Source organism: Malania oleifera, chromosome 2 (assembly GCF_029873635.1).
Source record: "Malania oleifera isolate guangnan ecotype guangnan chromosome 2, ASM2987363v1, whole genome shotgun sequence".
NCBI lineage: Eukaryota > Viridiplantae > Streptophyta > Magnoliopsida > Santalales > Ximeniaceae > Malania > Malania oleifera.
In genome coordinates, this window is record NC_080418.1 from 28,860,368 (window position 1) to 28,932,456 (window position 72,089).

General features: G+C 36.4%; 1 protein-coding gene and 1 long non-coding RNA gene across 7 annotated transcripts; both read right to left on the reverse strand.

Moving 5' to 3' along the window:
* Window positions 1-7,882: 7,882 nt before the first annotated feature.
* LOC131147865 (uncharacterized) lies at window positions 7,883-8,705 on the reverse strand. The gene is made up of 2 exons (XR_009134956.1): window positions 8,419-8,705; window positions 7,883-8,288 (listed from the first exon to the last, which is right to left on the reverse strand). It is a non-coding gene; the product is annotated as an uncharacterized LOC131147865 (long non-coding RNA).
* Window positions 8,706-10,541: 1,836 nt separating this feature from the next.
* LOC131147866 (receptor-like serine/threonine-protein kinase NCRK) lies at window positions 10,542-33,340 on the reverse strand. 6 transcript variants are annotated; one of them, XM_058097492.1, is made up of 12 exons: window positions 32,617-33,340; window positions 30,172-30,223; window positions 29,537-29,626; window positions 29,332-29,418; window positions 28,878-28,994; window positions 18,386-18,502; window positions 17,868-18,140; window positions 17,398-17,639; window positions 16,964-17,260; window positions 16,616-16,852; window positions 15,948-16,175; window positions 10,542-11,245 (listed from the first exon to the last, which is right to left on the reverse strand). In XM_058097492.1, exons 4-12 carry the CDS (start codon window positions 29,399-29,401, stop codon window positions 10,922-10,924), a joined length of 1,905 nt encoding a protein of 634 aa, XP_057953475.1. In that variant the 5' UTR covers window positions 29,402-29,418; window positions 29,537-29,626; window positions 30,172-30,223; window positions 32,617-33,340; the 3' UTR covers window positions 10,542-10,921. The 6 variants fall into 6 exon arrangements, with proteins under 6 accessions (XP_057953475.1, XP_057953474.1, XP_057953472.1 ...); XM_058097491.1 differs by having other exon boundaries at window positions 30,098-30,223; window positions 32,617-33,284; XM_058097489.1 differs by lacking the exon at window positions 32,617-33,340 and adding an exon at window positions 31,500-31,812.
* Window positions 33,341-72,089: the final 38,749 nt, after the last annotated feature.

Here is a 72,089-nt window from a genome sequence, read left to right on the forward strand (position 1 = left end):
TCTATGTAAATAGATTGTTAAATAGAAATTTTTTTTTTTTCACATTTTCTCTTTTCCTTATTATACTATTGACTCCTTTAACTCCTATGCCCTATTGATCTGTTGGGTTTTCCCTCCTTGTGGGCCCCAAGAGATTGGAAAGTTTTTTTCTTTAATGTTGTTTGGCTTCTCAAGAAGCCTGTCTGCCATGCCTAGCTATTCCTAGGCTTTTCCTAAGCGGCGCTTCATGCGCACAGCTTAGCAAATAGTGGCTGCCTCCAATTTTTTTCTCCATTCAGATTTTCGGTCCTCTCAATGCTGCTATCTCCATTTTTCCAGCAAGCTGGCGCCTCTCCCACTTTCATTCATTCTATTTCCACTCACAAAAAAAACCTTACCCAGCTCCCAGCACTTGCAGCTAGCAACCTGCAGTCAGCACCAGCGCCGTTTGTCTTCTTCACTGCAACAAGCTGTTACTACTTCTTCTTCATGTGTCTCTGGCTGCATATTATTAACAGCATATTGAGTTATTCTGGTTGTACTCATTTTGGTTGGTTCTTTGGAGTTTTGTTCAGAATATTTGGCAAGTCATTTCCATCTTACTATATTTGTTTATACACTCTTGTGTATTTGTAAGGCTTATGCCTTTTGTATCCACTTTGTACAACATATTTGGTGATAGTGGATTTGGACCGCTGTGCCCCATGGACGTACCTCAACATTTGAGGGAACCACATTAAATTTCTTGTGTCTCAATTTTTTTATTATTTGCATTATTCCATTGATTTACTTGTGGGAATTTTTTCGTATATATTATATTTTTTACCAACAAGTGGTATCAGAGCCGTGTTATTTGTACGCATTAAATTTGTGTAAATCATGGATAGTAATGTTGGCCGTATGATTAGTTTCAATGGAAGCAATTGGTTAATTTGGAAAACAAAAATGCAAGATCTTTTATTTTGCAAAGATTTGGATGGGCCTATTGAGGGTGATAGCCGAAAGCCTAAAGATATGAGTGATGATGAGTGGAATAGGCTTAATAGGAAAACCGTTGGTGTTATCTGGCAATGGATTGATGATAGTGTTTTTTACCATGTTTCTACCGAAACTTCGGCACATGAATTGTAGAAAAAACTAGAGGGTCTTTATGATAGAAAGTCGGCTACAAATAAAGTTTTTCTTTTTCGAAAATTGGTGAATTTGAAATATAAAGATGGTGGTCTTATTACTAAGCATTTGAATAAGATAAAAAATATTATCAATCAGCTTGCTACTATGAAAATAGTTTTTGATGATGAATTGCAGGCCTTAATGCTTCTTAGCTCTTTGCCAAAAAGTTGGGAGACTATGGTTGCGACTGTTAGTAATTCGGCTCCCGATGGAATTGTTACTATGAACCAAGTAACTAGCAGCTTGTTGAATGAAGAAATTAGAAGAAAATCAGTTGGCTCTTCTTATTTAGAGGCACTTGTGACAGAAAACCCGGGGAGAGGCAGAAGTAAAAGCAGATATTCTCACCGTAATGATAAATTAAGAGGTCGGTCCAGCTCAGTTTCGAAAAAAGATATTAAGTACCACTATTGTCATAAAAAGGGGCATATGAAGCGGAAGTGTAGAAAATTGAAATTTAAGGAGCAAAACAAAGAGAAAATTTTTGATAAAAGCATGAAGACACAACTTCAGTTGCATCTGATGGTGATCTCATGGTTGTTTGTGATGAAAGTTGCATTAATTTGACAAGTCAAGAGACTGATTGGGTTATTGATTCCAGTGCATCATTCCATGTCACTTCTCGGGGAGATTTCTTCACTTCTTATTCCAAATGAAATTATAGAGTTGTTCGGATGGGAAATGAAGGTTTGTCAAAAATTGTTGGCATTGGAAATTTTTGTTTGGAAACAAATCTTGGATGTAAGTTAGTGCTCAAAGATGTGAGACATGTACCCGATATTTGACTAAATTTGATATCTACGGGAAAGCTTGATGATGAAGGGTTTGACAACCATTTTGGTAATGGAAAATGGAAGCTCACAAAGGGTAATTTGGTGGTGGCTAAAGGCAAGAAAACCGATACACTCTATATGATGCAAGGTAAAATTGGTAATGGTGTTGTGAATGCAATTGAAAGTCACTTTTCCACCGATTTGTGGCATAAGCGGCTTGGGCACATGAGTGAAAAAGGAATGCAGTTTTTGTTCGAAAAGAAGCTCCTACCCGGGATGAAAGGTACCTCTCTTAAAGCTTGTGTTCATTGTTTGGCCGGTAAGCAACAGAGAGCTCCTTTTCGTACAAAGTTTGTTACTAAAAAATCTAATGTTTTAGATTTCATACATTCAGATGTATGTGGTCCTTTGAAAGTTAAATCTTTTGGTGGTGCACTTATTTTGTTACCTTTATTGATGATTGTTCAAGAAAATTTTGGGCTTACACTTTGAAGACTAAAGATCAAGTCTTAAATGTATTTAAACATTTTCAGGTTAAAGTTGAAAGGAGACTAGAAAGAAGGTGAAATGTGTGCGCTCGGATAATGGTGGAAAGTACATTGGCCCATTTGATGCATATTGTTACAGCCAAGGAATTAGACATCAAAAGACCATCAAGAAAACCCCTTAACAAAATGGTATTGCTGAAAGGATGAACCGCACTATACTGGCAAGAATGAGATGTATGCTCTCTCATGCGAAGTTGCCAAAATCATTTTGGGGTGAAGCAATGAGGACGGCGGTGGACTTGATTAATTTTTCTCCTTCAACTCCTTTACTTGGCGAAGTTCCTGAAAAAATTTGGAAAGGTAAGGATGTCACTTATGATCACTTGAAAGTGTTTGGTTGTCGTGCATTTGTTCACATTCCAAAAGACGAAAGATCCAAACTTGATGAAAAGACAATGCAATGTATTTTTCTTGGCTATGGGCATGATGAATTTGGATACAGATTATGGGATTCGATTGACAAGAAAATTGTTAGAAGCCAAGATGTTGTATTTTTTGAAGATCAAACAATTGAAGATTTTGGCACGGTTAAACAACCACAATCTAATGGGAATGATTTTGTTGACTTAGACTTACCTTCTCCACCTTTGGCACATGATGAAAATATGGAAGATGTTCTTCCACCTCTTGAAGATGTTGGAAATGATGAAATTCCTAATGATGTTGAATATGAAAATGAGGGGGAGCAACAAGTTCAAGAGCAAGCTCAAATGAGAAGGTCTTCAAGAGAGCCAAGACCTTCATCTAAATATCCATCAAGTGACTATGTTACTCTAACGGATCAAGGGGAACCTGAAAGCTTTCAAGAAGCCATGAACCATGAAAATAAAGTTGAATGGATGGAGGCTATGCAAGAGGAAATGAATTCCATAGTTGACAATCACACTTATGATTTGGTTAAACTTCCTCCTGGAAAGAAAGCTTTGAAAAATAAATGGGTGTTTAGGCTGAAAAATGATGGAAAGAATCTTCGGTACAAGGCTAGGCTTGTGGTAAAAGGCTTTGGTTAGAAAAGGGAATTGACTTTGATTAAATATTCTCATCGGTTGTAAAGATGTCATCTGTTTGGGTTGTTCTTGGCATGACAGCATACTTGAATTTAGAAATTGAGCAACTAGATGTGAAAACCGCTTTCTTACATGGTGACTTGGAAAATGAAATTTACATGGAACAACCGGAAGACTTCGAACAAAAAGGGAAAGAGAATTTAGTGTGCAAATTAAAGAAAAGGTTGTATGGGTTGAAGCAAGCACCATGGAGATGGTATAAGAAATTTGATTCTTTCATTATTGATCATGGTTACTCAAAAACCTCTTCGGATGATTGTGTGTTTGTGAAAAAATTTTCGGATGGTACTTATATTATTCTCTTACTCTATGTTGATGATATGCTCATTGTAGGACAGGACTTCTCCAAGATTGACAAATTGAAGTTGGAGTTGAGCAAGTCTTTTGCTATGAAAGACTTGGGACCAGCAAAACAAATTCTTGGCATGAAAATTGTTCGTGATCGTGAAAAAGGGCAAATTTGGTTGTCTCAAGAAAGTTACATTGAAAAAGTACTTGAGAAGTTCAATATGGATAAAGCAAAACCCGTTGGTTGCCCACTTGCTAGTCACTTCAAGTTTAGTTCAAAACAAAGTCCTACAAGTGAAAAAGACAAGGAAGAGATGAAGAAAATTCAATATGCTTCAGCCGTTGGTTCCTTAATGTATGCAATGGTTTGCACAAGACCGGATTTAGCTTATGTTGTTGGAATTGTTAGTTGGTTTCTCTCTAATCCAGGAAAGGAGCATTGGTTAGCGGTAAAATGGATTCTCCGATACCTTAGAGGCACTTCAAAGGCGTGCTTGTGCTTTGGAAATGGTAAATCTACGCTCCATGGATTCACAGATGCCGACATGGACAGTGATGTTGATTCTAGAAAACCCACTTCGGGTTATTTGATGACTTTGGCAAGGGGAGCTGTGGCATGACAATCTAAATTACAGAAATGAGTTGCTCTATCTACTACGGAAGTCGAGTTTATTGCCATTACGGAAGCTTGCAAAGAATTACTTTGGTTGAAGAGATTCTTAAAAGAGTTGGGCATGGAACAAGAAAGGTATGTTCTTTATTGTGATAGCCAAAGTGCAATTCATTTGAGTAAGAAGTCTATCTTCCATTCAAAGTCAAAACATATTGATGTTAGATATCATTGGATTCGGCATGTGTTGGATAAGAAATTATTGTAGCTAGTCAAAATTCACACTGATGATAATGGTTCGGATATGATGACTAAAGCATTGCCAAGAGACAAGCATGTGAAGTGTCGAGTTTTGGCCGAATTGGTGGAGTTGTCCCCATAAGTCGGGAGGGGGAGATTTATTGGGTTTTCCCTCCTTGTGGGGCCCAAGAGATTGGAAAGTTTTTTTCTTTAATGTTGTTTGGCTTCTCAAGAAGCCTGTCTGCCATGCCTAGCTATTCCTAGGCTTCTCCCAAGCGGCACTTCATGTGCACAGCTCAGCAAATAGTGGCTACCCCCAATTTTTTTCTCCATTCAGATTTGCGGTCCTTTTAGTGCTGCTATCTCCATTTTTCTAGCAAGCTGCCGCCTCTCCCATTTTCATTCATTTTGTTTCCACTCACAAAAAAAACCTTACCCAACTCCCAGCACTTGCAGCTAGCAACCTGCAGTTAGCACCAGCGCCGTTTGTCTTCTTCACTGCAGCAAGCTGCTACTGCTTCTTCTTCGTGTGTCTCCGACTGCATATTATTAACAGCATATTGAGTTATTCTGGTTGTGCTCATTTTGGTTAGTTCTTTGGAGCTTTGTTCAGAATATTTGGTGAGACATTTCCATCTTGCTACATTTGTTTATACACTCTTGTGTATTTGTAAGGCTTATGCCTTTTGTATCTACTTTGTACAACATATTTGGTGATAATGGATTTGGACCGCTGTGCCCCGTGGACGTACCTCAACATTTGAGGGAACCACGTTAAATTTCTCGTGTCTCAATTTTTTTATTGTTTGCATTATTCCATTGATTTACTTGTGGGAATTTGTTCGTATATATTATATTTTTTCCCAACATAATCGAGGTCGGAGGAAAATGTAGAATGACCCTTTCACAAAAGAGAGGCTAAACCCAGAATTGCAGTAAAAAAACAAAGGGCAAAATTTTTTAGAGCATTGTACTTTTCTAATTCACTAATTTGGAGTGCCAAGTGCCCAAACTCAACTTCTTGGGGATGGAAAACTATCTTCAAATAAATTCGTACATTGGAGAAAGTTGGTTTGCTTTCTTTGGAGGATGCAATTTTTCACCTTAGGAAGTTTCTTGGAAACCAAGTGGTCATCCTCCTACTCTCCCAAATAGCAAGCATGATTAATCTTTAAAGGTATGTGACTTGAGGTATCTCCACTTATCCTTGTGGTGTAGGAATAAACTTCTGCAATATTCTATGGCCAACATTTGTATTATCACTGGGAAGTCACCCATCATGATGGCTAATATGGACAAAAGGTGGATTTTGGACTCTAGCTAGGAATGACAATTCTCAATCAAGGCTTAACATTTTCCTTTTTAAAGAAAATGAGTAGGATAATGATTCCTTCAGGTTCTTTGGGTTAAACCAAAACAAATTGTAATGGATAAAGAAGGCTTGGAAGATTAATTGCAGGACAAAGATTGAACTTTTTCTATGGAAGACGCTTTTGTAATTTTTGCCTACAAAAGAAATTTTAAAGGAGAAACATAAATAAAAAGAGGGCAATGATGCTAGATGCCCCTTCTGTGGGGTTCAATCAGAACATGCTAATCGTTCCTTTCTACAATGACCATTGGTACAATATATAAGGTTTGCCTCACCAATCCAAATGAGGATGAATGGTTTTGCTTACTAATGGGAGATCTTTAATAATTCTAGTCAACTTAACTGACTGGATATATGGATATGATGAATTTTCTAGCAACATTGCAACCTTTGCTTGGTCCATTTGGAGAGGAAGAAATAATTTAATTTTTAACAAAATTTCATTTGATCCATTGAAAATTATTAATGAAACTTTTTCTTGTTTGTCATGGGATTGCAATCTATTGAACCTTCAGAGGGAAGGGAACAACAACCAAATTCAAAAACCACCAACTCTTGTTCAAACAATCATTAATGATGAAAACCCAAAAGTTGATTATTTCTTATGATGCATCTTGGGAGATGTCCGACCCTAACTCAATTGGTATTATTCTTCGATTTAGTCTTCTTGAAATGCAATACTTCAAAGGGATCAAGTTCATTTCTTCCTTCCAAGCTGCAACAGCAACCATCCATGATGCTCTTAGAGAAGCTTCTAAGCTTAAGATGAATTTAGTTCTTATATATATATGCCTTGATGCAAAATAGGTGGTTGACAATAGTAATAAGAATGGTATTCTAGGTCGAGAATCATTCTCCATCTTACAAGATATTGTGTTTCTTTCTTTGGGCTTTAAAAAGCGCTTTATGTTTTATTCAAGAGACTTCTATCTTGGAGGCTTTGGCTTTCCATTTGAGATAATATATTAGCCTATTATCTCGGTGAATTAGTTGAGTGCCAAAAAGGCATTAGACAACACCTTTTAATAAAAAAAATGAGCTCAAAAAGCTCTCGCGAACTCAAATAGATATGGTCATAATAATATGTTAAGCGTATGGATAAGCCTATAGGCTTAAGCTTTGAGAACTTATTTTCTAAGATTTAATGAATTATCCTTTCCTTCAGAAAAAAAAAAAATAAAAACGAAAAACAAAGGAAAATTAGAAAACACACATTGCTTCATTGAAAATTTTATTGTTTTTACTAACAAAATCAATTGCCTTTTGAACAATTTTAAACTATTCGCAAAACGGACAATTTTAAGAAATAATCTGAAGTATGTAGAAAAAAAAAATCAAAATCTAAAGAGAATTAGAATTTTGGATGGAAAAAGGCTTAGAAATTGGAGACTAAATTTTAGCACAAATTTTAGTTGAAAATATATATATTTTTGTGGAAGTACATAGAAATAATTATTTTAAATTTCTCTCATTTGTTGAAATGGTACAAACTCTTGTATGATAATGTAACTGACAATAATACACTTTTTCTAGCTCTATTTTATTGGATAAACAGAATCCTTTGTCTTTTAATTTATTTTTGACTGTTCTCTCATATTAGGCATTTATCCTCCTTTTTTCAGCTGAAAATTCAAAAATTAATATCGAACATGTGCTCTCAAACAAATAAGGCTGTGTTTGGGCTATGCATTTTGAGGTTTGGATTTGCATTAATTTCTGTAGATTTGGATGGAAATCAACATAATTTTATCCTATATTTTTTTCCAAATCCACATAAATCAATTCAAGTCTTGAAAATAACTAACACTCCCGAGAATGATTAAATAAAAAAATAAATAATCCACAGCACTCAAAGATGCCTCATTCTTTTTTCTATAAAGCACAATTAAAGAAGTCACATTGGAGCGGTACAATCTGCAGTTGTGACTAAAGCTGCCACTTATTCATGCAAATAAATGGAATAAGAACTTTAATTGCACTAAAGTATCAAGCTAGCTCCCCCATCAGAAAAGTGTGGGTTCAAACCCATTAAAAGAACAGAAAGACAACAACAATGAATCTTAAGTTCAATCAGAAACTGTTCTCTGTATTCCTAGCACATGCATACACAAACACATCTCAAAAACGAGGCAAAAAATTGAGAATGCATCGCTAGCTAGCTAGGGAGGTGGAGGCCCTGGCTCAAACAGTGGAGGGCAGCAGCTTGCAAATAGACCACAGCAGCAGAGACACCACAGGCTGCCAAAAAAAGAAAAAAATGCATTTGCACCACCCAAACATAAAACACAAAACAAAACAAAAGCAAAAGATGAATGCTATGACAATGTGAAACTCAGGTACTCAATGAAAGCAAAGAAAACTAACATACCATGACTCAAGGAATCCTCCGTCAGAGGGCGGTGGGGGAGGTGTTGGCGGTGGGGGTGGAGGGAGGAGCGGCTCGTCGGAAGGTGGTGGTGGATCCATAACTTGTGATGGGAGAAGGGAGGACACTAGCTAGCTACTAGTACAAGATACAAACTGTACATACCTAAAGCTAATAGCTAGTAGCTAGAGAGTATGGTAATGCACCAGCCTTTCTTTGGTCACACCCCCAGCTACCATTCAACTGAGATGCATATATAGTTAGTTATCAAAATGGAGATAGAGAGATCCAACTAACATATGACCAAGGTTTCAATGTGTAGCCCATCAACCCATGTGACTGCTTGGATGGATCTTGAAAGTGAGGTACAGCAGGCAGATCTCAAAACTGATGATTTTGGCAGTGAGAGAAGTTGGTTAAGATGGATCATGACTTCTTATATTCCTAGCTAGTTTATGTTGTCTCCTTCAACTGGGGATTGAGTAATGATCATGGAATAGACTCATTTCATATAAAATCTTGGAGGCAGGACCTTGGGTGTAAGAATCATGCTTTGAGTAATTTTGGAGCTGAGTGTATAGAAATTTTGGAGTTTGTCTAATGCTATCTTTGGAACCAAGGGGACCATGAAACATAACTGTGGGAGACTCAACAAAAATTTAACAGAACTTTTGTTACATTTTGTTTAAATTTATATGATTTAGAATTTAAAGCATGAAAGCTATGTTTTTATTTTTTAAGTTCAGTGTAACATTGTTAATTTGAAATTTTATTTTTCAAAAGAACCTCTTTATATTATAATTATTTTCAGAATTTACTAGTATGCAATGGTGATAAGTTTGTAATATTATTGTAGGATTTTAATTGCAATTTTTATGAATTGATGCGAAGAACAGTTGTTAAATTTCATTGTAGCAGGTTTTTTTTTTTTTTTGTCCCAGTCTTGTTCTCTTGCAAATGATGGAAAACATCAAGCTACTAAAAACGCGTGCGAGCGTGTGCGCATGCACATATTATGGGCATTAAAACCTCTTCACATACCATCCATCACACTAAAACTTCTTAAGGATTTTCTAGTACCTCCCTCTCTCTCTCTCTCTCTCTCTCTCTCTCTCTCTCTCTCTCTCTCTCACACACACACACACACACACATTATGCCTAACACTAATATTCCTTCAACCCCAAGACCATTAAAATTTCTGAGCTTCTAATAACTCTATGGTATGAAATAGAAGATCTTAATCTATTTTATTTGTCATAGAAAAGCCCTCATTTTAGGACTATTTGTATTGGAAAAAACTAACCAAGATGGATAAAAATTGAGAGAGAGAGAGAGAGAGAGAGAGAGAGTGCAAGTTCAATCACTCAAGTGCCACAAGACTCAAGTTCTAAACAAAATATAGTAACATTGTGTTTGAAAGCATGAATTTTGCGCTTTACATTTAGATTTGAATGAGTTTAGACAAATTTTAATACAATTTTATAGTATCTTATCCGAATCTAAGGTGTCTCAAAACATAGAATTAAAGTATTTATAAAAGAAATTGTTTGTTGCGGTATGGAGGTTGACTAATTAAAATGAAGCAAATTATTCATTTAATATGGTGACAAGCATGGCTAAGCTAAGGGCAAAGATGCAAACATAAGATAGTTACCAACCTGCCACATGCATCCATTACTAACCTCGATCACACAAATAGCAAGCCCACCCCCTTCACTAAGGATGCAAACATAAGATAGTTAACAATCAATTCATAATTGTGTGCTTGTTAAGAGTCCAACATAAGACAACGGTATTTCAAGCATTTTCAAGTCTCATGCATTGTAGCATCCAAATCCTACGTTGGGATAGATCTGGACTTTATTGTATTAAATTTAAATAAAATGTAATATAAATTGTATTAAAATTTGTCCATATCCACCCCAAATCCAAATCTAAGGATCAAAATTAATGCTCCGAAACACAACGAAAGAGTTTTTACATAGACTAATGTATTGTAACATTTTTAAAATATATTTAAATGAACATCCATCTACTGAATACTGAATACTGACTACTGCTTGAAGGCAACAATGCAGCACGCATTCATGCCCTGGGCAAAAAATGCCAGCTGCTTACATGAAACTTGATCAAATATCCAACCTTTTCTTTTCTTTTTTGGTATTATGCTTTCAATGTTAAGCCTGCCTGAAGCAGATTTTCATCCACAAACTACAATACAAACTTGAACTTTCTATAATTTTCCATTTACACTAACAAAAAATTACGTCAGCAAACAAACATATGAATTAAACAAAATAACCTGTGGTGTAAAATTTCAACCTGTTGTTTCTACTTTTAAAATAGATTTATGTCAAAAAACAAGCACTGCTGGAATATATACATGCTTCCCCACTAAGTTCGCCAAAATAAGCTAGAGCAACCATAATACCTGCTTCCTGACCCATGTTTTGGGTCCATTTTATGACAGCACAGATCAGAGATGAAGATCAAATTATAATTATATCAGGAGGGCTTAAAATTAGCCATATGGAATGATTCAAACCAGGGCTCTGTTAAGTCCACTCTTTCGTCATCTTGGGCACGCCAACTTCCAAATTTTGATGCCATGAGCATCAATCCCTCCATATACTGGGTTGAAACAGTATGTGCTTCTTTCCCGTTGTTTCCAAGACCAAGCGTACGGTCTATGTGTAATGGCAATGAAGATCGAGGAGACCATCCATTTGCGATGGGTGGCCTGAGCTCCTCTGCATCAACAAGACCTTCAACTTGTTTTGCAAGCCTTTCCATTCCTATTCCACTTTTCATGGCGCAAGTAAATGAATGCTGCACAACACAAAGGACATACTTTAGTTGCTATGTATCAATCAGGGAAATTAGCAGAGCAAAAGGCAGAAACTATTTTCTTGTTCACGCTTTTTCAGCCCTCCAGCAATACTGAGGTAAAAGTTTAGATATTGCTAATTTTTGATAACCATCCATAATAAACTAGAAAGCAAGAATGAGAGAATGATAAATCCTACTTGGACATTATTTTACTCCAAGAAGTCCAAGCCATCCTAACTAGCTTACGACAGCCATCCAGTCCCTCATCTGAAAATGAGGCAAACATCCTGAGTACTTTATTTCTCAACCCTTATTACTTTGGAGCTTGAAAGTACCATCATTGTAAATGATTGAGCTAGACAGAAATTCTAAGAATACATTGAAAATGCACTTGTAAGGGCGAGCCTTGACTCAACAATAAGGGTATTGCTCAAATCACGGAAACAGTCTCAACCAAGCATAGAAAAAGAATGTACACACATCCAAAATGCACTTATAAAAAGAATTCATTGACTAATTTATATATCTTTGGACCCATACAATGAGAGAAAACATATCCCAAACTTCAAAATTTATTCATCACCATATATATCAGCCAAGATTTAAAATTCAGACAAAATTATCATTGCAGCCATAATTTGAACATACATGAAGACGCATACTAAAGAAGATATATTTGGACTTCAGATTTTGAAGGAACCTGGCAGCATAACACAGCCTATTAAATGTTGGGGCATCTTGTTCTTCTAACTATAGATGGTTGGGCATAGCACCTACAGAAGATAAGCAAAGGGAGGAGTGGCCCAAGTTACATAGGTAAAATAATGCATCAATGAGAAGGAATGAGTTAGTTATTATTATTGGTAGTAGAAGGGGTAGGAATATAACTAAAATAACTTGGAATGAGATAATGAGTAAGGATATATCTGTTAAATTGTTGGGAGGAAATTGCACAAGATTGTGTAAATTGGCAAAAAAGAATTCATGTAGCCGACCCATCCAGTGGGCCTTAAGGCTTGGTTGTTGTTTGGTTCTTCAACCATACTTTATCTATTTCCTTTTCTTTTTTTCCTTTGTAAGTTGTTCCTCTAGCATTGATTATCCTAGCTTTCTAAAACAAGGCATGGGGGCCATAGGGAATTTTGTTTGGAAGTTGCCAAAGTCCTAATGGGGGCTAGGGGATAATCTTTAGGTTTTTTGGATGTGGATTCAATAGTACCTAGAATTGTATATGTAAATTAGTCAACAAGCACAGCTTAGGCAAGCAAGAATTTTTTTATTGACGTTTTAGATTCTCCACAATTTTATTGATTTTTTTTGTCACTCCGGTCAGGTATTATCTACTTTGGTTCACTGGCGTCACAAGTTTGTCCTATAAAAGACGTCTCACTTAGTTAGAGCCCAAACCCTCCTTGTAACAATAAAACCCCAAGATCTCCGTAGTACACATTCGATGTGAGACTATGACAGGTTCTCCCATCCAATCTCTGACGTCCTCGTCAACATGATTTCCTTAGTTCACATTTTATGTGAGTTGGTGATAGGCTCTCCAGTGCGATTTTTGACATCCTTGTTAGCGTGATCTCCCTAGTACAAATTCGATGTGAGACCGCAACAAGCCCTCTTGTCTGATTTCTAACGTTTTCGTCAAAGTGACTTATACCTCTATGTAGGATCCACTCATATGATGGTACCCCTAGAGCGGATCTGTTGACCTGATAGGTCACACTCAATTCTCTTGGTACTGATGATTGTACTAAGGCTTGCATACAAGTTCACTGTGCACGTGTATTCGGATTGAAAGACATACCATAATGGCATGCAGTGTTCGTGCCAAAGAATGAAGAATTTTGTGTTGTATTTTGTATCTCTTTTTCACTTTCTTCATTCTGGGATTTAATATTATTATGGACTATACACTCCTATGGCTTGTAATAATTTGTATCATGCATGATAGGTAGGTATGCTCAAATCGACCCTAATTGGACTTTAGGTACCTACACAGACCTTAGAAAGACCTTAGGAATTGGTCAACCGACGCCGAATTTTTCCGATAGGATAGAAAGTCCTTAGTTCCCTAAACAAATGCACAAAAAGTCCCCAACAGTACTTATTATATCAGGGAAATCAATTCAGACACAAATATACTTAAATTGAAAATCTTGAGAGAGCTCGAGCGACCGAACCCAAGCCGTGTAAAACGGCTCGGGTGACCGAACAAACGAATATGCTGACTTTGTGTTCGGGCACCCGAACCTGATTTGAGCGTATCTCCCTCGGGCACCCGAACCTAAATCAAGTTCCTTTTCAACTACTCAGGCGCTTGAACGATCATGTTCAAAATGGGCTCGGACGATCGAATTGGTCAGTTCGGTTAACCAAACTTGGAACCGGGCACCTGAACCTACGAACAAAATGCTACTGACTTTTGTTTAGCCGACCGACCCTTTCTTCGAGCATCCGAACCATTAAAAACTGATTTTCTGAGTGAGTCTGTTCGGGCACCCGAACCTCTCGGGTTAAAATATTTTTTACTGATTTTTAAATGGGGTAAACTGGGTTAATTTTCCTAATGGCTTTTAGAACAAATTTAATTATCCCCATTGAGTCCCCAACGGTCAAAAATCTCCCCTTGCCTATATATATACATGTTCATTTACTTAGATTAAAAAAGATTAGCATTTTGATTAAGGGCAAAATTCTCTCAATTTCAAAAATCTCATTTTAGCCTATACTACTCCCAAACACTCATACACTCCATTCTTCTTGATCCTTCAAGTGTTGTGAGTATTTCAAAAGTGCTTGTGTCTAATCTAGTCAACTCATACTCTCATTAGATTATATTGATTGTTTGATTTTATTGAGAGTAGAAGCATCAAGTTCTTCCACTGATTTAACTTGATAAATCTTGTGTGGGAAGAGACTTGGAAGGTTGTGGTTCTTGCATGTCATTGCAAGACATCTAAACCTATATTTTTTGTGTGCAAAATCATTTTCAAAAACTTGTATTCAAACACTCCTTCTGCTTAGTTCATTGAGAATATCTTGTTGAGTTTGTTTGAATCAACTAGCTAGCATATTTGAAACTTTGATATGATATTGTGATATTCAAATATAGTGTTTCAAATCTTGCTTAGATACAGTGAGATCTTGATTGATTATCATACTTGATTGAGTGTTTAGTACACATTAGAGCACTGAGCATGTTTACATATCATTCGTGCTTGCAATATTGCTTGAGCTATACTGGTGCACATATCTTCTTGTGAAGAAGCGTATTTCCGTGTACAAAAATTTCAAATCATTTGTTGTATTCCAGACGTGGGCTTGAAAAGGGAGACTAGTCCTGTTAAATAGTTCCAGACTAGCTTAGACCCGATTAGGAAAGTTAGGTACGTCAACCTAGTAAGGCGTGTTGGTTGAGGTCAGCCCCTTAAATTGACCTGATTGTAATCGGTGTTATTCCACCCGTTAAGTGAGCAGTAGTGGAATCCTTGTGTTGGTGTAGTCAAGGCAGGGACGTAAGCAATTTGGCCGAACCCCGATAACATATCGCGTGTGTTGTTTACTTTTCCGCACCTTACTTTTCTGCACGTATATGCTTAATTTCTAAATTGCATAGATTGACCTAGGCTGTGTTATACTGTTGTTAAAACCAGTAGACCTAGGCGATAAATTTTAAACACCCAATTCACCCACCCTCTTGGGGTTGCACCATAACTAATAGGATCCACTCATATGATATTACCCTCAGGGAGGCTTTGATACCAAATGTAATGTCTTGGGCCCAACTTCAGTGAAGTTTTGTCCGCTTTGACCCATTGGCTTCACAGGTTTGTCTTATAAAAGGCGCCTCACTTAGTTGGAGCTCAAACCCTCCTTATAAGCCCAAGATCTCCTTAGTACACATCTAATGAGCAACCGTGACACTCATGCAGGGAAATCATTAAGAAATTTCTTTGTGTGCATCTCAAGCAAGTGCACCAACATGTACACATGAAAAATGGACCCACAAAAATTAGAAAGAAATAGGAATTTGAAATTTTGGATTCTTAGAAAAATCTTCTTTAAAAAAAAAAAAAAAACCAAGTTCAAAACTAGTTTTTAGAAGATCTCAATATGTTATGGAAAAAGAGATAATTTGCCCTTTAATTGATCCTTTATTAAAACATTCTTCAACTGTTTTTGAGAGAAGAAAATAAAAATTGAAAAGGAAAACCAATTAAATGCAAAATTAAAAAGGATATCACTAGAGTTGCCTTGCCTTAGGAGTTCCTAATTTTTTTATTATGAGAAATCTAGCACTGGTAAAAAGACGGCATTTTTTTACTTCAAAATATTGCACAAATTTCTAATAATGCAAAATCAATTTTCTTGTTCATTTTTCAAAATAACTAAGCATTGAATTCACCTATTTATCGAGAGTGCAATTTGAAGATATGTTTCTTATTTGTTTCATATTCCTTTGGCTGAAATGTGCAGTGTGTGCCCGAGTGTATGCTCTGGCTCTTTCTAAGAATTTCAACATTTTGACCCTCCCCCAACTGCCCCAGATCCTCCTCCTGCCACCATTCTCTCTATATTCTTCTATACTGCATGCATAATTTAGCCACCGAAAGGAGGAAGAAATATGTACAAGATAATCTATAAAACTTATTCAACTTAAAAGAATGTAGGTGACACTGGCAATGACATAATTTACCTGAATAAATTTTACTGGAAAGTTCCTCCTCCCAAAATTTTCTGGAGCAATGGTCGAAAGAATTTGAACAACCTCACTCATTGTTGGGCGAGAATCAGGATCCAGCAAAAGGCACTCCTTTGCCAAGTAAGCCATTATCTGCATCTCTTCTTCTGGAAAAGCCCCTTTCAAATGTGGGTCAGGCAAATCTGCAATCACTCGCCTACTATCCAGCAAACGAGGAGTAGCCTACAAAAATATGGAAATATTGAAAGATAGACCAGCTTGAATAAAAGATACAAAGTAACACATGAGAAGGCTCACCAACTAGATGGTGGGTAGATGGAATTTTAACTCATTATGAAATCATTGCTATGCTACACTATCTTAACAGTTTGTACTCATATGCAGAAAATTTATAATAATTTCCCATACTCATATAACAAGATTTCTTGTCCCTTATCAGATGATTTATGCATGGGTTTGTTGACCACCGATCAGCTCAAGGAGAACTACCCCAAAACTAAAAACATATGAGAAGGCTCACATACTTGATGGTGGGAAAATGGCTTACCAGCTAGATGGTGAGAAGATGGAAGTTTAACTCATTATGAAAATCAATTTTATGCTACACTCAAAACTCAAAAATTTAAACTTTCATGCAGAAAATTAATAATAAATTGCCATACCCATATAACAAGACTTTCTTGTCCTTTATCAGATGATTTATGTATGGGTTTCCGACCACTGATCAGCTCAAGGAGAACTACCCCGAAACTAAAAACATCCGACTTAAGAGAAGCCCTCCCAACTATTGCATACTCTGGTGCAAAATAACCAAAAGTTCCTTGCATTCTAGCTGGTGAACTGGAACAGCTGGGAATACCGTCAGTTCTTATGCACTTGGCCATGCCAAGATCAGTTATCTGCGTGTAAATAATGAACAATTTTAGAAAGCAAAAACCAAATATGCATGTGTGAGAAAATAAGTCATGTGCAGTTTACGTCCAACACTTTCAAACAAAAGTGGTTCTTACTTTAGCTTGCCAATTCTCATCCAGAAGAATGTTCGTGGATTTAACATCTCTATGCAAAATTCTTGGTGCAGCCGCTTCATGGAGATATTCCAAGCCCCTTGCAGCTCCAAGTGCAACTGCAACACGAGTACCCCAGTCCATGTATTTCCCAGAAACCCCATCTAAATAATCTCTCAGATTACCATTGGACATGTACTCAAACACCAACAACCTCTCAGCATGTTTTCCTTGGGATTCGGAGCAGTAGCCAAGCAAAGGCACCACGTGACAATGATGAAGTCTTGATAACAGTTCAATCTGTTCCAAATAATAAAACAGTAAAAATCCAAGGATATTGTGTAACATGGTCAAATTGTTCTTAATCATCTCATAAGACACTTGGAGTCCACAACAGGTCAATCAATGGAAAATAAATGATCAGGTTGAAGTAATACTTCTCTTAAGAAAACAGAGTCTGCTTCTGACCCTTCCTTGGCTTTTAATCGCTTAACAGCCACAGTTCTACCATCTTTGAGCTGACCACGATAAACATAACTGCTTCCCCCAAGTCCTATTAGATTAAGATTTGAGAACCTATTGGTTGCATTTTCCAATTCTGAGAGTGAAAAAGTGATTACTGTTTCGCCTATGGTTCGTGTGTTTTTCCTAAATAAGAAAGAAGCCTTGTGGAAGCACCCTGCAGAATAGCAGAAAAAATTTCTTCTGTATTAGAGCACCCAAGCCAAGTTTGCCTAAAATGTAAGAGCTACAAAATTATGACTACAGAGCAGGAAATTTATACAGAAGATCATGTTCTGTATACATAAGTGGACTCAATGAAATAAGCATACGATAGATAATTGGTATAGCAAGCGTAAATATGAGATTATCAAAATAATAGACGCATAACAGAAAATGATTTTACCTGAGATATGATTAATGGAGGAGTCTATATTAATTTTGGATTCTGGCACTGAAGTAGTCTTCTGGCTTATTAAGTTGGCAGCACTATTGTAACTTGTTTCTTTATCTGATGAAAATACTGGTGGTTGAGTAGGGCGCTTGTCTCTTCGACAGACATAGCATGCCACCGAAGCAATAAACGCAGATGTAGTGAGTATGACACATAGTAAGAGGATGATCACAATAACTTTTCCAGAAATATGCTTCTTTGAGGCAGAAGCCTCACTGAGGGATCCTGTTGAGAAAAAATAAAATGCTTCCAAAGTAAGCTTCCAAACAGAGAACTTGGACTCTCTGAGTGGGAACAGAGTTACAGAAAATACATCCTCTATATGATTGGAATCATGACTGTCAAAAGAATACTTCAATGAAGAATTTTGAAACAAAAGATATACCAAAAGAGTTGCAGAAAATACATCCTCTATATAATTGGAATCATGACTGCCAAAAGAATAATGAACTTTGAAACAACAAACATACCAAAAGTGCAGTTGCAGGCTCTAAAACAGCTTGGATCATGACCATTAGCCACTACTTTAGGAAGTCCATCAGCAGCACAAGTGCATGTCCATCTACCTCCGCTTGGCTCTCCTGCAGCTATATACAAGGCCAATGCAGTTTGTGAGCTAAACACAAAAAAAAAAAAAAAAAATGACACCTGATCACCAACATAAATTGCAAACAAATCCCTTTAAATAATCTCAACAATATTGGAGAAAAATTATATTATAAACCTATATACATTAGTTATGGACAGTTAATGCTATGCATCTGTTTTTCCTCTGGTTATCTAAATTTAGCAAAAGGATGCATGTGTGTGTGCGTGTGGTGTGTGTGTGTTTGTCTATTGTGATCTGGATATTATAACTTATTCTGAATTAACAGAGTCAGAGGTTTAACTACACAGCTGCAGAAAATCCATATCAATAGCAGAATGAAGCTTGTAGAGGGAAATGCTATCAGAATCAGCAACATACCTGGATTACAATTCACAGGATGTAGAGCAGTTATTTGCATAAATTGCAAACAAATCCTTTTAAATAATCTCAACAATATTGGAGAAAAATTATATCATAAACATCGAGTATTGAAATGCTAACCTATATATGATTACGCACTTAAATTGCGTAATTAGGTGTCTTAGTTCATGCATTGAGGCTTACATTTTCAATTAAATACCTAATTATTCTCAATATTTTTAACACCGTGCTTTATTTATAATATTTGGATTTTATTGAATAATCTATGAATTTTTGGTATTTTATTGTAGGGCAATTATAGGAAGCAAAAATTGACACTACTTCGCATTTTGGGAGTAACTTCCTCGTTCGAGCTCCGATCGAGACGATTCAAAATTCAGAGGAAAGTTGAGGGAGTGCTCTACGACTTTCGTGTTTTGAGCTTTAAGAGATACAAACCTTAGGAGGGTCAAAACTGGGCTTGTTCGCTGGGAAACAAAAAGAAAAAAAAAAAAAAAGAAATAAGAGAAACAAAAAGAAAAAAAAGAAATAAAAATAAAATAAAATGAGTGTGATTTGACTTGGCCATGCAGCCAGGTCCTCTTCAATTGTGCGCGTGTAGGGCTTCTTCAGTTGGGGGCCTTTAAATATATATATATATATATATATATATTTCCTTCTTTTGGGGCAGCACCCCTCTTCCTTCTCTCCACTCTCCCTACGCACAGCCCCTTCTCTCACCCTCTCTAACCCTCTCCTCTCTTTCCTTTGCTCTCTCAACTCTCCTCTCTCATTCTGCCTCTCTTTCCTTCTCTCCCCCTCTTCCTTTCTCTGCTTTCTTCCTGTATCTCCCTCTTGGTCTTCTCTCCCACTCTCGGCCTCCCTTCTTCTTCCTCCCAAGCTGCTGTAACTCCTCTGCCCTGCTGTATAGCCGCTGCTCCACCCTTTCTGTGTTGCGGAACCTGCAACTCCTTCTCCCATGGCTGCTGCTGCTTCGTGTTCTTGCCCAGCTGCTGCATCCTTTGCTGTGTGCTGTTCAGCCAACACAAGAACCCGAGGTGTCCAAGCTCCGCTGCCGTGCTGCTGTTGGGAGAGACCCGAGCCCTCTTCCCTTACGTGCTGCTTCTTCCACTGCCGTGTGCTGCTGTCTCCACGGTTCCTGCTGCTGCTGAAGGCTCTCACGGCTGCTGTTGTGCAGCTGCTACTCCTCAACTTCCCACCACGAGCAGCTTATTCCCTCTCTCTCTTTCCCTTTCTTTCTCTTTTTCTTTCTTCTTTCTCTCTTTAATTCTTTTATTTTTGCTTTTGAAAAAAAAAATTGAATAATTGTTATTTTCTTTGATAGGATTTTGTTTAAATTTTTAATTTTTAAAGCTTGTTTGGGTGTTATTATTGAAGTTATTTAATTTCTTTCCCTCTTAATTAATATTAGTGTTAGATTTAATTTTTGCTTGAGCTAATTTTTATTTGCTTAAGGTTCGGTTTGATTTCTTGAAAGAAAGAAAAAGAGAAAAATAAAAAAAGAAAAAAAAATATCTTCTTTAGGACTTAAATTTGTTATCTTCTTTAAAATTAAATTTTGTCGGGTTCTATTTAGAATCAAGCTCGTTTAATTAAAGTCCGAATTTTGTTATTGTATTTAATTATTGTTTAGTTGTTAGGGTCTTAATTTTGATTCAAGTTCTTGATTGCATTAAAAAATTAGTTTTTGTTCGAGTTTGTGTTTGATTGAGTTTTTTTTTAATTGCACGCTTAAACTATGTAGGAAAGTTATCGTCTCTAGGTTTTCCTTGTCCGTAGTTCAACATAGGATTTAATTTTTACCTAGTTAATTAAATATAGGGTAGTTTCTCGTTGTAATTTAATTTAGTGCGTGTTAGGATTTATAAATTAAATTGCGCGTTCTTTTAATTCGAAAAAAAAAAAATCTCAACCAATCCAGAAAACTGAATCTGAACTGTGTTCAGTGAACCCTTTTGTTTCTTATAGTCTAATTGTAATCAAGTAAAATTTGGAATTAAACTGCATTTCCTGAGAGACAATTTGACCCTTGGGCTAAGTATTACACGACAGAACTCCTATACTTGAAATAGCTTCCAAACTGTTGCCGGGGAATGTCAGTTTTAGTTTCAAACTAGTGTTTTTCCCATTATTTTAATTTTTCTCATGTAAAAGAAAAAAAAAAAATTCAGTTTTGAAAAAAATATGACTGCACCTGCACCACGCACGCTTATAGATTTTTTGCAGCCCACACGAACCACACAACCATCTTGCATCATATTGCTTGAGAATGCACAGAACTTTAACATTAAACCTAGAATGATATTTGTGATACCTCAATTTTATAAGATGGAGTATGAAAATCCGTATCAGCATTTAACTGATTTTGAGCTTGCATGTGTATGATAGATGAAGCTGCTACTAATCAGACAATTAGATTGCGTCTATTTCCTTTTTCATTGAAAGACAAGACTAAGACGTGGTTTAATTCTCTTAAGCCTAATTCTATCTCTAGTTTGGCTGATATGCAAAACGAATTTCTACATAAATTTTTTCCCTTACAGAGAACTCAATTTTTACAAGAACAGATCAGTCGATTCATGCAAGGAGTTAATGAGACATTTCATGAAAGCCGAGAGAGATTTAGTGATCTGGTTAACATGTGTCCTCACCATGGATTTGAATCATGGTGTCTGGTCAACTATTTCTACACTGCATTGACTCCTGAATCGAAACAGTTCGTTCATAATATGTGTTCAGGATATTTCTTCAACAAGGAGCCTGATGAGGCATGGGATTTTTTGGATCATTTAACTGACTATGCTTAGCAATGGAACACTAGAATTGATAGAAGACCAATTGCAGCTCAACCATTGAAAGCAGTACATGGTGGAGAGTGGTATGAACTAAAAGATGATTTTTATGTTGAGGCGCGTCTGGTTGAACTCACCAGAAGAGTGGATGCTATGGAGATGGAAAAGAAAAATAGTACAGAGCAACTTTGGAATCAACCTTCCCAGTCTTATGCACCCTCTTATCAGTCGTTATATCATCAGGCTATCTTTCAGCATCAGTATTAGGCACAACACTTCTCTCAGAGCTATGCACCTTCAGGATTTCAATCTAAGACAGCACCTGCTCCACAGGAGAAGTCTCTTGAGGATGCCTTTCAACAGTTCATGCAAATTCAAGTTACAACTAACAATTAGTACACTCAGGCCACAAATGAATTGCAAGACACCATTAATGAGATGAGCACGCAGTTGAATATCTTATAAAAAAGGAAATTTTCGGTAAAACCTCAGCCTAATCCTCAAGAATACCAGCACCAACAGCAACAAATACATAATGTTTCTCTTAAGACAGCAGAGACCGTTATTACTTCGAGAAGTGGAAAAGAAGTTCCCCAACCTGAGATACTCACTGACAGACCAACAGTTGTTCCAACACCTGAAGTTATAACTGAGATAGATGAGGTAAAAGAAAAATCAGAGGAAGCAAGCCAAGAATTAAGGAAATCAGTTAACGTGAAGACCTAGACCAGTAAGGAGTACCAACCTGTGGTACTTTACCCTTAGAGATTGACAGTCGTGGAACCATCATTTCCCTACTGGATTAAATGTTAATAAGTGCAATGCTGAAGCAAATCCTCGCAGTGGTAAGATGATGGGTACAATCGATAAAGAGGGTGAGCAGATTGGTGAAAATTTAACTTTCAAGAAATCAGGTAAAATTTTTAATGTTGATGCTTCTAAAGAACCAAAGGTAACTACTTTGACAACTTTACCTCAAAGACCGGTTCTTAAAGAAGTGAATTTTATGAAAAATATACTGAATAAAGATCATTTTTTATTAAAACAAGTAAGGCAAAGAAGTGAATTTTCTAGAAAACATATTGAATAAAGATTCTTTTTTGTTAAAACAAGGAAGACAGTCTGCACATATTTTGTTTGGTACCTTAGAACGTATTGATTTATTTGAGGCTAGCTTTTGTAAAGGTGATAAGACTGATTCATTGTGGCAGCTCAAATTTGGAGACTTGCCAGTTCAATTTATAAAACTGCAGCCACCAGATGAAATTCCTCCAGAACCTCCGCCAGACAGATTGATGTTTTTCTTTCCTTTCTTTTCATTTTGTTTTACCTTGTTTTGTTTTAAGTTAATTTTCAGGTACATTTTTCTGTAGTTTCAATTTTTCTTTTCAATTACTTCTCCACCCAGGTACGCTCTACTTCTCCCGTGCACATATTTTCTATTTCCCCTATGCTTTCACAATGAGGACAATACTTTAGTTGGGAGGATGAGAAAATACATTGAAATTTTTTTTTTTTTTATATGGATGATTAAACCATGACTAACACTAACTTATAACCTTTACATACTTACATATAACCTAGGAGTTACACATTTAAGTTGTATAGTGGGTTATTTATGTGTAGTTTCTCTTTATATGGCTAATCTAGGAATTGTAACTTTATGTAGGTTAATTAGTACTTCATTCATGTTAATCTGGCTATATAAACTGTTGTATTTACATGGTATCTCATGAGGCTGAAAATACACGTTCACGTGACTTGTAGCACTTAGGGTTCCTTGTGAGCACTGAGAGAGCGTCCGCGACGACTATGACACCTTGTGAGATATTGTTGAGCCATTTATCGTTCTTTTGAGTTTTTGACATCAGCTCAAAGTTCATGAAACTCAACTTTCCTTTTTTTTTTTTTCTGGATACTCTTTGTACACTAGTCTCTGTTTTTTACTTGCTTGCTAGCCTAAAGATAACATACCTAAATCTTATAGCCTACTCAAAATGTGAAGGTTGAGCCAACCCTAGAAATAGACTTAGTTCATGGACTATTATTCGAGCTTAATTCATATGAGTGGTATGAAGACAACAAAAGAAGTGTAATAATTGTCCTAATTGACCAAGAAAAGACAGAAATTGAAGAATGAGCAGAAGAAAGAATAAGAAAATTAGAAATGCACATGAAATGAAAGATTAATACCTGCTCCACACGAATACTACAAAGAGTCAGGGATACGACACACGTTCTCCACATATGAAGACTCTTCAGCTGCTTAATGCTTCAAACGTACTCATGCTTGGTTTGTGAATAAGTTGATCTAGGGTGGCCTTGGTTTGACATGGTGAGTAGGTGAGAAGATGCTAGGATGAAGGACCCGACATCTCACAAATAGGCTAGATCCTCTTCAGACTAGTCCACTCCATGCATTTAGCGTTTGTTCCTTACAATATGTGGGATGTTTGATCGCGACACTGCTCCTCACATATGACGAGTAAACTCATCTTTTTTGAGTGTTTTTGAGGGTATACTAGTTAGGCCGAGTCAAAACGACCTTTCTGTAGGTGTCCACTGGTATCCTAGGTGTAACGAGTCATACACATTACACATACCTCGAGATTTCACCTGTTTATACTCGGATTTATATGACTACATTAACTCTGAATTGTATTGCTAGTTAACTTCATGCGAGTATATTGTTCTTAACGGCCATATAACGATGAGACTTACATGAATGACTTACTTCGAAGTTGCGTGCATTATATATGATGAGTTTGTGTGAAATTTGGTTATATTCCTGTATGTGAAATGGTATGGTTGTGTCGCATGTGTAGTCGTTTCATGTTTGTTGGAGTTTGTATTTGTGGGTACCACCTTGAAATTAGCAAAACATTAGTTGGGGGGTGTGATTACGCGCTTAAATTGCATAATTAGGTGTTTTAATTCATGCATTCATGCATTGAGGCTTGGTTTTTTAATTAAATACCTAATTATTCTCAATATTTTAACATCGCGCTTTATTTATAATATTTGAATTTTATTGAATAATCTACGAATTTTTGGTATTTTATTGCAAAACAATTATAGGAAGCAAAAATCGACACTACTTCGTATTTTGGGCGTAACTTCCTCATTCGAGTTCCGATCAAGATGATTCAAAATTTAGAGGAAAGCTGAGGGAGTGCTCTATGACTTTTGTGTTTCGAGCTTTAAGAGATACGGACCTTAGGAGGGTCAAATTTGGGCTTGTTCGTTGGGAAACAAAAAGAAAAAAAGAAAGAAGAAATAAAAGAAACAAAAAGAAAAAATAAAAATAAAATAAAATAAAAATGAGTGTGATTTGATCCGGTCATGCAGTTGGGTCCTATTCAATTGTGCGTGTAGGGCTTCTTCAGTTAGGGGCCCTTATATATACATATATATATTTTCCTTCTTTTGGTGCAGCACCCCTCTTCCTTCTCTCCACTCTCCCGACGCACAGCCCCCTCTCTCACCCTCTCTAACTCTCTCTCTCTCTCTCTCTCTCTCTCTATATATATATATATATATATATTTTCCTCCTTTTGGGGCAGCACCCCTCTTCCTTCTCTCCACTCTCCCTACGCACAGCCCCTTCTTTCACCCTCTCTAACTCTCTCCTCTCTTTCCTTTACTCTCTCATTTTGTCTCTTCTTCCTTTCTCTGTTTTCTTCTCGTATCTCCCTCTTGGTCTTCTCTCCCACTCTCGGCCTCCCTTCTTCTTTCTCTCTCGCCCTCTCTATCTCTCCTCTCTTTCCTTTGCTCTCTCAACTCTCCTCTCTCATTCTGTCTCTCTTTCCTTCTCTCCCTCTCTTCCTTTCTCTTCTTTCTTCCCGTATCTCCTTCTTCGTCTTTCCTTCTTTTGGGGCAGCACCCCTCTTCCTCCTCTCCACTCTCACCCCTCTTCCTTCTCTCCACTCTCCCTACACACAGCCCCCTCTTTCACCCTCTCTAACTCTCTCCTCTCTTTCCTTTGCTCTCTCATTTTGCCTCTCTCTCCTTCCCTTCTTCTCTTCCTTCTCTCCACTCTCCCTACGCACAGCCCCCTCTTCCACCCTCTCTAACTCTCTCCTCTCTTTCCTTTGCTCTCTCATTTTGCCTCTCTTTCCTTCTCTCCTTCTCTTCTTCCTTTCTCTGTTTTCTCCTCGTATCTCCCTCTTGGTCTTCTCTCCCACTCTCGGCCTCCCTTCTTCTTTCTCTCTCACCCTCTCTAACTCTCTCCTCTCTTTCCTTTGCTCTCTCAACTCTCCTCTCTCATTCTGCCTCTCTTTCCTTCTCTCCCTCTCTTCCTTTCTCTGCTTTCTTCCCGTATCTCCTTCTTCGTCTTTCCTTCTTTTGGGGCAGCAGTCCTCTTCCTCCTCTCCACTCTCCCTACGCACAATCCCCTCTTTCACCCTCTCTAACTCTCTCCTCTCTTTCCTTTGCTCTCTCATTTTGCCTCTCTTTCCTTCTCTCCTTCTCTTCTTCCTTTCTCTGTTTTCTTCTCGTATCTCCCTCTTGGTCTTCTCTCCCACTCTCGGCCTCCCTTCTTCTTTCTCTCTCACCCTCTCTAACTCTCTCCTCTCTTTCCTTTGCTCTCTCAACTCTCCTCTCTCATTCTGCCTCTCTTTCCTTCTCTCCCTCTCTTCCTTTCTCTGCTTTCTTCTCGTATCTCCTTCTTCGTCTTTCCTTCTTTTGGGGCAGCACCCCTCTTCCTCCTCTCCACTCTCACCCCTCTTCCTTCTCTCCACTCTCCCTACGCACAGCCCCCTCTTTCACCCTCTGTAACTCTCTCCCCTCTTTCTTTTGCTCTCTCATTTTGCCTCTCTTTCCTTCTCTCCTTCTCTTCTTCCTTTCTCTGTTTTTTCCTCGTATCTCCCTCTTGGTCTTCTCTCCCACTCTCGGCCTCCCTTCTTCTTTCTCTCTCACCCTCTCTAACTCTCTCCTCTCTTTCCTTTGCTCTCTCAACTCTCCTCTCTCATTCTGCCTCTCTTCCTTTCTCTGCTTTCTTCCCGTATCTCCTTCTTCGTCTTTCCTTCTTTTGGGGCAGCACTCCTCTTCCTCCTCTCCACTCTCCCTACGCACAGCCCCCTCTCTCACCCTCTCTAACTCTCTCCTCTCTTTCCTTTGCTCTCTTAACTCTCCTCTCTCATTCTACCTTCCTCCTCTCCCTCTCTTCCTTTCTTCCCGTATCTCCCTCTTGATCTTTCCTTCTTTTGGGGCAGCATCCCTCTTCCTTCTCTCCACTCTCCCTACGCATAGCCCCCTCTCACCCTCTCTAACTCTCTCCTCTCTTTCCTTTGCTCTCTCAACTCTCCTCTCTCATTTTGCCTCTCTTTCCTTCTCTCCTTCTCTTCCTTTCTTTGCTTTCTTCCCATATCTCCCTCTTGGTCTTCTCTCCCACTCTCGGCCTCCCTTCTTCTTCCTCTCTTACCCTCTCTAACTCTCTCCCCTCTTTCCTTTGCTCTCTCAACTCTCCTCTCTCATTCTGCCTCTCTTTCCTTCTCTCCCTCTCTTCCTTTCTCTGCTTTCTTCCCGTATCTCCCTCTTGGTCTTCTCTCCGACTCTCGAGCTCCCTTCTTCTTCTTCCTCTCTCACCCTCTCTAATTCTCTCCTCTCTTTCCTTTGCTCTCTCAACTCTCCACTCTCATTATGCCTCTCTTTCCTTCTCTCCCTCTCTTCCTTTCTCTGCTTTCTTCCTGTATCTCCCTCTTGGTCTTCTCTCTGACTCTCGGCCTCCTTTCTTCCTCCCAAGTTGCTGTAACTCCTCAGCCCTGCTGTGTAGCCGCTGCTCCTTTGCTACCTTGCCACCGTCCACGGGCTGCCGCTGCTCCACCCTTGCTGTGTTGCGGAACCTGCAACTCCTTCTCCCACGGCTGCTGCTGCTGTTTTGTTTTCTCGCCCAGCTGCTGCATTCTTTGCTGTGTGCTGTGCTGCCAACACAAGAACCCGAGGTGCTCAAGCTCCGCTGCCGTGCTGCTGTTGGAGAGACCCGAGCCCTCCTCCCTTACGCATGCTTCTCCCACTGCCATGTGCTGCTGTCTCCACGGTTCCTGCTGCTGCTGAAGGCTCTCATGGCTGCTGGTGTGCAGCTGCTACTCCTCAACTTCCCCCCACGGCCAGCTTATTCCGTCTCTCTTTCCTTTTCTTTTTCTTTTTCTTTTTCTTTCTTCTTTCTCTCTTTAATTCTTTTATTTTTGCTTTTGAAAAAAAAAATTTGTATAATTATTATTTTTCTTTGGTAGGATTTTATTTAAAGTTTTAATTTTTAAAGCTTGTTTGGATGTTATTATTGAAGTTATTTAATTTCTTTCCCTCTTAATTAATATTAGTGTTAGATTTAATTTTTGCTTGAGCAAATTATTGTTTAGTTGTTAAAGAAAAAAAAGAGAGAAAAATACAAAAAGAAAAAAAAAATATCTTCTTTAAAATTAAATTTTTTCGGGTTCTATTAAGAATTAAGCTCGTTTAATTAAAGTCCGAATTTTGTTATTGTATTTAGTTATTGTTTAGTTGTTAGTGTCTTAATTTTGATTCAAGTTCTTGATTGCGTTAAAAAATTTTGCTTTTGTTCGAGTTTGTGTTTGATTGAGTTTTTTTTTTTTAATTGCACGCTTAAGCTACATAGGAAAGTTATCGTCTTTAGGTTTTCCTTGTCTATAGTTCAACATAGGATTTAATTTTTACCTAGTTAATTAAATATAGGGTTGTTTCTTGTTGTAATTTAATTTAGTGCGTGTTAGGATTTATAAATTAAATTGCACGTTCTTTTAATTCAAAAAAAAAATCTCAACCAATCCAAAAAACCTGAATCTGAACTATGTTCAATGACCCTTTTGTTGATTGAAATCACGTAAAATTTGGAATTAAACTGCATTCCCTGAGGAGACGATCTGACCCTTAGACTAAGTATTACATGACAGAACTCCTATACTTGGAATAGCTTCCAAGCTGCTCATTTTTTGAGTGAGTCAATACACATTAGTTATGGAGAGTTAATGCTATGCATCTGTTTTTCCCCTGACTATCTAAATTGAGCAAAGGAATGCGTGTGTGCGTGCGCGTGTGGTGTGTGTGCGCGTCATATTGCGATCTGGATATTATAACTTATTCTGAATTAACAGAGTCAGATGTTTAACTACACAGCTGCAGCAAATCCATATCAAGGGCAGAATAAAGCTTCTAGAGCAGTTATTTGCAAGAGCAATGTACCAGGATTACAATCGCAGGATGTAGAGCAGTTATTTGCAAGAGCATAACTCTGATTTCCTTGATATGCAGTACATATACATGTCCATTTGTTTAATCCAGAATTATTAGAAAGCTCATCTGCCACCAACAACAAATAAGATAAATAAGCTTTGCAGTTATCATGTAGGGGCTACAGCTGACATATAGTGTGATACAAGAGACTAATGACATGCAAAAATAGCTTAACACCTACAGCAAAAGAAATACTACTTGCAGTTAATTTACAAAGGAGCCAACAATTGATGACATCTAAATTGTGTTACACCAGGCCAGAGGAAGAATGAATAAAACTACAAGAAGTTACAAGCTCAACACACAATATCATGCAAAGGGAGACTTTGGATTCGACTTGGTCATAGAATCAATTGTGTTACATATCAAAATTCCCAACAGAGTAGACCTTTTTAATACCAACCACAAAGAATTTTCTGAGACCAGATCAACCAAATAAGGCAAGTGAGGGCAACTTTAAGTTGTAGCTTCATTAATTCCAGTCCCAACACTGAGAAAAGCCAAAAAAACCAGTTAATGAACTATTTACTGTACTTGCATCATGGAACATAAATACATCTATCTTCAAAAGGTGACAGTCAATGAACTAGTTTCCTCAAGCAACTTACAAACTGATCAGTGAAATATGCTCTATCCAAATCAAGCTAGAAGCAAGTGCAGCTATCAATTGCAGCTTCATTAATTTCACAGCCAACACACTGAGTAGAAGGGGAAAAAAACCAGTCAGATTGAAATCATATTCCTTTTTCAGAGCAAGCATCTTATATTTACATCATGATACAGAAGCAAGCCTGCTTTAAGAACAGGGACTGCAACTCAAAAAACTAGTTCTGGTAAAAAAAATTGCAAATTGAGCCATAGAAACAGTATAATTGGATCAAAACATGTAGAGCCAACTGGAAGTAGCCTTGCTGAAAAATGCAGATAACAAAACTTCACTTCATGTGCTTTGCAATGTCGAAGAAACATATAATTCAATATTTTTATGCCACAATATGCAGCATGGTGCGAATCTTTGGCCATTCTAGGAAATGTTTTTCCAACCATTTCAGCATAAATGACAGCAATTATGAGCACAATATATACAGGTGGATTAATATGTTGAGGGGATGAATTCATACCAATTAAAAGGATCAAAATATTATTCAAAAAGACAAGAAAAATGTTACTTGGTAGTCTTATAGAGATCACAGAACTTGCTTCTAGAAATGATGGCACAAAAAGAAGAAAGAAGCGTATAAACCTTCATTAGGATCAAGGGGTTCACTTTTCAAACAAATCTCAAAACCTCAAATCTGCACAAAACCAAAAATAGCAGAACATTGGTCCAAGCATTAGAGCTTTACAGTAAAGCATCGAAGGATGAACAAGAACTACGATATATGAATAACCAAATGTAAATGAAAAGCATTTTTAATCATCGAACACTTAAACATTATAACCTGCTGCTAGAAGAGGTTGGAATCAGTAATAGAGAGCTCTTGATAATGTGGGATGATTCAAATTTCAGATTTAAGACATATTTCAAGGATAAATTTTGGTAGTCTTGATCCTCCCTTCATAAGATTTTAACTAAAGAGCAGAAATAGACATGCATACAAAGCAAGAAAAGGAACATAAACATGCAAAAGTGAAGTATAATACGTAAGAACGACTAAATGATTGGCCAACAAAAATATGAAGGTTCCAGTTCATTCAAGAAGCATAACAAAGTATCTTAGGAAGACACATGTGGAATTAAGTTCATTAGATTCTGATTATCAACTATTGTTGTATAGCTGAACAGATGAGATAATGATGCACGACTAGTGGACATAAATACTTTTTTTTTTATTTTTGAGTACATGAGCTTGAATGCACGCTTGCCCAAAGATTCCTAGTGCATAAAGCAATTGAAAGCTATGACTGTAAAGTTACATTGAATAGACATGTAGTCTGAATGTTCAACCCTACAGGGTACAGACTCAAATTCCCAAACCGAACACAAAAGCATAGAGAGAGAGAGAGAGAGAGAGAGAGAGAGAGAGAGAGAGAGAGAGAGAGAGGCATCCAGCAGGAAACAAAGTCACAATTAGTGCATACGATTTTCAGGAAAAACGGCAGTGCTTCATCCCCATTGTTTGAATCTCAGGATGGGAAGCAAAATTTTTGTTTTAATATCTTTTTTTTTTTAGAAGATTCACAGACCTATCAGGGATGGATTTGTCTGAAAAGTGCTACAGAATAGAATAGAAGTTGATATTGAACCCGGCGAAGATACATATAGATAGAAGAAGCCGGCCAATGTCAAACTTTGAACTTTCTTCTTCAGACTTTAAGCATATGGGATAATGCAGTGAAAGCAAAACCATACCCATAAAAATGGACCTGATAAATCAAAAGATGGGCAAACCAATCACAGCTGACAAACGGAAGATTCAAAAGGCAGTGCAGAAACAGATCCCTGAAGGCAAGTGAGTGAGACAAAGATTGAAGGAGAGAGAGAGAGAGAGAGAGAGAGATTTCTGATAATTAAAAGGGGAAATCAGTAGCCAAAAAAATAAAAATAAATAACAGGTCCCTAGCAACCACCTCTCTGAAAGGAACCCTCTCAACTAAACCCGAAAGGGACTCCCCACCCGTCAAAGTGTATCTAGCTAATCCCTATTCCAGGCAAAATCCAAATCTTTATTCCTTCAATTTAGCTTCCCATGTCTGTAGTTTCTACTTAGAATCACAATTTTTCAAGTGGGTATTTGCAAAATTGGCTCTTCAAAGAAAGTAGGCAAATAAAAGAGTACATCTGTCAAAGGGAAAGTTTTGGGGTTCTTCAAAAATCAAAAGACTGTAGCTAACGGTCTAGTAGAAAAAGAGAACGAAACTTGGCTTCGACGACACAATGGCAGCTACAACTGCTATGTGGAAATCATCCAACGCTCCTTTGAAGTGACGACGGATGGATGGGCCAGCTGCCTGGCGTCGGCTATCGCATCGTAGGGCTGTGATGGAACTTAGATGGGACCGTTTGAATGGATGAGATGATCGGGTGACGTGGCCAGTGTCGAAGTTTTGTTTTTAATTTTATTTATTTATTTTTGCACAGCTTCAATGGGGATAGGCTTGCCAAGTAAATTGAATTTTTTTTGTCATTTTCTTAATAATAATATTACCAATATATTAACTCTAAAAGTTGAAATACATATTTTATATATATATATATATATATAATATATTGTAAGCTTTAACCCACATGAGGTAACATATTATGTAACATTATTAATATGTATAAAATATTTTAATATATTTTTGTTACTAAAAAAATAATAAGATTATAATTCTGAAACATGAAAATTATTTGTACTCAAATTATTTATATTATTGGTGTTATTAAGACTATAAAATATTTAATTCCTATTAAAATAATTTGTAATTTTGAAAAAGTTACTTTCATTTGAACTGTCATTTTCACTTTTTCATAGACTGAAATTTTCATTATTTGTTGGGTTTCACAAAATTTATTTCCATTTCTATTATAGTAAATTACACTGCACTCCCCAAAATTTAAATTATACCAATTTAATTCGTAAATTTCATATTAAACTATTTTAAATTTTGTTTAAAAATCTCAATTGAAGCTAAAATTTAAATTTTAAGAAATGAAAACTATAAGTTATTAAAAATTGAGGGACTTTTAATTATATTGGCGTACCATGGTCTTGAGCGGACAAAATGAGAAATTAGGGCTCTTTATTTGTCTGCCTGTCTCTGCTTGCGCTGAAATGGAGCTGTCTCGCCGTCCGTCCTTCGCTGCTGCAAACACCGTCAAGAAGCACGCGCTCTATCTGACGTTTCTGGGCTTAGGCTTCAAGCATTTCCAAAATTTACGCAAGAACGCGAAGGGTTCGAGCTCCTCCAGAATCCAGATCTGCCAGAGAACTATAACGATCTCTGACTCAGTCGACGCTTGAGCTGCTGTCTCAGTGCGCCTCAAGTGCAAAAGCCACTCTCAGTTTACGATCGAAAAAGCTTATTCACACAATGCCAGAGAGAGTGAGAGAAAGTGAGAGAGTTATGAGATTGATGAATTGGAAACCAGAGGATCGGAATTTCTATCGGATGATAAGCGAAAGGTCACTAGAAATTAACATAGATTGGATAGAGAGAGAGAGAGAAAGAAAGAGCATAAAACGCGAGAAAGAAAGCTCAAAACGGCGACCAGACAGTCCCCACTCCACTCCCCTCCAGAACTGAAGCACTGCTTGCACAGGAACTGATATGGCTCAGCAACCGCACCGCTGGGCCCACTTTTTTATGGTTTTACTATACGGAGGATGCGCGGCATTCAATTATGCCTCCGTGTGGCCGATTGAGCCGTTGAGAGAAACTTTCAGGTACGCTCGCGACCAAGGACGATGGACTGGGTGGGGTTTACTGTGTACGCATCTGGGGAAGCATACGATTTCTCGAAGAACTTGTATGGCTTGATTCAGGGCCACGTGGAGGACTTTTATTTGTCACTTTTGCGCGATGGTGATGGTTATGATTGATCTGCAAAATTCGTTGAGAACGATGCATTCCAATTTATGAAGGTTGCGTTTGGAGTTCTCAATTTAGTTTAAAAATAGATTTGTATGAATAATTCTTTAAATATTTTGTTTTATTTATTCAAATTATTGGGTTAAATTTATATAAAACTTAACATAATTTCAATTTATATATAAATTTAAATTTAATGTTTAAAGTCCAAAAACGCCAAACTCTAAAAATGAATATATATAATTTATAACTACTCAAGTAATGGCAATAAAACTAATTATTGCCTCTCACGGGCATGGCGTGGTGGAAAAATGTTGGCATAAGGAACGGAACATCGTGTGTTCGAGTCCTGATAGATGCACTCTGCGCAAACAGAGCCAATAGTTGATCATGTTTGATCAGATCCTGTAACATGTAACCTAATATGGGTCCTAAACTCGAATATGACGAACGTCTAATCGGCACCCGAAAATCATGGCTGCATTTGAACTAACATGGGAGGCACATCAGGGGGGGAAGGTCGCCACCTAATGGATTTGGTGTCGTACCAAGGGATCTGAAGAGCTCATCGGTGGCATGAGTTCCCATGAGAATCAAAAATAAAAAATAAACTAGTTATATTACTCTATGTAAGATTTATGCATGATAAATTAATTTTACGAGAACGGTCATCTATTATTTTATATCCCTTTTTACATTCATCACAATTTGAGATGAAAAATTTTAAAATGAAAATTTCAAACTCTAATTATTTAAATATTTGGATATTTTAATTGAGATGACAAATAGCAATAAAATGAGCAGCTCATTTGGTTGATAAAATAGTTATTTATTGGAATAAAATGAAATAAATTTTGACAATTAAGGGAATACTTATTTTCTGTATATTTCTAATTATTTCATTCAACACGTAATGAGAAATAAATAGACAATCTCATAATGAAATTTAAAAATAGTTATTTTTTGTCTATTTCTATTATGGACTCAAAAAATATTTCACATTATTATTTACTTTATAATAATAATATAATTTTTTATATAATTAATTGTAATTAGTCTATCAAAATTAATCTATTTATAGGCATTTCACAAACCAAACTAGTTTAGGCATAAGTTCCATTATTCGAAGCATGAGATAATAATAATAATAATAATAATAATAATAATAATAATAAACTCAAAATAATGTTTGCGCTTTTTCCCAACTCGAAATTTTAATGTTTAATCTCAAATCATAAAATAAATTACATATATGATAGAATTACTAATTTTAATCATAATACCAAATAAGCTATATATACTTCCTACAAAGAATAATAGAAAAAAAAAAAAAAAGTCAAACTAAGGCTCAATTTGACTCTCTAATTTTTTATATGAATCTTTTAAAAAAGATTCGATAAAAATGAGTTTATTGATATTATTTTAAAAACCTTTGACTTTCTCATAAAAAAAAAAAAAGAAACTTGTTAAAAAGAAAAAAATTAATTTTGAATTTCTAGTAAAAAAATTGTAATGTCTCTAACCCTAAGTCTTAGATTTGAATAAGATATAATATAAAATTATATTAAAATTTTTTGAAATCTATCTAAATTTAAATTTAAAGTTTGAAATTTAAGCTCCCAAACACTACCTAATGCTGTGTTTGGGAGCATGAATTTCAGACTTTAGATTTAGATTTGGATAAATTTAGACAAATTTAAATACAATTTTATATTACATCTTATCCAAATATAATACAAATCTAAATCCAAAGGCTATATTCAAATGAAGGGTAAAAATATTTGAAATGACTAAAATAGATACATGCTTTTAAAACATATAATTAATGTTTTGATAGTTTTGTAATATTTAAAAAAAATAAGGATAAAAATGGAATAAAATAACTTGGAGAAAAATATATAAAAATTTTCAAATCTATAACTTTTAGAAGTTCGCTCAAAAAGTTAAAAATTAATTTTTAATAGTTAAAAATATTAATTAATTAATAATAATAATAATACGGGCAATGATAGAATTAAGATGAGAGATTTTTGTTTTTTGTTTTAATAAGAAATCCTCAGTGATTTTCAAAGAAATATATTATCTATTCATTTGAGAGCATGTAATTTAAATTTTAAATTTTATTTTATGTGAATCTAAATAAAATATAATATAAAATTACATATAATTTTTTTAAATTCATAAAATTTGAATTTGAATTTGAAACTCAAAATTTCAAACACTATCAAAAAGAAAATTTTGTAAAATTATAAAAATATTTCAGCTTAGTCATGTGCTGCCTCATTTCTCTTCAAAATTATTCTAATTTATATGTGATTAATTTTAGCTAGCTAAGATTTTGGTCAACACTACACCGCAAGCAGAGGTGTCCTGCACCGAAAATTCACATAACATATTATATGAATTTAATCATTAATATAAAACTACCAATGATCGGTTTAAGGCTTAAAATAATTAAAAAATTAAATTAAATATGAGAAAGTATGATTTTACATGTTTTGCATATATAGTAAATAAAATATAAAAAATTTAATTTATTTGTTAAAATTTGTTTTTGTGCAACAACCTAATAGAAGGCTAGCCAGAGCAGAGGGAGTTTTTTCCTAATTTTATTTTATTTTAATTAAAAATATTTAAGAAAAGTTTGGATGAAACTTTATTTTCACAATTGATGCGTCTCAAAAAACGCTGGACCATCCAGCATTTTCTAATGTTCTAAGAGAGATTACCCACTAAAGCGTGGCGGCCAAAAACACTACTTGAAGTAGCGTTGTTTGCTCTAAAATTTTATTTTTTTTCCTTCCTCCTTCCTCTCCCTCTGCAATTCGCAGAGGAGGCCAAGTGGAGAGCAAAAAGAATGGAGAGGAGATCTCTGGACGCAATCTGACATTGCAGGTGAACGTTGAGTTCAGATTGTACAATATGAATATTCTTCCACCAAGTACAAACCAAACGTTGATCGAGAAGGTAGTATATGAAGAAGGAAGATGAAGTATGTTTCCTACATTAAACCCTATTCTTGTTTTGCTATGATTATGATATTTGAGTTGAAATTTGTGTTAATTTGTAGTAGAAATTGGTATTTTATACATTAAATTTGGTTATATTGAAATAAATTTAATAATTTGAAACATACGTCTGGGAACCTCTAATTTGAGGTTAGGGTTTTTTCATGTGTGAATTTTTGCATATCAAATTTATTTAAATAAATGATGAATGCATATGAAATTTTGTTTGATAACATGAAATTATATTATATGATTTGTAATTTTTTTAAAAAAATTTTTATCAGTGAGTTCATTATTGATTTGAAAAATTAGTTGACATTTTTTATTTTTAGAGGTTCATTTGCATAAAATTGAGATTTGTTTGTGGAAAACTGTTGATGGATCAAATTTTGGCCCATTGTTAATAAGAATTTTTTACTTGGACAAAGAGGTTGGAATAAAATAAATAGTCTAGTGTTTAATATTCACGTAAAGATTAATTGATGTAGATATAATATTTGGTGAGCATGCATTCACATTTGTAGATTACCTGATAATTCTCTATGTATTATATATTCCACTTTGCTTAAGAAAATGTTGATTAACTTAAAAAAAAAATTTGTATAACTTTTTATGTTGGTTTATGTAGCATTACTAAGACAAAGGCTATCATAGTCGAAGAGAGAAGCTGAGAGATATGCACTGACAGCAGGTATGCTGGAGATTGCAAGGGACGCAAACGGTTGTCCAGTTAAGCAATTACCACTAGCATACCAGTTAGTAACAACTTCTATTATAATGGAGTTGTACTCTATAACATATGAAGTAGTACTTTCTGCTTGGTTATATTCTAATATTTATGTTTTCATTTTGTACAGATGGAGGGACGACATGACAACTTCGTTTGTTGCGCAACATACATTGTCTTAGTATAGGTTTGAGTTGGACATGCATGAGGAGCATGATGTATTTTCTTCACGAATCACAGTTTAAGTTCATAACATATAATCTATTTTTCGATAGGAGATATGTATAGTCCACTCATTTTATTTTTTTTTCTGCTTATGTGCAATTTATAAAGAGGTCGTAAACCGATGACATCATACTCAAATTAGCCGCCGATTATTAGGTTAGGAGTAACTTGTGGGTAGCTCGAGTGTCACTCATATGTTTTCATATTGTCAAGTGGTATCGCTCTGGCCGAGTTTTGCGTTAGTTTGGCTATCAGCAAGGCATTCCCAACCCCTTCTCCACATCGGGGGTACATCTTCATGGGTACGACTTCCATACAATTGATGGACACGGTTGAGGGGTGACCGATTGGAGGACTTGGATGTATGGGAGGATCAGAGAGACTAAATCATCATAGTCGAGCTGGAGGACAGTTTTTTGCGTCCGGAGGACCCATACTTCAAGTGGTATAGGTCCATCACATGACGCTTCGTGGATAGGACCGCAACTGTACATATGAGCCTCGTAAGTCGACATTAACACACACATGTTACTTTGTTATGTGGATTTTATGATGTGAATGTACTAACTAAATTTTTTTCTATATTGCAGGCTAACATACTGTAGGTGTAACAACCCAAAATTTCTATCCATTTTTTATATATATTTATATTTATTTATCTGTCACTCTATAAAACATAATCTTTGATACCCTATAAATAAACATCTATTATCTTCATGACCTAGAGTAGGTGTCGTGGTAACTTGTGCAATCCCTGTATTCTACCCATGCAACGGAAAAACACACATTCAAAACATAACCCAAAAATACGCAATACCAGAGTTCTACGGACCACCTATATATATATACACACATATACATCATTTCCCCAAAATTTCAAAATACTGTGGGCTCTATCTAGCCCAAGACTCACCCTAAAGCTACGCCGACTCAGTCGCCTCCTCTACCTCTAAGCCGGCCCTGCACGCCTCTCTGGGTTACCTGAATTTTTTATAACGCTGGGGTGAGACACCTCTCAATAAGGAGAAACATGTTATTACCAGTGTGTGGCATATGAATCTATACATAAAACATAATTTTAGTTAAAATTGTAGATAGTATATCATGTAAAAAGTATTTGTACAATAATCCAATCATAGTTCTGTCTATATTAAATAATCTCTATTTTCTATGAATGATATAATACATACATAACTCTGAAAACTTCCCTAGATGACTATATGTCATGATTTAACCCCTCATGACAAGGTTATGCGGCCTACAAACGGGACCATCACTGGTTGGCCAACCAGGATAAGTTAACTGAACTTCGAAAGTCAGATCGGCCTCCTCAACCCTAACTGACAGGGAGTCTGTCCACAACATAGGCACGATCGACTACTGAAAATCCACATACTATCTCAGTTATGTGGTTGCACTCTGAATTGAAAATAGCTATGGCACCGTGCTCTGAAACTGAACTGGTCCATCAGGGTCTGATACTATATATAGGTAACTGATATTTCTATATTACTGTTTTACCATGATTCTAATATAATTGAAATAACCATAACATGAAATAACTGAACTGAATATGCTGTATAATATGAATAACTGTATATCTGAATACTGAATATCTGAAATGTTATGATTCTGAAATCTGTAAATCATGGTATACTGAAAATGTTGTATTATATATTTTTCTAAATATATTCCATAAATTATGATTCTGCAAAATCTGAAAATATCTTTCTATTTGTAGATATTCATACATGTATAAATGTCGTACATCATGATATTCAGAAATACGTATAAATTCTGTATAACAATATTTTCTGCTAAGATACTGTAAATCATGATATCTGGAGACTATATAAATACTATACTAATTCGATACTAACTTATGCCACACAACTAAATAAAAGTTCATGTATTAAAATCTGTATAAATCTATAGTCTGACATATTGAAATCACACCTTATACCCATATTTAAATATTATAATCGATGTTGATAAAAATTCTTGAATTTGCTAACATAGTATATTTCCCTTACCTAACTAGCTGGGAAGCTCGCCCAACTTATCCTCACGCTCACAGCGTATTATTCCCTAAATCCTGAAATATTACATATTTCCAAAAAATCAACTATATTTCCCCGAACCTACATACTCGTAATTTACCAAACTATAATTTACCTGGGCTCCTGGAAATATTCTCTGGGGTCCTCAACCCATGCCTGTAGGGTCCCAAAAACACCATAACCCTGAAAACATCACATCCTAATTTTATTCCACAAAACACCAGTATGTTCTCATAGAATACAAGATCTTAACTTAGATAAGCTTGCCAATACTGAAAATACCCAAATAATCTACTTACCCTGGATTTGGGATAGTACCCAAGTTGGCCAAACCAACAAACTACTCCAAAAGACTTGAAGAGAAACTTCCCAAAAGTAGCGTGGCGGCTTCTGATCGTCAAACCGGTGAAGAATGGGACGAAAATTGAAGAGAGAAGAGGTGGAGGACGAATTCTAGAGAGAGAAAGAGCTCTATATGTGATTCTCTCACAGGAAAAATGATTTTTGGCCTTATATAGAATGGTTCTCCATGTGGCCTCATCGACGAGCCACACCACCTTGTTGACAAGTCCATGAAGGAGGTTCTTCGACGAGCACTTAACCCTCATTGATGAGTTTCAGACCCTGGAATAGGCCTCTCGGTAAGTTCTCGTCGACGAGACACGCGTCCACGTCAACGAGCCCAAGAAGCCGATTCGTCGATGAACACAGAGTTGAGTCCCCTTTTTGAAATTCTCTTTCCTTTCCTTTCCTTCATTATTTAATTATTATAAATTCTCCAGGTCTCTACATTCTCCCCTCCTTATTAAATATTGTCCTCGAAATTTTCTATTTGTACTGAACACCATCCTTAAAGAAAAATGGGCTACTTATTTTATTACTTACCCTCGTTTGTAGCAGAGGAATACCATGGTTATATTCAGTGTTCTAGGAGATTACAAATACATAAAATAAAATTCTCCCAAAACCAAAATACTACCTATTATCACAAAGATTATTACATATGTTGACTAACCTGCATAAAAGAAACTTAGTATACTTACCTGTATCTTTCCCAATTACTGCTGGTCCCCACCGAATAAGCTCCCAAGAAACTTCTTCCACCACGTGATTCCTCCATAGGAATTTTACTAATGGTATTTGCTTACTACACAACTCCTATTCCTTCCTGTCCAAAATTTGTACTGGGGTTTCCTCATAAGTCAAGGTATCATTGAGTTCTAATTATACATAACTGATGACATGGGAGGGATTTGGGACGTATTTTCTTCATATAAAAACATGAAATACGTCATGTATTCTGAACAAAGCTGGTGGTAAAGTTAGTCGATAGGCAACTGACCCAACCTTCTCAAGTATCTCAAATGAGCCAATAAACCTAGAGGTCAACTTACCCTTCCTCCAAAATTTCATGACTCCCTTCAGTAGTGCTATTTTCAAAAACATATGGTCACCCACTTTAAATTCCAATTCCCAGCGACGAATATCTGCATAGCTTTTCTGTCGACTCTGAGCTGCACTGAGTCTGTCTCAAATAAGCCAAACTTTATCGTATGCTTGTTCTACTATTTTTGGCCCCAAAACTCTCCTCTCACCTAACACATCCCAGTATAGAGGAGAATGACACCTCCTATCATAAAGCGCCTCATAAGGTGTCATGCTAATGCTGGCCTGATAGCTGTTATTGTATGCAAACTCAACCAGTGACAGAAAATGGATCGAACTACCTCCAAAATCCAGCACGTATGTGCTAAACATATCCTCTAATATTTGAATCATCCTCTTAGTCTACCTATCCGTCTAAGGATGAAACGCTATGCTGAATGATAACTGAGACCCTAGAGCCTCCTACAAGCTGCTCAAAAATCGTGACGTGAGTCTGATACTATAGACATTGGCATACCATGTGATCACACAATCTTCTAAACATATATTTTTGCCAGTCTGTCCATGGAATAGTTGACTTTAATAGGGATAAAGTGAGTGGTCTTTGTCAATCAATCTACAACCACCTAAATAGCATTTTGTCCCTACCGCACCGGTGGTAAACCTATCATAAAATCCATAGAGATGTGGTCCCACTTCCATTCTGGGATGAAAAGTGGCTGCAGCTGTCCTACCGGCCTCTGGTGCTTAGCCTTAACCTTCTGGCATGTCAAGCACTGCTGCACAAATTCAGCAATCTTCCTTTTCGTGCCACTTCACCAGAAATACTCTCGCAGATCCCTATACATTTTAGTACTACCTTGATGAACCGTGTACAAGGATCTGTGAGCCTCCTCTAGAATCATCCTTCTGATATTCGTATTTGCAGGCACGCATAACCTGGAACGGAACCTCAGAGCCCCGTCATTAGAAATGCTGAACTCCTTTCTCTATCCGTCCTGCAACCTAGCTATCAGCTCTACTAATTTTGCATCATTCCCCTTAGCGACTTTAATCCTTTCTTGTAGGGTAGGTTACACCACTAGGTTGGCAATAAATGCTTGATGATCACTCTCTACTAACTCCACGCCGAGTCTCTCTAAATCCATCAAGATCGGGTGTTGAACTACTGCTGCTAACTATACTGCACCCTCTGATTTACGGCTCAATGCATCAGCCACCATATTTGCTTTACCTAGGTGGTAACTGATGGTGCAATCATAATCCTTGATGAGCTTTAACCATCTCCTTTGCCAAATATTCAACTCTTTTTGCGTGAAGAAGTACTTTAAACTTTTATGGTCAGAAAGTATTTCACATCTCTTACCATATAGGTAATGCGTCCAAATCTTCAATGCATAAACCACTGTAGCCAATTCCAAATCATGAGTGGGATAATTATTTTCATATTCTTTCAATTGTCGGGACGCATAAGCTACCACTCTACCCTACTGCATCAATACACAACTGAGCCCTTTCAAGGACGCATCATTGTAAATCACATAACCCTCACCCCCTGACTGGATGATCAAAACTGGTGCATTGAGGAGCCTTTGCTTCAATTTATGGAAGCTCTGCTAATAAATGTCATCCCATTCAAACCTGATATTCTTCATAGTGAGTTGCATCAGAGGTGTTGATAATGTCGAGAAACCCTCTACAAACCGGCGGTAATAACCCGCCAGTCCTAAGAAACTCCTAATATCCTGAATGTTCTTTGACTTGAACCAATTCAACATTTTCTCAATCTTGCTGGGATCCACTAAAATTCCATCCCCTGATATAACATGCCCCAGAAACGCCACTTTCTCTAACTAGAATTCACATTTTCTAAACTTAGTAGACAATTTCTTTTCCTTGAGCATCTAAAGTACCAGTCGTAAGCGTGCCTCATGCTGCTTAAAACTCCTTGAGTAGACCAGTATATCATTAATGAGAACCACAATGATCTGGTCTAAATACTGATGAAAGATTCTATTCATCAAGTCCATGAATACCGTAGGAGCATTTGTCAGACCAAATTGCATAACTAGAAATTCATAATGCCCATACTTGGTTCTAAAAGCTGTCTAAGAGATGTCCTCTACTTTAACCTTCACTTGGTGATAGCCTGACCTGAGGTCAAACCCTGAATTTGATCAAATAAATCATCTACACGGGGTAGAGAATATCTGTTCTTAATGGTTACCTTGTTTATCTCCCTATAGTCTATGCACATCCTCATAGACCCGTCTTTTTTCTTTACGAATATCACTGGTGCTCCCCAGGGCGATACGCTAGGTCTGATAAACCCTTTATTCAATAAATCCTGCATTTGGTCCTTTAATTCTCCCCATTCTGCTGGAGCCATTGGGTAAGGAGTCTTAGAAATCAGTGTCGTTCCTAAAAGTAAATCTATAGCAAAATCTACCTCACAATTGGGAGGCAACCCAGGTAGCTCTTCTTGAAAAAAATTTGGAAATTTCTTTACCACTGGTGTATTGCCAAGCTTTGATTCATTTTCTGACACCTCCTTTACAAAGGCCACAAACTCCTGACATCCATCTAGGAGTAGTCTTTTCGCCTGCATGGCTGACACTAAATGAGGTGGGGAACAAATTTGCAACCCCACAAATTTAAATTCTTGCTTGCCTGGTGGTCTGAATATCACCTCTTTCAGACGATAGTCAATATTAGCATAATTAGCAGCCAACTAGTCCATACCCTGTATTACATCGAATCCATACATATCTAGCACAATCAGGTCAGCTAGTAACACCCTCCCTTAGATTTTTATTAGATAACCCCTGAGCACCCTACGACACTTCATCACTGACCCTGGCGGTGTAGCTACTAACAATTCTAAATCTAATAATTGAGTTTCATTTCCATACAATTTAACATAGGTCATAGACACAAAAGAATGGGTGACACCTGAATCAAATAAAACAATAACTTGATATGATAAAGCAGTAAAGGTACCTATCACAGCGTCACCTACAGTCTCAGCATATCTCGACGTCAAAGCATAAACCCTCGCTGGGGCTACATTCCTCTGCTGGCCTCTATAAGGCACCTAATAACCTCCCTAGTAGGGTCTGGGAGTTGAGACCTAAATCGGCAGTCCTAGGCATGCTCGTGCCATGTGGCCGGGTCTCCCACAACTATAGCATACATCTCTCCCTACCCAGCACTCTCCTAGATGCTTCCTCCTGCACGTCTAGCGCACAGGGTAAGTCTGCACACCCTGATTCTCCCGAGGTCCCATCATCTGCCTCTGACCTCCACTGTAACGATCTCCTCTCCATGGGCCTTGGCTAGAACCCGCTTGGAAACCTTGAGGCGTAGGTCTCTTCCCCTGACTCTGAATTGCGGTACCCCTCTACATACCACTCTTAATAATTGCAGCTCTGTCTACAACCTCCACGAATATCTGAGCTCAAAAGGCAATAACCTACTCAAACAAATTTTGCCTCAGGCCTTCTTCAAACTTTCTCGCCTTCTTCTCCTCGTTTAATGCCAAATGTGGGGTAAACCGAGACAACTCAATAAATTAAGCTGTGTACTATGATACTTTCATCTACCCCTGAGCTAAGTGCATGAACTCTACTGCCTTTGCGCTTCGAACGATAGTAGGGAAATATCGCTCAAAGAATAGTTCCTTGAATCATCTCCACGTCACTAGCACAGGATCCAGTCTCTGGTCCTCAATCAACCTCACTGATCTTCACCAGGGTTTTGCCTCTCTTGTCAATTTGAACATCGCAAATACTACCTTTTATTTGTTTGTACATGGAAGCACTACTAACATATCCTCAATGTCCTGGATCCAGTTCTCAGTTGCTAAAGGGTCTGCTCCTCTAGAAAATGATGGAGGTCTCATCCACGTAAACTGTTCGATCGTGTAGCTACACTCCCCCAAACTCTAGGTCATCTTAGCCATCACCTGCTGGGTGATGCTACGCAATATCGCATCAGTATCTCTACCTCCCATACTGGAAGGTCCTGCTCCATCACCCCCAGCATTCGTACCATTGCTCTCTGGGTCCATCTTGAAAAGATAAAGAACACAATTTATGGATCCTATCTCTCAAGCAGGTCTAATTTATTTCATTTAATTGAATTCTCATATTCATGATTAACTATCATTCCCGATCTTAATTCAAAATCCAATCCTACAACCTAGACATACGACTCGATACAATAGTTTACTATGACTTTCCTGGAATCGTCACCCCAACAAAGACACAGAAACCACAACGAAAATCTTGTATCCAGACCACAGAACAAAACCTCAAATTCTCCCATATGTCCAAGGCGCATATGCCACAAGACGGTCTCATTTGATTCAGTATCCACGATTGCAACTCCACCTACAACGGTAGTTCCTAACAATATGTAAATATTCTCATCCAGTTTCTACCCTTTCATCACAATCATATTACCTTTCCATACCATTAAGACTCCACCTTTGAACTTGTAATTGTAGCCATTACACTCCAAAGTGCCAAGAGATATTAAACTCTTTCTCAACTCATGTATATGTCTTACATTACACAATGTTCTTATAGTACCATCAAACATTTTTATCTTTACATTTCCTATGCCAACGATCTTGTAAGAAGCATCATTACCCATAAGAACTGCTCTAGAATTTACTAACTTGTAAGTACTAAACCACTCCTTGTTTGGAGTCATGTGATAAGAACATGCTGAGTCAAGTATCCAAGAGTCTGTTAGATTATCCGACTTCGCTGAAACTGATAGAACATCACCATCCGCTGAATCCTTTTCTTGAACAACATTCACAAATTTAGAAATCCCCTCATGCTTATTAGCATTTCCTTTCTTCCAATCCGAACACTCCGGTTTCACATGCCCCTTTTCACCACATTTATAACACCGGATTTCCTTCTTCTTCTTGGATTGATTTCGGGATTTTTGATTAGACCCATTTTTAAACTTTCCTTTGCCTCGCTCATTACAACCCTTTACCACAAGTCCTTCCCCTTCATCACATATTTTCTACCTTTGATGAAAATTTAACAGAGCACTTGTTACCTCTTCTAAATCAAGTGTTTCTTTTCCTCACGTAAAAGTGGTCACACGATTTTTGTAAGTATTAGTTGAGGGCAAATAATTTAACAGCATCAAAGCCTTATCATCCTCATCAAACTTCACATCAAATCTCATAAGATCACTTATGATTTGATTAAACGCATTTATGTGTTGATCTAGACTACATCCTTCTACCATCTTAAGCCAGTATAAATGCTTCTTAAGAAAAAGTTTGTTATTGAGGAATTTAAACATGTATCAACTTTCTAACTTTTTCCAGATACCCACTGGAGAATCCTTGTTGACCCCATGGGTCATTCCCAGTTTTGATAATGACAAATACTTTGGTATTTAATTGTTGCCAAGTTTGTGTGCAGATTCTCATTAACAAGTTTATATATAATGGCATGCAACAACCTGAAGAGAAGTGAAGATCCCGACACATTTATTATTTGTTGTAATGTTATTGGGCCTGCAATAGTAATTAGGATATCGGTCTGTAATAATCTCTACATGTCATGCATGTAGGTTTTGTAAGCTCAAAATGTTGACTCTATGGGTCATAACCCTTTTTGATTATGACAAATACTCAGGTATTCAATGTCTTTCGAATTGATGTGCAGGTTTATCTTGGCAATATCATAATGATGGAACAAGGAATTAAAGCAGAAGACCCAATACAAGTTGTACTTTATTTCAATATTATTTAAAGGGTCTGTAATAGTATATAGGGCTTTGATTGTAATAATTGCATGCATCATCTACATGATACGCTAAGTAAGCTCAAAATGAAAATGACCTTAGAAAGATGTTAGGGATTAGGTCAACCGACATCGGATTTTTCAGTGTCTTAAAGAAGGACTTAGAAATGACCCTAGGACACTCACCATTGCATTTGTATGTGTTAGGCACTTGAATAGGGTGATTGTGGTATGAAACAAGATCGAAATGCATAGATTGTGCACCATCGGTCGACCAACATGTGCAGTTCATTCTGCCTCCGGTCGACCGAACACGATCTGGGTCAGCTGGTTGACCACAGTCCGGTCGACCGAGCTTCTGAAGCTAATTTGACCCTAGTCGACCGAAACTCTCTAAAGTCAATAGTTTGACTTCCTGATCGACCGAGAGAATTTTGTATTGCACCAACCTGGTCGACTGAGTTCCCACATATGGGAATCCAACGGTCTAGTTGACCGACTAGTGTAGTTAATTCTTAGCCTAGTCGACCGAATCGCTTTAAGTTTTAAAAATCACCTCAAACATACCAGTTCGGTCGACCAACCCTGAAGTTCAAAATTGGCCCGATCGACCAAGCCATAAATTGGCTCGATCGACCGAGCCATAAGAACTTCGGTTGACTGAAAGTGTTCTGGTCGACCGGTGCTCTCGGGTTGCCTTATTTTTTGACTATAGTTAACTATTTTTTAACAAGGTTAAAATTGTTAAATGTCATTAAATCTTTTCCAATAATACCAACATTGTCCCCAACAGTCATAATTCATGGAGTGTCTATGTATACCCCTTCATTTGGGAAAATTAGCCAGTGGATTAAGAAACTCGATTAAGAAATTCTCTCTCATTCTCAAAAATCCTTCCACTCATTTTTATACTCCATTCACTCGTACTTACCCACTACCAGTGCTTAAACTCTCTATAAGTTGAATGATTGATTGTTATGATAGGTTTGCTCTCCTTGCTTGACCTGATTGATTCAATTTTATTGAGAGCTAAACCTTAGTGTTCTTAGGGGACTTCGTAAATAAGTCTCTCCTAAGAAGACTTGTATTGAATTTCTGAGTATTGCATATTAGTTGCAATATCTTGGGAAGTTTGTATTTGTTTTTGGATTACAAAAATATCTTGGGAAGTTTGTATTTGTTTTTGGATTGCAAAAACTCTTTCAAAATATTTTCAAATATCTTGAGTATTTTATCTTGACATACCTTTGAAAAAATATTTGTTTATGTGATATTGATCTTTGTTGCAATATTCATTGACTTACATATTATTTGTTGAATACAAAGATTATATATCTTTTGCCCCGCTAATTGACGTGGTTGTAAAGGTTGAGGTTAGCCCTGTACTAATTGACCTAGTTGTAATCGGTGCCGCTCCACCCATTAAGTGGGTCATTAGTGGAATCCTCGGGCTTGCGAGCTAGAGGCGGGGACGTACGCATAATTGGCGAAACCCTGATAACATATCGTGTGTCTTGTTTATATTTCTACTCTTTATATTTACCGCACATGTATGTTATGGTGTGAATGCTTGACTTAAATTTCTGCACATTACATTATTGGCGCATTGGTTTTGCATAGAAAGACCCTAGGCTGTATTATATGGGCATTTTATTTAACCTAGGAGATAAATTTTTTAAATTTTCAATTCACCCCCCTCTTGGGAATACACCAATTCCAACACAAAATGACCGTAGAATGACCATAGGGACCGAATGATCTTAGGGCATCCTTCGGTCGACCGACGCTGGATTTTTGGGACTATCTCAAAATGACCTCAGTAAGACCTTAGTATGACTCTAGGTCCCAACACTCTCACATTTATCATACAAAATACAAGAGTGTTAAAAATGTTCTTAAATTTAATATTTCTAAGGAATTTGAGAGAGCTTGGGCGACCAAACCCCTGGAGTTCAAAACTCCTTGGGCGCCCTAAACTGTTGAAGAGTCAACTATTGACTTGGGCTCTTGGGCAACCGAACCATTTTGTGCGTACTGTCCACGGGAGCTCGAACCCTTTGAAAGGGACATTCCACCAACTTGAGCTATTGAGAGATATAGTTGAAAAAGAGCCCCGTGCAACCGAACACATGAGTTTAGGTGACCGACCCTATGACTGGGCACCCGAAGTTACGAACAAAGGCTACTAACTTTGATTTGGGTTGTTGAAGCATGACACGGGCGACTGAACCTTAAATACCTTTTATTCCCATGTCTTTTCGGATGACCGAACCATGGTTCAGCCACCCGAACCTCGCCGAGTTAAAAATTAATTAACTGAGGTAAAATTGAGTTAATGAGGGTTAAATGTGCTTAAGCATTTTTGAACTTTCTGATAATACCCAATAGGTCCAAAATGGTTATATTTTTGACCTTGTCTATAAATATGGGTTCATTTGTGAAGATTAATATGAGATTAGCCAAAATCATTAGTAAAAATCCTCTATATCTCAAAATCACATTTTGCCCAAAATACTCTCAAATAGTCACTCCCTTGATACATCTTGATAGTGTGAGAGTTTATTGATTGTCTTTGTGTTCATTAGTGCTAATACTCTCATTTGTTTAGTTGATTGTTTGATATTATTTTTGGGGAGTCAAACAAGAGTTTTCCCATAGATTTTTATTTGATAAATCTTGTGTTGGGAAAAACTCATTAGCTTAAGGATCTTTACATTGTCATTGCAAAGATTCCTATAGCTTGATTTTGTTGTGCAAAAACATTTTTTTATACAAGCTATATTATTCTTTCAAGCAACTCTTGAGCATATTACATTGAAGAAAATATTTTGAGTTGTTTTGAATATTTGTAGCATCTTTAAAACCCTGATTATTATTGAGATTTGATATATACTGTTTCAAAGAAATAGCTTGATTAGAAAACTCTTGAGCATATTAGTGATCATATTTTGTTGAGTATCGCTTGCACAAAAATACACATCACTGAGCTTACATTACCTACATTGTTGATGTGTATGTGATTGATTAAGTATACTATGCGTATTGGGGTCAGCCTTGTGAATTTGACCTAGGGCCTTCTTCGCCCCGCAAGGAGAATGTGTAAAGGTTGAGGTCAGCCCCATACTAATTGACCTGGTTGTATTAGGTGTCGCTCCACCCGTTAAGTGAGCATTAGTGGAAACCTCGAGCTTGTGAGCTAGAGGCGGGGACGTAGGCACAGTTGGTAGAACCCCGATAACATATCGTGCGTGTTCTTTATATTTTTGCAAATTTATTTTCCACACTTTTATTTTTTAGTGCATGTATCTTATATGCTTTGTTCATTATATGTAGTACATGTGTATTGTGTTTATAATTAAATAGAAAGATCCTAGGTTTGTGTAATGCTGTTGCTAGATTGGTTAACCTAGGGACAAATTTTTAAATACTCAATTCACCCCCCTCTTGGGAATACACCAAAGCTAACACTCTTCCGTCACCCTATAGAGAACTTCGTCAACCAAACACAAGCGTATTGTCGACGCTGCCTTTGCTTTCAAATCTAACCATGTTGCCTCATCCATTCCTTCTGGTTGAGTATTAAGCAGAGCCTTAGCCATTCCTTGTTACACAAGAATATCTTCCACTCTCCTCTGCCATAAACTGAAGTTTCTGGTTCCATCAAATTTGACAATGTGAAATCTTACAGAAGACGATCCCGATGCCATAACAACAATCGCTCTGATACCAACTTGTTGTGATATGGATCGTATAATGAAGATGCACTGCGGAATAAACAACAAGAAATAACACACACAACTAGAACAAGATCAACACAAAGATTTACGTGGTTCGGCAAAGCCTACATCCACGGAAGCAATGACACACAAATTTCACTAAGGAAATCAAATTGTAAACAATACACTTCAATAATGATCACTCTAACTCTCAAAATATGCCCAGATAACATATATAGAGTTTCCTCAGAGGTTTCCCCCCCATTTGCCCAACCACCCAACGTTCAAAAATTCAAAAATTCATAAAACTGCCGCAGCCCAGGCGCCTTTTGTCGATGAATACAGAGCCTTGTCGACAAGAACAAGAAGACCCTTTGTCGACGAATACAAGGCTCTCTTCGATGATACTAGAAGTCTAAAAATTTCCTGCTCTTGGTAATTGTTCGTCGACGAGCTTCAGAACTTTCATCGACGAACCTCTACTGTTCCCTCATCGACAAGCATAGGCTCTCGTCGACGAGTTCTGCTGTGTTGCCTCTTTCATGTTTTTCCCCATTCCTTCTTTGCTTACCAAAATAGAAGTATAAGAGCCACAACTAACATAAAGGAAATGAGAAAAGGGAAGAATTCTTTTTTTTTTTTTTTAACTATGAAATTATCCTTAAAAAGTGTCCAAATTATAATATTGTCCTTATATACCGTAAACACTTATAAGTCGTCAAAAAATAATCAATAGTTTCTAAAAAAAAAGTGCTTATTTTTCTTTTATAAAAAAGTAAATTTGAGAAAAAAAGATACATATAATTAGTAACCCATTCATTTGGCAACCCTATTTCAAACTTCATATTTTTTACAAAGTCCCAACTTAGAAAATCATAAGCTTTCTCGAGGTCTAGCTTTGGAATGATTACTCTATTTTGTCTTTTCCCTTTATTTCACTAAGAGTCCATTTGGATAAAAAACTCTACTTGGGAAAAGAAACGGAATGAAAAAGGAGGACGAAACTCATTTTCCATTGTATTTTCCTTTTATGTTAAATACTATTGAAAATGAAAGTTTATTTTAATATGATTGAAAATATGAAAAAAAATCATATATTAATGATGAGCATAATCAAAATTTGTTTATAGATTTGGTGTATTTTCCATTTTATTTTTCCCTTTCCTTGATAATCAAACATGAAAATGTAAACTCCTTCATATTTTCCTTTCCTTTCTTTAGTATTTTCCGTGTTTAGAATAGAGCCTCAAAGAACAAATAATTTTTCATGGGAAATTATCACAATATTGTCAATGATGTGATCTCTATCATATATACACAAGCCAAAATTTTGTAATATCACATCCAGTTGATCTACTTTTGGTATAACTAGTTATGAGCACATTCTTTGCATGTGGAACATATTTTTTTGGATGAAAAGAATCAAACTTTTTTTTTTTTTTTGTAATTTATCTAATATTATTGCTAGCACTATAAAATAATAGAAAAAATTGAACTATTGACAATAATAATTTATGTTATAAAATGAACTTATATAACTTGAATGATTAATCATATTTTTGTAAGATTAATGAATATTCCCCGACTTAGAGTTGTTTATGCATAATTTTATTAATTTTTTAATAGATTATTCGTAGAGACCCAGAAAATATTATAATAAAAGAAATTGAAAAAAAATGACTTTTTGGCTGGAGAAGGAGAAAACTGGCGATGGTTTTCTGGAGAGGGAAGAAAACCAGCGACGGTTTTGGACATTTACCGCTGAATGGTAAAAGGTAAACAGTAAGTTATGGGCTGGTTAATAAGAAAATTGGCGACGGTTTTCTGAGAGACCAAGAAAACCGAGGATGATTTTTGTCTACAGAGCTGAGATATAAAAGTACCGAAGCCTCAATTGAAATTAAAAAATAAATTCTCTTCTCTCTCTCTCTCTCTCTCCCTCATGCAAACCCATGACCCTCCTTCCAATTATCTTCGATTCTGGCCCCGTTAGGCTCCATTTTGATGATCGAGAACCACCACGGGATTCCTAGGAAGATTCTTTACAACGTAGGTGAAACAGAATTTTAGTTTAGGGTTCTGGGGCACCATCCCAAAACTGAGGTAAGGGTGTTAAATATTAGTTTTACGATTTATTTGGAGTAATTAGAGGCTAGGAAATACTGAACGATAAATATTCTGGTGATTGAGTTGATTAATTTGTGAAAAAAATAATTTCAGAGATTTGAGTTTCGAACGCTGCAGGGGCGTAGATTTAGCGCTTTAGTGACAAATTTGAATTTTTTACTAATACTGTACTATTAGTGACAAATTATAAATTCGTCACTAATACCCTACTATTAGTGATGAATTTGAATCATTCACTAATACTGTACTACTAGTGACGAATTTGTAATTCGTCACTAATACCCTACTATTAGTGACGAATTTGAGTTGAGCTGATGTAGAATTTATAATGACGGTATTAGGGTTTTAGTGACGGTTATAATCCGTCACTAATACTCAATTATTAGTGATGAATTTAAAATTCATCACTAATACTGCACTAATACATTGATTTTTTGTAGTGCTTGAAGAGGAAATACGACAGAGATATCCACATCTGTTCGGTGGGGATCAACGTTAGTTAGAGAAAGATAAAGTAATGGCTTAAGTAAGGTAAGTAATGTTTTGTTTGTTGTTTTTACAGTGCAAGATAATGTATATATATAAATTATGTTTTGGTTTATATGATATATATATAGTGGGTTTGGGAGAATTTTGGTAGTTATTGTAATCTCCCCAAACCGTATGTGTAACCACGGTATTCCTCCGCCATAAGTGAGGGTAAATAATAAAATAAGTAATAAATTTTTCTTAGATGATGGTGTGCATGTATAGTCAACAATTTCAAGGATGAAATTTTTAAAAGGAGGGGAGAATGTAGAGACCTGGAAAACATTATAATAAAAGAAATTGGAAAAAAATGACTTTTTGGCTGGAGAAGGAGAAAACCGACGACAATTTTCTGGAGAGGGAAGAAAATCGGCGATGGTTTTGGACATTTACCACGAGATGGTAAAAAGGTAAATCGTAAGTTATGGGCCGGTTAATAAGAAAATCGGCGACGATTTTTTGAGAGACCAAGAAAATCGGCGATGATTTTTATCTGCAGAGGTGAGATATAAAAGTACCGGAGCCTCAATTAAAATTAAAAAAACAAACTCTCTTCTCTCTCTCTCTCTCTCTTGCAAACCCACGACCCTCCTTCCAATTATCTTCGATTCTGGTCCCATTAGGCTCCTTTTTAACTATCAGGAACCACCACAGGGTTCCTGGGAAGATTCTCTACAACGTAGGCCAAGCAGAATTTTAGTTTGGGGTTCCGGGGCACCATCCCAAAATTGAGGTAAGGGTGTTAAATATTAGTTTTACGATTTATTTGGAGTATTTAGAGCATAGGAAATATTGAACGATAAATATTCTGGTGATTGAGTTGATTAATTTGGGACATATAATTTCAGGGATTTGAGTTTTGAACGCTGTAAGGGCGTAGATTTAGTGCTTTAGCAGGCTTCTCATAAATCAGGTAAGATAATAGATTAAGTTAGGTTTTTCAAAAAATTTTACGTTTATTATAATTCAGTATATGTTTTAGAAATTATATGTATTTATATAATTAGTTTTGGGAAATAATGATGTTGAATTGAGTAAAGCATGATTTTATATTTAATAATATTTTATCAGTATGTTTTTCAGGTCAGATAATATTATATAGAATTACTCACACGTGTGGTATGAGTATAAATTAAATGTATTAATAGTATATTATAATATGTTTATATTTCATAGAACAAACATCATTTTACAGTGATTTTAGAAAAATGATAATCATTATAGAAATTAAAGATACTTCCAATGTATTGTGATATGTTAGCCGACATTGATGTCGAAACATGAAAGCTAGCGCAGATGTCGAGATATGATAGCCGATGCAGATGCCGTGATTAGTATTTTTATAATGTTATGATTCAAAAATTATGAAATAAGAGTTTTATTCAAAAATATGTAAAAGTCAAATTCTATTTCAGGAATATGATATTGTTATTTATGCACCAAAATACATATTATGTGAAATGTACTATATAGTATCAGAACCCGAATGGTTACTTACGTTAAGAGCACGGTACCATAGCTAGCTAGTTAGATCGGTGTAGTAGGTATACCCATTGAGTGCCGACCCCAATGGTTTTGATGGTGAGTAGGTTAGCCGGACTAGATTGGGTATAACTGACAGTGCAACCACACTAGTAAGGAAGTGTGGGTCAGTGGCCAATTAGCCTAGAAGTGTGACGGGGTAGTAGTATGCCTACTGTGTTACTGACTCGCTAGAAGTGTGTTACAGTGTAGTAGTATGGGCAGGCCAAGTTGGGTGAGCAATCGTACATAGTTATGTTATGTCTGACTTAACCTGGTAGGCTAGCCAGGTTAGGTCTAGCCTTTGGGTCGCACAACCTAAATCATGAGGGGTGGAGTCATGATACACAGATATCTAGGGTATAATTTCAGTATTATAGAGATTTATCAGACGATTTAATGTTATGTAAATTCATTATGATTATGTTTATAAGTACATATTTCCATGTATTATCAGCTACAACTTAAGTTATACTACAATTAAATTATTTGAGTATATGTTTATAATATGACAAACTCATATTACCACGTACTGATATTAGTCTATTTCCTTTACCGAGAGGTGTCTCACCCTAACATTACAAATATTTCAGGAAATCCCAATAGACGAGTGGAGTGAGCTCCGTGATTGAGGAGTTCGTTGCTTTTACCCAATAGCAGGGTAAGTAGATGAGTCGGGGTCATCATGGATTTTGGGGTTTATACCTTTATATGTAGAAATAGTAAAACTCTGGTTATTGTATATATATAAAGTGTATTTTGGTTCCACTGCTTAGGTGTCATGTATTTATAAACAGGTAAATCCCCGGTACCTATGGGTTCAGTTTGACTTTGGCTATATATCATGGTATTAGAGTAATAATATTTTATGTAAAAAAAAAATGGTTCTAAAATCAGGGCGTTACATTATTAGCCACTACAACATGCTTGATATCCAAAAAACAATATTATAATTACCAACAAAAAATTAATCCTAAAAAAGAAATATAATTAATACAATAAGGGAAAATTTTTTTTAGTAAAAGTTATAAAATCATTGAACAAAGTTATTGCATAACATTGTCTTGAAGTTGATTGTCAGAAGGAAATTTGGAAGTGTGTGGTTCTTCATATAATGCTTTTCAAAAGTGAAGTTGATATTTACAATAAGCTTCTTGTAAGTATCCCTCCAAGGCAAAGAACGGAAATTGCGAGCAATTCAGCTAAAGAATATAAAAAGGGAAATTAAAGAAAAGATGACCAATAGTTTACCTCTTTTCATGTATGTTATACTATTTTGTGCAATGTGAGCTTGTTATCATAAGCATGTGATATAATAAGCCGATGATAATGTCTTGAGAAGGTTAGAGAACAAGAGTGAGTTTTTACATGATGATATAGAGAAGATAAAAAGAGTTAGGAGGTGAAGCGTTGGAAGGTGAAAATAATAGAGAGACAGAGTTGGAAAACAAAGGGCTGAGAATGGGGGCCGTTTGGGAAAAAATTGGAAAGGGAATTTTGGGCATTCTACTACAATTTGGGACATAATAGGGATTTAAATAACTAGAATGATTAATCATTATTTTTGTAATTAATTAGATTTTTGTAAGATTAACAAATATTCCTTGACTTAGAGTTGTTTATGCATAATTGTATTATTTTTTTTAATAGATTATTAGCCATTACTACATGCTTAATATCCAAAAAGCAATATTACCATTGCCAACAAAAACTTAGTCCAAAGAAATATGATTAATACAATAAGGGGGAAAAAAATTCTTTCATATTCTTATTCTTGATTTGTACATTTCATCAATTTTAGTGTGCAAAGTAGAATTCTTCATCAAAACTATAAAATCATTGCACAGAGTTATTGCATAGCATTGTCTTGAAGTTGGTTTTCAAAACAAAATTTGAAAGTTCGTGGTTCTTCATATAATGTTTATCAAAAGTAAAGTCGATATTTACAATAAGTCTATAATATCTCTCCAAGGTAAAGAATTGAGATTGCGAGCAATCCAAATGTTAGGATTAGAAACTCCTGAATTATAGTACCCTTAGACTCCCCCAACAAATTGGGGACAACATCAATAAATCCCTTCCCTTTAAACTAAAGTAACAATTAATGGGCTCCATTGGGTGTCTTAATTCTTCTAATTATCATTTATTTCTTAATGTTCCATCCATTATTTCTTAACCAAACAAAAGAAAGAAAGGATAGAAAATAAGTTCAATCTACAATAGCAATATTAATAAATACAATATAGCAGCTAAAGAAAAGAAAAAGGGAAATTAAAGAAAATATGACTAATAGTTTTCCTCCTTTCATGTCCTTTATACTTTTTTGTGCAATGTGAGCTTGTTATCAAAATACCGCACACATCCATAAGCATGTGATATAATAAGCTGATGATAAGGAGAAGATGAAAAGAATGGGGAGGTGAAGAGAGTGGAGAGGCAAATGGTTGGAAAACAAAGGGTTGAGAAGGGAGACTATTTGGGATTAAAAAAAAAAATGGAAAAGGGTATTTTGGACATTTTAGTACAATTTGGGACAAAACCGAGATTTGAATTTTGAATGAATGATACTCAAAGGGTAATAGAGGTATTAAAAAAAATTGTTGCTTGGAGGAGTGTTAAATTTTTCTCTTTAACCTTTTAGGAGTAGTTTAATTAATGTAATAAGAGTTTGATTAGCATCCTTTGGAAGGGCTTTTTTTCATGAGAAATACATATATATGTTTGCGCGTGTTTGCGCGGGCTCCCTAATTTTTTATAAAATAAGGCTTCATCCAATCTAGGCCTTGAAAGGGTCCATAGTGAAGAATAGCTTTATTTCATATCTCCTGGAGAAATTGGTTTAAGAAATTCTTTCTAGTGTACGAGTGTGGAATAAGGAAACCACATGTCTCTTTCTTGAATTGGAACTTACTCATCTAGCTCCTTGACCAAATTTATGTTCAAATTTACTAAACTGTTGGAGTAGTTGAGAAGCAACACACATTGCACACCTTCACTTCGAGCCATATCTCCTTCATTTCTTCCCATCAGTATTTCCAAATATCTGACACTCCCAAGGCAATCTTCTACTTTAGAATGAAAATCCATAATTAATTGCGTCTGGTAAGGCCAAAATCCTAATGAGTAAACCATGCTACCTAAAACTTGAAAGACCGGTTTTTCACTAATGAAATATTTGATTCATGAAGATTTTTAAAGTATTGAACAATGATCAAATCTAACCCTAGGGAGGTGTTATACATAGTCTACCGACACGGCCAAGCTGCTTTCTGTTCCATGTTTCCGAGACCTTGGTCAAGGTGACACGCCAACCCACCTGTTTGGTTGACCAACGCCTAGACCATGTGAATGGAATGCCTGCAAGGCCAAGATCAGCCAATAGCATTACTATAGCAATTAAGAAAATTAATCCAAGCTGTTCTGAGGGTTGGAAACGCTATACCCCTCTTGATTTTTTCCATTAATTAGGAGATATAATGCTGTTAAAATCCCTTAATAAAGATCCACTAGTCATTCTGTTTGCGAGTACAGAATTAAGCTTGTCCCAAAGTTCTCTACGTCGTTGGTTTGGGGTTAGCATACACTGCAGTGTGCAGTAAGAAACCAAGACGCTGTCCTGACTCTTGCAGACTCCCATGATTATTATTATATATATGAATAAACTGATTTTCTAACAAGAGATTGAACATCAACAGGAATTAATTAGGTGCATCCGCCGGAGCACTTCGCTGCACCACGTACCCCAATTGAAGCCTCTACCTAGCTATCATCCATCCTTGCTGAGCCTGAATATACAGGTCTCTTTGATTTCCCTTTTAGACCTTGCACTTCTAGCACCAACACAATTCCAACAAAAAGTCGAGCAATTCCTGATACATATAATAAGATGAAATGCCCAGTCTGCTCACCAGAGATACCAAAAACAGCACATTCCCACAAGAAGCATGCATTGACAAACTCAACCTATTAAATCAAGACCTTTAAGATGCATGCTTGCGAGGTGTCCTTATGATACATGGATGATCACCAACTTAACTCAAAAGTTTAAATCTCAACAGCCTGCATATTAAAAAATGTAAACCCTTTAAAGGTAAAGCATATGCACACCATTTTAGAGGTCGAACACTACCAAGTATTTACTTTTAGGCAGCTTGAAAAGAAAGATGATTAAACTTAATTTGTGTATCCACTACAAGTAGACCTCCGAATATATATAATGAGGAAGGCACATGTTGCACATCCACACATTCGTGGCCAACTATCGTGTAGACACCTCATTTTGTCCAGGGCTTATATAAAAAATATTAGGCAAAATTTTTATTCCATAAAATGAGAAAATATAGGAAAATTTTTTGAATACATGAAAAAAAAAAAAAAAAAAAAACAGAAAATGAAAAAAATGAAATAAAAAGAAGTGGGTTAGCATCTTCAACTTCAAATTCAAATCTGCAAAAGAAAATCCACCAATAAGACATGTAGGAAATGTTAAAAATTTGAAATAAAATTGATTAATTAAATTGGGTGTTGATTGATCTAATCATTATTAAATTGAATGAATCCCCAAGCCTATAAAGAGTGGGCTTCTGAGGATGAGAGGGACGGACAGACACATAGACACAGATAGAGGGTGAAATTGTTGAAAATTTTAAGAAATTGTGAGGATTAGAAAGAAGAATTGCAGAGCTTGAGGTTCAAAGATCGAGAAGTAAAAGGTTAAAGGACAGAAGCAGTGAAAATTGGTAGTGGAGATTCAAAAGTAGCAAGCTTAAGGATTGAGGGAGTTAGAAGACAAAAGTTAGTTTCTTTAATTTTATTTAGTTATGTTTAATTTCATATAATTAAAATTATAAAATTTAATATTCAAAATTTTGTGATTTGAATGTAAGTGAGAATTTTAATCTAGATTGATTACCCACATCTGGATTCAATAATCTAGACTTGGATCCAAGAACCCATACTCAATTACTCGAAATCTGATCTAGGACCCGAGTCAACATTACCCAGATTCTAATCAATAAACCGAATACCCAAGACCCTAGGTCCAACTTGGAACTGGGTCCATTGATCATTGAGAATTTGACCAAGCCCACTTCAATTTAGGCCCAACCAATTAACCACTTAAACCAACCAAAATCTTTTAAAAAGCCCAGACCATTGTTTATTTCAATCTAAGCCTCATCAATTCAACCATAACCGAAATCTATGCTTTTGGCCCAATTCACCAAAGCCCAACTAATCAAATCCAACTGATTCAACCTAACCCTAACCTTAACCTAAACCCTTGGTGTAACAACCCCAAAATCTATTACTGTTTTTTTTTTTCTATGTTTTTTTTTTTATATATATTTATCCTACAACAATATTTATTACTCTGATACCTATAACACTATCCACTATAACGTCTCGGATCTCAAGTGGTACCGAGGATACCTGTTAGCAAAACATACCACCTATGCAGCGGGAAAACATAAAAAATATATTAACCTTATTTACAATACCAGAATTTTAGTAATTCTCAAATTATAAATATCCATCTGCCAAAACCAAACATAATGCCCTAGGGGCATACCCAAAAATACAACTCTCAACTCAAAAACTTACCATACAGTTAGGGCAATACAAAAGTCCACTCTATCTTGGAGCACGCTCCTATCTGGATTACCTAAAATGTTTGAAATGTTAGAGTGAGACACCTCTCAGTAAGATGGAATAAATTATATCCAATATGTGACAAATGAGTTTTACTTGAATACATAATTTTTAAATCAACTATAACGACGATAACATTTCAATGTAAATTATATCATAACTCACACCTATGCCTTTTAAAATAAACTTTTTATTTGAACATACTTTTAACTATAATAAATAGTTCATGTTCTCTATAAAACTATGTACTTTAAAACACCAATCAACATCATAAACAACTTCCTTACCTCAGTTTGGGATGGTGTCTGGGATCCTTAGAACATAATTATGCTCTGGTCAAAATGACGAGGATCACTGCTAGGCCTTAGATACGAAGCCTAATTGTCGATTGGGCGAGTCTACAGTAAGAAAATGAAGAAAGAGAAAGAGGGTTTTCGTAGGTACAGGAGAGAGAGTGAGAGTTTTGAATTTTTAAATAAGAAAATGACATGCAACCCTTATATACCATTCTGTCTCTAGCAAAAACTGTCGATGGTTTTCTCCTCACCAACCCATTTTCCTCTTTTTCTTATTTATTCTGAATATTATATTTTTCGGGTCTCTACATTCTCCCCTCCTTATAAAAGTTCGTTCTTCAAATTTGCTATCTATGTTATATATCAAACTCTGAGGAAAACTAGTTGTAATTTTATTAATTACCCTCACTTATGGCGGAAGAATACCGTGGTTACAAAAAAGAATTCTAGGAGATTACAATCATTTAAAGAAAAAGAAAACTTCCCAAAAGCATTTATAACCAAAACCAAAAACACTAACTATTCTACCCTATACTATACAAGTCAAAGAAATACATAAATTGCTATTCATTATACTCTTAACATCTCATCTCTGATCTCCACTGAAAAGATATGGATATTGCTGGTGCATCTGTTCCTCTAATTCCTACGAAGCCTCCTCGACTATATGGTTGCATTATAATACTTTTACCAGTGGAATTCTCTTTGTACATAACTCCTATTCCTTTCGATCTAGAATTTGTATAGGCACTTCTTCATAAGACAAGGTATCTTCTAGCTCCAATGTCTCATAACTAATCATATGAGAGGAATCTATGACGTATTTCCTCAACATTGATACATGGAACATGTCATGAATTCTGGATAGAACTGGTGGTAAGGCTAACTTGTAGGCAACCCAGACCAACTCTTTCAAGTATCTCAAATGGTCCAATGTACCTAGAGCTCAACTTACCCTTCCTTCCAAACCTCATCACCCTTTTTATCGGTGCAATTTTCAAAAATACATGATCTCCTACCCCAAATTCCAACTCTCGTCGGCGAGTATCTACATAACTTTTCTGCTGACTCTGAGCTGTTCGAATTCTATCTATGATGAGTTTGATTTTCTCTAAAGTTTGCTAAACCATCTCTAGCCCCAAAACTAGTTTCTCACTAGTTTCATCCCAATATAGTGGGGATCGACACTGTTAGCTTTACCGTGATCCCAAGAGGGGGGGGGTGAATTAGTAATTTTAAAATTTAACCCCTAGGTATTCCTCCTAACAGTAGTATGTTCACAATCCTATGGTCAATCTAATTCGAGTAATATAAATATATCAGAAATTAAATGAAGCAGTTTAATTAATCGCACAAGCACCAGAAAGCAGTAAATAAAAGTGACACGCAGATATGTTATTGAGGTTCGGCCAACTGCCTAGGTCCCCGCCTTAACTAACCAGCACAAGGATTATCACACTAACTTGCTCACTTGAATGGGTGGAGCGGCACCTATACAAACCAGGTCAAATTATCACAGGGCTGACCTCAACCTTTACACCAATCCTTACCGGGCTGGATTACCGCCCCCTCAGGCCACGGCTAGAATCCCTTAGATATACAATCAAAAGGTACAATGTATGGGTGCTTTCATGTAAAGCAAATTTGTACCACAAATGCGTACAATCACAAACACCATAGATGATTTAAAATGTAAGCTCAGTGTGGTCTAAGTAGTTCAACTCTCAAATATATTTTCTATCAGTGTTATATGTACGTGAGAGTGTCAACAAGCAATCTTTGTATTTCTAGATGTTCTCAAACAAAGATATCATGCAATATTCAAATATCCCAAATAGCAGAATATGTCAATCACGTGAATAGTGTATATGCTTGGTTTGCAAGATATATGTAATCTTTGTATTTCAGCAAAGGATGTAGACTTGAATGGATATTGCCACAAAGATTAATATAACACAAACAAATATCTTTTCACAAATGTATCAATATGAATACCACAGGATATTTAAGTATGTTTGAAAATATTTTTGCAAGCTAAAAACAAATAGAAACTTCATAAGATATTGCAATGAGAATGCAACACTTAGAAGTTCAGTAAAGTCTTCTTAAGATAGGCTTACGAGAAAAGCCCCCTAAAAATACTTAGGTAATGCTCTCGAGAAAAACGATTCAAACAATCAAAGAATGAGAGAGTAAAACCTCAAACCAATAACACTCAAATACACTTACAAATGATACTGAGATGAAGTAGGTAAGTTTGATTGGATTTTGGAAGTAGTAATCAATAGGAAGTATTTAGCTTGAGAGAGAAATTTGATTTTTTGGTTTTTGCTAATCACACTTAATTTTCCCAAATAAAACAGTATATATAGACATACCAAAATATTTGACTGTTGGGGACCTATTAGGGATTGTTGAAAAAGTTTAATGACGCTTAAACCATTTTAACCCTGTTTAAAAATTATTTATCCGCAGTAAAAATTATGGCAACCCGAGAGGTCCAGTCGACCAGATCAATTTCGGTCGACCAGGACTCATATGGTATGGTCGACCAAGGAGTTTTTAAACTGAGGGCTCGGTCAACCGGAAGTGGGCAATTTTCCAAATTTCTGAGGTTCGGTTGATCGGGCCATTTTGAACTGCCTGGTTCGATCGACTAGACCGCTATGAATTCTCCCGAGGACCCTCTCGTCGACTAGGTAGTTGGAGAACAAAAGTTTTCGGTCGATCGGGAGGTCAAAATGTTGACTTCCAAGTGGTTCGGTCGACCGAGGTCAAATGAACTGTAAGGTCTTGGTCGACCGGGCTGTGGTCAACATGTTGACTCGAACCGATTTCGATCGACAGGAGAAAATGACCTGTGTGGGTCGGTCGACCGAAAGTACTAGACTTGTACATTTTTGTCTTTTTTTCAAGCATGCAATTACCTAAGTCAAATATTCAAACATATGTATGCATGAGTGAGTGTCCTAGGGTCATTTGTGTCCAAAATTAAGACACCTAAAAAGTCCGGTGTCGGTCGACCGAAGGGTACACCCTAAGGTCATGTTAAGGTCATTTTGCATTATGATTTGTTTTGAGCTTACAAGATAAATTATGCATGTGATGTGTGTGCTTATTACAAACTGAATACCCTAATTACTATTACAAACAAATTTCACTAAAAATATTACAATTAAGAGCATGAATTTGCCTTCAAGCTTTGAGCTTTCACGTGCCATTAATGATCTACATATATGGACCTGCACATGAACTAGATATTTATTAAATACCGGAGTATTTGTCATTATCAAAACTAGGCGTGACCTATAAGGTCAACAGACATGTCCTACCATATAACGCCTCATATGGTGTCATCCCAGAGGTGACCTGGTGGCTGTTATTATAAGGAAATTCGACTAGTGGCATATACTAGATCCACCCACCACCAAAATTTAATACACAGGCTCGCAACATATCCTCCAGTATTTGAATCATCCTCTTTATCTATCCATCGGTTTGAGGATGAAAGGTCGTGCTGAATCTCAGCTATGTACCCATGGCTCTTTGCAAACTTTTCCAAACTGCGATGTGAACTGTGGGTCTCGGTCTGAAATAATGAACATAGACACTCCATATAGTCTTAGTATCTCCTGTACATATATCTCTGCCAACCTATTCATGGAGTAGCCAACTCTGATGGGAAGAAAGTGGGCAGTCTTTGTCAACTGGTCTACGATTACCCAGATGGCATCTTGACCATTAAGCGCTGGCGGAAATCCTGTAACAAAATCCATAGTAATATGTTCCCACTTCCACTTAGGAATGTGGAGTGGCTGTAATTGTCCCGTTGGTATCTAGTGCTTAACTTTTACCTGCTGGCACGTTAACACCGCTCTACGTACTTAGCTATCTCTTTCTTCATATTGCTCCACCAAAAGGATTCCCAAAGATCCCTATATATTTTAGTGCTTCCAAGGTACACTGTATACAAGGATCAATGCGCCTCCTCTAAGATGATTCTTTTAATTTCAGGACTTGCAGGTATGCACAGTCTAGTACCAAACCTCAGAGCACCATCATATGAAGTAGTAGAATCAGCTCCTTGCCCACTCTATACTTTATCTTCAATCTTTACTAATTCTATATCCTGCATCTGAGCGATCTTAATTTTCTCCAGCAAAGTTAGTTGAAGTACCAGAGTAGCAATAAGTTTTTGGTGATCTCCCTCTACCAGCTCTACCCCAAGCCTTTCCAAATTCATTCTGATCTGACGCGGCATTACCACTACTGACGTAGAGGTATTCCCCGATTTCTGACTCAATGCATCAACTACCACATTTGCTTTCCTTGGGTGATAATTGATGTTACAATCGTAATCTTTAATTAACTCCAACCATATCCTTTGCTACATATTCAACTCTTTATGTGTGAAAAAAATATTTCAAGCTCTTATGATCCGTAAATATCCCAGATTTCCTACCATACAGATAATGCATTTAGATCTTTAAGGCGTACACCATTGCAGCCAACTCTAAATCATGCGTCGAATAATTCTTTTCATATTCCTTGATTTGTCGAGAAACGTATGCCACAACTTTTCCTTGTTGCATCAATACACACCCAAGTCCTTTCAGAGACATGTCACTATAGATCACATCATCTCCATCCCTTGATGGAATAGTCAAAACTGGTGCGGTGACAAGTCGCTGTTTCAACTCCTGAAAGCTCTGCTCATATTTTTCGGTCCAATCGAACTCCACACTTTTCCTTGTGAGCCATGTCAAAGAACCTGATAATCTAGAAAAACCCTAACCAAACCGCCGGTAGTATCTCGCCACACCCAAGAGACTTTCGATCCCCTAAACATTCCTTGGTCTCGTCCAATTCACCACCGCTTCTATCTTGCTTAGATCTATTGAAATACCATTCCCAGAGATCACATGTCCAAGGAAGGTAACTTCCCTAAACTAGAATTCAAATTTCTTAAACTTAGCATTTAGCTTCTTTTCCCTCAACACCTGTAGCACCATCCTCAGATGATCTTCGTGCTCCTCAAAACTCTTTGAGTACACTAGAATATCATCAATGAAAAAAACAACAAACTGGTCAAAATACTGGGGGAATACCCTGTTCATTAGGTCCATAAACACTATTGGTGCATTGGTCAATCCGAAAAACATAACAAAAAACTCATAGTGGCTATACCTAGGTCGGAAGTGTAGTGACTCAGAGAATTTATAATATTTAAATAATAAAAGGAAGGGAGAAAAATAAATTAAAAAGGGACGCACAACAGGTCTTCGTCGATGAACGCTTCATGTTCATTGACGACACTGTATATTATACTTATCGATGAGGGTGTAATTCGTCGACGAGAAAATACCGAGAGAGGTTTTGGGTGCCTCTGAATTTCGTCGACGAGGAGAGAGCTCATCGACAAGTTGTCTTCATGACCTCGTCGATGAAGGCTGTAGTATAAATAGTGGTTAAACATGATTTCTAGCTTAATTTGGCCGCAGAATTCCTCTCTCTCCCTCCCTTCGGTTCCCCTTCCTTTTCTCTCAATTTTCGGGCCCGTTTGCCACCAGATTGACGATTTGAAGCCACCACGACACTCCTGGGAAAGTTCTCTACATATTTGCTGGAGTGGATCATCGGTGGGTTGAGTTCAGAATTCATCCCAGATTCAGGGTAAGACTTTCTACTCAGTATTTGACTTTTTGATAGTTGTAGAAAGCGTAGTACACGTAGAAATATGATTACGCGTCAAAACTGCGTAATTGGGCACTTTAATCCGGTCTTTATGACGTATATTTTTAATTAAATGTTAAATTATGTCCGATATTTTAATAAAGTGCCATATTTATGATTCTTGAACTTTATTGCACAATTTACAAATTTTTGATAATTTTTTATCGCAGGAAAAGTCCTAGGAACCAAAACCGACACCTGTTCGTATTTTATGTATAACTTTTCCATCAGAGCTCCGATTGAGACAATTCAAATTTTTTAGAGAAAGAGAAAATGATTATCCATAACTTTTGTGTTTCAAGTTTTGCGAGAAACAGGCTCCATAAGGGTCAAATTTGTTGATGAACAGAGAATGAAAAAAATGAAATATATATATATATATATATATATAAGAGGTCATGTATGTGACCCGGCCATGAAAGCCGGGTCAGACACAATTGGATCGGATCTCCCCATCCGGGTAGGGCTGCACAGCACTTCTTTTTAAAACCCAGCGCATGCTTTCTTGGGGGTCTCTCTCTCTTTCTCTCTCTCTCTCTCTCTCTCTCCTCTCTCTCTCTCTCTCTCTCTCTCTCTCTCTCGCAGCTTCTTTCCCTTGTTTTCTTCTTGTTCTTCTTCTCCTTATACTTCTTCTTCTTCTTCCTCTCTTGTTACTTCTCTTGCTCTTTCTCCTCCTCTTTGCTTTTTCCTCTTTCCCCTGTTGCTGCTCTATTTTTCCCATCCTCTGGCTTCCCTCTGTTCCCAGCCGTAGCAACAGCCAACCGCCCGTGACACACAGCAGCTCTGACCACCAGCCTGCCCCGGCTTCTCAGTCCACAGTGCTGTCCTTCCCAAGTAGCAGCCCCTTGCTACTACATCAGCAAAGCCGCAGATCTAAGCCCTCCTCTTCCAGCAACCACTCCGGACACCCTCTAGTTTTAGTAATTCAGCACATCAGTCCCTCCTCTGCAGCAACCTCCTCGGCCAGCCATCTCCATAGTAGACCCATGGGTTTCTTCCTCTGCAACTCCATCAACAGCAGCCGAGGCATAGCAACAGTCGAGCCCTCTGTTTTGCACCCTCTCTCTCTTTATTTTTTTTTATTCTAGTCTCTTCCATTCTCTTTCAAAGTTAGCTTTTTTATTATTTTGTTCAAGAAAAATTCAGGTTTAATTTCATGTTGAATTGATATTGTTTAAGAGAGTTTAGATTTTTTTTTTTCTTGAGTATTATTTTTTTTCTATTAAAGTTGTTTTTTTTTTCAGTTACTTGAAGTAGTTTGTTTTTGTGTTTGAATATGTTCATGTTCGATTTATTGAGAAATAAATAAATAAATAAAAGAAAATAAAAAAAGAAAAAGAAAAAAGAAAGTGTTTTTGTTTTATCGTATCCGTGTTTGTGTAATTTCATTATTGCATGTTTTAATTACGCGTGTTTCCATTTTTGTTCGGTTATTAACGTAGGGTTTCCGGTCTTGTTATTTAGTTCAGTGCATATTAGGATTAGGGTTTTAATTAATTAGTGTGTTTGTTTAAATTGTTAAAAGAAATCTCAAACCTTGAAAATTTTGAATCTGAACTGAGTTCAGTACCCTTTTTAGTTTCGATTGGAAAAACGTGAAGTTTGAAGTTAAAACGCATTCCCTGAGGAGACGATCTAACCCTTGGACTTAATATTACACGACGTAACTCCTATACTTGTGATAGCTCTCGAGCTGCTTATTTTTCGAGTGAGTCAAAACACTGAACTTTAGTTCAGGGGAATGTTGTTTTCAGGGTGTGAATGGGGAACCCTGCGGGTGCGAGAGTATTTCTCTTAAGGGCTTTTCAGGAATCAGGTAAGGGGATAAACTAAGCTAATTTTTTTATGAGCATTGTATGTATGTTATTACAGCATCCGATTTTAGGAAAATAAATATATTTATATATGATTTATATTTGGGAAATACTGCTGAAAATGATGGTATGTTAAATATATGAAAAACCTAGTTCATGTGGCATGAGTAGAAATTATAAAGAAATATTGTTTTATGGGTATGTGATAAGATATGGATTTTTATAATGAAAAACTGGCGTACGCGCCTAGATTTTTATATGTTTGCCAGTGTACGGGATGAGCTATGGATATGATTTGCTAGCGTACGGGCTAAGCTATGGATATGATTTGCCGGCGTACTGGCCGAGCTATGGTGAAATATGAAATACCGGCGTACGGACCGATGATTTTCATGATATACGTATACATGCAAAATGATATGATTGATTTGATAATTAATGGTATGAAATATCCATGTATCACGGTTTCAGTATATGCTATATGTTATCAGAACTTGATTGGCTTGGTTTAGGCTAGCACTTGCACAGTACCGATGCTATGTGTTCATGATTTATCATGATATTTGTGTTAATGCCACTGTACGAAGTGGGGTGAGATTGGATGGTCGATGTGGTTTTAAGAAGTGTGTGAGCGCCCCTGGTGTACAGACCAGGTCTGGCAGACCTATCGGACTTACAGACTATACTCTTGACTTGGTAGTGGTCGGCCAACCATTGTCAAGTCCCGCCTTCGAGCTACACAACCTAGTCATGTGGGGGTAATACATGATAACAGCCAGGTAACCTACCAAGATTGTTTTTGTATTATTATTATATGAGATGAGTTATGCTATGAGAATACAATATGTTCTGTCATGTTGTGATTATACATGTTTTTCCCAGAAATATATGTACAGTTTTACTGGTTATATTCATGATTATATATATATATATATATATCACAAAAATGCTCATGTTGTCACACACTAGTATTAGTTCATTTCCCTTACTGAGAGGTTTCATACCCTAAAATTTTATAAACATTTCAGGACCCCCTGATAAGAGAGCGAGTAAAGCTCCGCTGATTTAGTACTGTTGATTTGCCTTCTCTAAAGGGTAAGTTTTGGTAGGGATGGTTGGATTTTGTGGAAAATGTCCCTAGGTCTTACTTTTGGGATGTATGTACTTAAATACAGTGGATATAGAAACTCTGGTATTGTGATGGATGATTTTGTATTTATGATATTATGATTGTATGTTTCCTGCTACTTTGGCTTCCGCTATGTGTTCTGATGTATTGCTGGTACCCACGGGTCTAGGTGGATTATGATCTTCTGGGTTCATTATATGGGTTTTATTGTATTATGGAAAAAAATATGTGGAAATTAAGCAAGTCGTTACAGGAAGGCTGTCTTTGGAACATCTTCTGCTTTAATTTTTACCTAATGGTATCATGACCGAAGATCAATCTTAAAGTAGACCCGAGTTCCTAAGAGCTGATCAAATAAGTCATCAATACGGGGAAGAGGATACTTGTAAATTATGGTGTTATTCCAAGAGGGGGGGTGAATTGGGTATTTCAAAAAATATTTAAGTTAATTGTACCACTTAATTTCTATTTCAATATTTAACAAAATAATCACAGGGGCTTGAAATTAATTCAAATTATTATCTCAATAAATTCAATTATACCCAATTAATTTTCAAGTGCGTGTAATATTAATCAACATACAAACATGCAAGATTGATAATGAAATGCAAGCGGAAATTAAAAAGATAAGGGAAAGAGAAATGCAAGCTCGATTTTTACGAGGTTCGGCCTACCCCTGCGTACGCCCTCGCCTTGAGCAACCCACTCAAGGATTCCACTAAAAAATTCACTTCTTTAACTAGGACAGAGCTTTCCTTACAACCTGCTACTTACAAGAGGCGTAGCTTCCTCCTCAACTCCAGTTCACTGCCCGAACTATGAATACAATATAAAATTACAATTTTTGCAAAACTCAAATGCTTCTACACAAAGTTAGTGAGTACAATAGAAGCCTAATACATATTAATATGATAAATGTTGAAGCTCAATGTGTGAGTATGATGTTCAATGATATTTCTTGAACTATACGTTTTATTCAAATAATTTCATAAAAATCGTATAGTTGATTAGATCATTGGAGGATTTTTGTCTTACATATTTTATATAACGATCATTCATCACTTATTTCAAGAAATATCATTGAACGTCATACTCACACATTGAGCTTCAACTTTTATCATATTGAAGCTCAATGTGTGAGTATGATGTTCAATGATATTTCTTGAACTATACGTTCTGTTCAAGAATAAGTTTGTAAATTTTTTTTTTTTTTGAGAATAAGCAAACAATTAGCTTGATCACCAAACCTCAATAACCAAGATGTTTGCATAATATTTGCTAGACCGCATTTTGAAAATCAATGTAACCCAAGCACAGATTTAATGTGAATGCTTTGAAATCACAGGCAAGAGCTTAGCCGTGCGTTCAATGTTCGCAAGAGATGTACAAAAACGTTCAAGGCTCCCAATTGATATGCAAAAAGTAAGGCACTAGGGTTTTTTAGCATGTTTAAATAGTGTTCTCACTATCAGATTGAATCTTGGTCGTTGGATCATTTAAAATTAAGAATTTTCATTTGTGTCCACGCTAAAACGTGAGTCATCCACCCGACATTCGTCGACGAATGGGTATGTTCGTCAACAAGTGTACAACACTCGTTCGTCGACAAAGCCTTGAGTTCGTCAATGAGAGCACTATTTGAAATTTTTGAACTCTTAGTATTTTTTCATCGACAAGACAACACTATTCATCGTCCAGTGGCCTTTATGAGTTCACCGACGAGACCATTGGGCTCTTCGATGAGGCCTTTAATAATTTTGCCTCTAAAATTCAATATTCAACCTAACTAATGTAGATATATCATTCATGAAATTCATGAGTCCTAAGGTCTATCTAGAAAATGATTGAGCTTCAAATTATATCACATGACATGTAAATACATTCAATTCTAAATACCCATTCCCATTGAAGATCTTGAACTTTGAGGCTCATTTCTTCATCCTTTGTTCTTCTAGTTCTATGGATTGAGCCAAGTGATATGTACTTTAGATTCCTTGTGGCTTCCATATCGAGCTCACCATTCGTGCATTCTAAAACTTGATCCTATTCATAAACTCAAATGCACAGGTCAAATACCAAGTGATTTGTCATTATCAAAATAGGATTGGACTCATAGAGTCAACAATATCCCCCTTTTTGATGATGACAAATACACAAGCAAAAATGGGTTACGCCTACCAAGGCTCCCCCTAAGATAATGCATAATTTAAACTTCAGCAATATGGCAATGTAGTTTACACACAATGAAGTTCATACACATTGTAGAATATGCAATATTTTTGTTGGTATATACGTCTATACTATACTCTTCTCTCCCTTTATTTCAAAGGGAAAAAAAAAATTCTTACTTCTCCCTCTTTTTGACAAAAAGAAATTTTTGCTTACTGACTTCTCCCAAAAATCATTTTATCATTTTTGCACCACTAATTTCTCCTCCTTTTTGACATCAACAAAATGGTATAAGAATAAAATGTTCCGATATATCTCAGCTTTTTTGAAAAAACTTTTCTTATTTTAGGTTTCAAAATTTTCTTCTCCCCCTATATTATTCAATTTACTTCTCTCTCTTCTTAGTATATCTATGTTGTTGAATAAAATTTCAATGTGAACATACACAATGTTTCGATTGACATAGACATGGATAAGTAAATCAGCCATTAAAGTCCAAATGTTTATGTGAGCATCAACATGTGTCATCTATCCATAACAAATTTAACATGCAATAACCATGCTTTAAGTTTAATACCAAACGTAGGAAACTTTTGGCAATTGTGAAAATTTTAACCAAATGTGAAATTGTTTAACCAAATGTTAATGTTAATGTGAGATGCTCCCCCTTAATTATGTAGTCTAGTGTAATTTTAGGCAACTTCTCGACTATGCATTAAACCTAATTCATGTCTAATTTTGATAAACATATCCTCTGGAAGTGGTTTCATGAATATGTCTG

Coding starts and splice junctions, on each gene's coding strand:
- LOC131147866 (XM_058097492.1), bottom strand. CDS start 29,401: ATGAAGCTACAACTTAAAGTTGCCCTCACTTGCCTTATTTGGTTGATC. Junction 18,141..18,385: donor AGCCTGCAACTGCACTTTTG/GTATGTTTGTTG, acceptor TTTTCTCAACAG/GATCCCTCAGTGAGGCTTCT. Junction 17,261..17,397: donor ACTCTGTTTTCTTAAGAGAA/GTATTACTTCAA, acceptor TATTTGGAACAG/ATTGAACTGTTATCAAGACT.